Source organism: Giraffa tippelskirchi, chromosome 11, assembly GCF_054371585.1.
Source record: "Giraffa tippelskirchi isolate mGirTip1 chromosome 11, T2T-mGirTip1v1.2.pri, whole genome shotgun sequence".
Lineage (NCBI taxonomy): Eukaryota > Metazoa > Chordata > Mammalia > Artiodactyla > Giraffidae > Giraffa > Giraffa tippelskirchi.
The window spans coordinates 37,274,127-37,346,215 of NC_137285.1; the positions used below are offsets into that span (position 1 = coordinate 37,274,127).

Consider the following 72,089-nt stretch of genomic DNA (forward strand, 5'->3'; position numbering starts at 1 on the left):
AATACCAGACCACCTGACCTGCCTCTTGAGAAACCTGTATGCAGGTCAAGAAGCAACAGTTAGAACTGGGCATGGAACAACAGACTGGTTCCAAATAGGAAAAGGAGTACGTCAAGGCTGTATATTGTCACCCTGCTTATTTAACTTATATGCAGAGTACATCACGAGAAACACTGGGCTGGATGAGGCACAAGCTGGAATCAAGATTGCCAGGAGAAATATCAATAAACTCAGATATGCAGAGGACACCACCCTTATGGCAGAAAGTGAAGAAGAACTAAAGAACCTCTTGATGAAAGTGAAAGAAAAGAGTGAAAAAGTTGGCTTAAAGCTCAACATTCAGACAACTAAGATCATGGCATCCGGTCCCATCACTTCATGGCAAATAGATGGGGAAACAGTGGAAACAGTGTCAGGCTTTATTTTGGGGGCTCCAAAATCACTGCAGATGGTGACTGCAACCATGAAATTAAAAGATGCTTACTCCTTGGAAGGAAAGTTGTGACCAACCTAGATAGCATATTAAAAAGCACAGACATTACTTTGCCAACAAAAGTCTGTCTAGTCAAGGCTATGATTTTTCCAGTGGTTATGTATGGATGTGAGAGTTGGACTATAAAGAAAAATGAGCACCGAAGAACTGATGCTTTTGAATTGTGGTGTCGGAGAAGACTCTTGAGAGTCCCTTGGACTGCAAGGAGATCCAACCATTCCATCCTAAAGGAGATCAGTCCTGGGTGTTCATTGGAAGGACTGATGTTGAAGCTGAAACTCCAATACTTTGGCCACCTGATGGGAAGAGCTGACTCGTTGGAAAATACCCTGATCCTGGGAAAGATTGAGGGCAGGAGAAGGGGATGACAGAGGATAAGATGGTTGGATGGCATCACCGACTCAATGGACATGAGTTTGAGCAAGCTCTGGGAGTTGTTGATGGACAGGGAGGCCTGGCATGCTGCGGTTCATGGGATCACAAAGAGTCGGACATGACTGAGCGACTGAACTGAACTGATGGTGAAACTTTAGGGTGAAAGATGTGAGATGTGCAAAAATATAGATTTGAGTTCAAGCAATAGAACTGGAAGGGCTTCCCAGATAGCTCAGTGGTCAAGAATATGCCTGCAATGCAGAGGACACTGGAGATGTGGGTTCCACCCCTGGGTTGGAAAGATCCCCTGGAAAAGGAAATGACAACCCATTCCAGTGTTCTTTCCTGGGAAATCCCATGGACAGAAGAGCCTGTAGGGTTGCAGTCCATGGGGTCACAAAGAGTTGGATAAGGCTTAGCGACTGAACAACAACAAATAGAACTGAAATGTGGACACTGGATCTAGGTACTGTGTCTTAGATGATTCTGCACAAGTCTGTAGATTAATTACTTGTTCCACCATTTACTGTAATGGGGATATTCAAACCTACACTTCTTGCAATGTGAGTGTACCTTCTCATTCAAGTATTCATTTTATATATTAATATACATAAAACCTCCATAATAACTTTTAATTGTCTGATTTCATTTGATGAAATGCTCTACTCCCTACTGGTTGTATCTATTTACTATACTTCCTCTTCAAATCCCCCTTGTCTTTTTATATATCACTGGCCAGCAATCTATAGTTGCTACATGGAGAATTTCATAGCCTAGGAAGTCTTCCTCTAGAGGATATGGCCAGAGAAGAATGGAAAATTAATACACTCCTTGAACTTTAACTAGACTTTTCAGACTTTTGCTTTTTTATTGCTGAGCTTTATTTGAAAAGAAGTTGGAGTAGGGAGTGAAAAAAATATATAAGAATTATGTAGATAGGCAAGATACATATTGTAGGTGTGTGCTAAGTCACTTCAGTCATGTCTGACTCTTTGTGGCCCTATGGACTGTAGCCCACCAGACTCCTCTGTCCATGGGCTTCTCCAGGCAGGAATACTAGAGTGGGTTGCCATTCCCTTCTCCAGGGGATCTTCCTGACCCAGGGATGGAACCATGTCTCCTGTGGCTTCTGCATTGGCAGGTGAGTTCTTTACCAGTAGCACCAGCTGGGAAGGGAATCTGCTCATTTAAATGCTCTCTTTTGCCTCCATCAGGTTCCCGGTAACTCCAGCTCATTCTGCATCCACAGTCAGTCAGAAGTTGCTCCCACTTGGTACCGTTTCTATAAGACTGCCTGGAACTTCCTTACCATTGGTTTTGAATTCTTCCTAGAAGTTAGTCTGAGAAATGGGAATCCATCATTTTGGATACAGCTATTTAAGGCTTTCAAATAAAAATGATAGAAATTAGAATATATCTTGAGACAAGTCACATTGACTGAAAGAAAATTTGTCTTGTAGTAATTGTTCATTTTGAATGAAAACAAAGTCACCACATGCCCCCCATGCTTATTTATTAATAGTACTACTTTTTCATGTGCAAATGTTACAACTACATAAGAGAAATCCAAAAATATAGGCTGATCCTACTTTATCTTTTTCTCTAAAGTAAAATAATCACCAAACAACTTTTGAGAGAATTCTTAGATACTAGATAACCCCCAAGATTTATGAAATATGTGTAGCATTTGTTTTATCTTTCCATTTTCACAAGGCCTCATAAAAAGGTTTTGCCCAGTTTGCAAAGGAAAGAATGGAGTTAATTGAAATACTTGGTTTGATGCATCATTTGAGTTATGACAAAGATAAACACCCCAAATTTATTTTTCCTAGTAATCTTATTTAGTCATCTTTATTTTTCATGAATTTCTCTTTTCTTAAATCTCCTCAAAGTTTGTTGGCACTCAATCAATCAGTAGCAGAAAACAGAGAAATCATTGGATCGTCTACTGGAATGAAGTAGAGGCTATATGGAAAATAGTGTGGCCAAGACAACCAAGCACTCAAAATAGAATTAAAATCTCATGATAACTACAACCATAAAATGCCAAGAAAGAAACAAAAAAGAAATTGTTCCCAAATGAAAGAGGAGGGAAAGCAGCGTGGAACAGTCACACTCTTGGTTCTTTGAATAACCTGCATTATGTCCTTGGGTGATTCACTTAATTTCCTTGGGTTTTGGATTCCCCTCTGTAAAATGAGAAGATTGGACTAAATCTGTACTTTCCAAATTATGAGCCTTGGAATAATTGCAAGAGGACCTTGAATTCATATGCTTTATATATTTCTGCAATTACTAGGGTCCAAAAGTCCAATTGTAGTCATGTGGTAGTTGGAAAAATATGTTTGTATTTTTTTAAAAATTCCTCATTTGGAAATCTTCAAGATGCACTGGCTAAATGATGTGTAAGTCTTTTCAGGCTATAGAATGTCATTACTTTATGAGTTAGATATCCAGATGTTGAGGTGTCTGATTCCTGATTGAAATCTTTCTCCCGAAACGGAAACTGTATTGTTATTGGAAAGAGTGCTGAGATTGAAGTTAGGGCTATGATTTTCCAAGCCAGAATTTCATTCATTAATTGTTATCTTAGGCAAGTTATGGAAATGTTTATTTACTTCATTTGAGATGACTCTTTGGAAAGACATAGAAAAAGCGTAATGTGTTCTTCAAATTTGATTCTATTATTGCTTTTATTGGTCAACTACTCTCAGCCTTTTAATTAATGCTAAATTTGCAGAGCAGGAATCAGCTGTTAGGTTTGTTTATCATTGTAGCTGTTTTAACTTTTTTCTTTTACCACTTCCATTAATTTGCTATACAGCTCTCAAGTTAATTTTCCACTTCCAGGCTTACCTATTATTTGTGACTTAAAGATCTATAATACTTAGTATTCGATCCCTGGGTTAGGAAGATCCCTTGGAGAAGGGCATGGTCACCCACTCCAGTATTCTTGCCTGGAAAATTCCATGGACAGAGGAGCCTGACAGGCTATAGTCTATGGAGTTGCAGAGTCAGACACAACTGAGCAATACAGGACTAACATGATACTTAGTAACTCAAGTAGTAGTACTTGTCACTTTTAATTCTTATAAACAGTTTAAAGCAAGCCAATAGATTGCCTGAAAATTGAATAGAATAATAATAATCTATTATTTATACCCATAGAATGTTTCTTCTTCCTCTTCTTGTCATTTTGTGAAATAAGTGATTCCTTTTTTCTCAGCTGCATCTTTTCTCTGTGTGCCTGAGTGTAAGTGCTAGGGAACACGTTTATCAACCTTCTTTTCTGAGTAGTGCTGAGTTAAAGGCTTCCATTTATATTCTTGTTGGATATTCATTTATCTCTGAGTCCCTGATGATAGACTCCTTGGCCACTGAAACTGCTCCTATCCTGCGAGGGCTGATCAGTTTGCTGAGGGACCAAAGGAAGTTCATTTCTTGTCCAGTTATTGGATTTCACTCCTTCTGAGCTCAGGCCATGTGAGCAGATGGACTCACTTGGAAATGGAAATCAGTGGTTATCTTTTGAAACAGAAGGGATTAGAGCCTTGCACGTGTGAACAACTCAAGCACCGTGCTTTCAGAATTATTAAAGACGCTCCTTGAAAGTAAGAAAGATTCCCCAGTGTTCAACAATCTTAATGTTCAATTAACTTTTATTCACTCTCTTAACAAAGTCTTACAGACATGGATGAATGGTACAAGAGGTCAACCCACTTAATATTCATTGAAAAATGCGATTATATAAAGACGATTTATTTTTTCTTCAGTAAAATACATGAGCTAATTTAAAGGAAAGAAGGAGAAAAAGTTCTCTATAAACAAATAATAAAGAATCAACTTTTCTATGCTCAATACGTTTGCCAAGCATGCACAGGATTATTTTGATAAACTGATACATTATCCTTAAATGTTATCTGAACACCAGATTCATATGTTCAAGCTCTTACTGGACATGCTATTTGAATGTTCACTTGTGTGTGTGTGTGTGTGTGTGTATGTGTGCTCATTTGCTTGAATGTTCACTTAACATGTGTCAAACTGAGTCTCTTATCTCTCTATCCCCCACACTACTCTACTTTTCTTAACATCTTTGACATTTCAGTTAATGGCAGTTCTTTACTCCTGGTTTTAAAGACCAAAACCTCAGCAGCAACCTTGATTTTTCTCTTTCTTTCTCACAGCCCATCTAAAGGTAAATTCAGTTAACTCTGCTTTCAAAATATATCAACTGTGATCACTTCTCTTTCCTTTCTATGCCATCACTCTTATGGAAGCTTCTTTTTTGCCTGGATTTTTTTCACCTTTTCACACTTTTTTGTCTACTCCCAGAACAGGAGTCATATCTGCCCTATTGAAATGTTACCCAAACCATGTCACTCTTGTCCATGCAAATCTCTAACGATTTCCAATATCACTCTGAGAATAAAGCTAAAGTCTTCAAGGGCCTAAGAAGATCTATGCCACTGGACATTCTTTCCTATTAATTTCCCACTGCTAAAACTTTAGAACAGGGTGTCTCAACTTTAATTCTACCCTCATTCTGTTATCCAATTGGTCATCTGGACTGGCACCACAGTCCTAGCCTGGACCAAAGCTCACTATTTCTCCATGGAGCTTCTTTTCCGTGCTCCCCACCCCAGCCCCATCAGATTAGCTCAGCCAATTAAAAAAAAGTTGATCCTAAGATGGAAGACCACAAACATTAGTCAATGGCCAAAGAATGAAGAAGCAGGAACCTAGTTCACAAATCAACCTCTTAACCCAATTCTGGCAGAGACACCAAATATATAGGAGGGTGAAGAGTGAAAGTCACTCAGTTGTGTCTGACTCTTTGGGACCTCATGGACTGTAGCCTGCCAGGTTCCTCTGTCCATGGAATTCTCTGGACAAGAATACTAGAGTGGGTAGCCCTTCCCTTCTCTGGGGGATCTTCTTCACCCAGGGATGGAACTTGCATTGCAGGCAGATTCCTTACCATCTAAGCCATCATGGAAGCCCACGTAGGAGGGCTAATTGAAACAAAAAGGAGGGGATTAGAAAGAGTAGAAGGAATATACATGTCATCAGAGAATAGGGGTGTGGTTTGGACTCAGAACTGATGAAGCTCTCCTTTTCAGTCCTAGTACCAAATTTCCAGATGTTGCTATAGCAATCTTCAATTGTTATGGCGCTGATGTATATGTCATTCAGCATGCTAATATATTACAGTGAACATATAATGAAGCTCAAGGTCTACTGGAAGTCAAATCTATCACCATCTTGGGCCTAGTTGTTCTAACCAATTCTTAATTTTTTTTCTCTCTGCAGCTTCCTCCTAAAACTTAATAAGAGTAACTGGTCTCTGTTTGAGGGAGAGATGGCTTTGGAGCCACAGCTTTGGCAATAATTCTGTTTGGAAAGCAGAAATCTAAATTGTCTAGAATTCTCTAGATTCTCTAGAATTTGGGATATGAATAGTGTCCATCAATTAAATGCAATTGCAGCATTTTAAAACATGGAAGCAAGGTAGAGGCCATTTTCTTTGCTCTGCATGAATACCTTTAGGAAGCTGCATTGGTAACCTCAATCTCTTTGTCTGTCCCCAGTTTGCACATATCTAGACACTGGTGATAGGATGGTGATAGTATCAATAGTAACCACCATTTTCTGCTATCGCCATCACAGCTAAGATGGTGAGTGCTTCAGCTCTTTGAATCAGTGGCAGACCACCTTGATTCTGTAAACACTTTATTCCCTGTTTTGACTATACTGTTTCCTGTGTTCAACTTCTATTGATGTACGCTCTCTTTCTCACTTAGATCTTTAGGAAATGTCATTGTCTCAGTGAGATCTTCATGGGCCACCCTCTGTAAAACATCTACTTCCACACATTTCCTATTTCCTTTCCATGATTTAATTTTTCTTTGCATTTTCCTCTTATTAGTATACAATCTATTTCACATATTTTATCTGTCTTATTTATTGCTGTCTCCCCCAAGCATGTGAGATTTATTTATAAAGGCAGGACTTTTTTTTAATGACTGTTGTATTTCCAGTGCCTAGAACAATGCCTTGTACATGGGAGATATTCTGAGAAAATTTACTGAATGAATGAGTGAATCATGTGACTCTTACTCTGTACTCTCAGAGACACCTTATATATTAATATATAAGAATATATATGTCTACACACAGTTTATATGTGCATTATTTATAAAAATCTAGGTTTCTTTAAATATGTTTTGTGTCATGGTGTGAGTGGAGTGGAATTCAGTATTTCAGCATATTTCCCTTCCTTTTTAAAGGGTTGCAAAGCAGTGCTATGTTTCAGGGTAATACTGATAAGTTGAAACAATAGCTACAAAATCTGAGAAGTATCCTGAATGGAAGAAGGAGTTCATTGTTCTGCTTTTTGACCTCAGATTCCATTTTCAATAACATGAGAAAGGCATTTTAGTTTTCCAGCTGACCCCAGATATTTGGTTGGTTTGATCAGGCCTTAAAGATTTTTATTTTTAGCTGCTTAACTGCATTAAATCTGTTTTCAGATTTTTCTGAAATGTTCTCTATAGCCTCTTTCTTCATTATATTCAGTATTAAGTAAAAGAACAAGGCAGAGGCAGAATCCATAGGCTCACTTGCCTCCTGGCAAAGAGAGAAATTAACATTATGAAATGCAGCCTGCTTCTCTCATTCTTGTCCTCAATGGCTGTTTTCAAAGGGCATGAATACTCCATTGCAAATAATTGGTGCTCCCTCCCCCAACCCCCTCAGAAACACAGACACAGACACACTCAGACATGCATACTCACAGGCCAGCACACAAAAGATGCACCCTTCCCCCAACCACTAAAAAAAAAAAAATCTAAAAGGGAAAATCAATATGTGACCTTTTCAAGCAGTGGAGACATTGAGGCTTCTATTTCTAGTATCTGATATTTAACATTCAAGCAATTCCATATTTGAGATTAGTCAGAAGAGATCAATGGCTCATTTTACTATTATCAGACTTTAGAGAAGTTGAAAGTCTCTCTCCACAGATTATTTTGGGATAAAGCATCCAAACACAGAACTGATTTTCTGTTACACAGTTGGGCTGAATTGAGGAGTTATCCCTTTCTCCTGTCATAGCAGATCAATTTGGTAATTTGAATTAAAACAAGGAATTTAATTCCCTTTAGTGCCATAGAGTTTTTCTTGTTGATATTCTGCCTCTTCCTCCCCTTTTCCCTCTTGGTTTGTTTGGTTTTTTGGATATCTTCAGAATCATCTTATATAATTTGTAGAAAAATAGAGTGAAGCCTCTGCAATCAATGAAACTGTGAAAAAGAGAGGAGGATTAAGGAATCTTAAAACTGGCATAATATTATTTTTAGCAGCAGTACATAGTTACTTAGGAACTTGTGAGTGTTACAGGACCATCACACTTTCGTAAGGACGATTTTATGCTATGAATTTTTTTTTCAAGTAGGAAAGTGATTCACGTTCAGAATAGAGGAATGTAGTTCCCTACCCCACCTCCTCTCTCTAAATACACATTCCACTGTGTTGCTTTTAGATTGCCACCAAAAAGTTCAATACATCTGCTTGTTTTGATTAGTTTATTTTCCATTTAAAAAGGCAGAGAAATTGATTTAAAGAACAAACCTTAGTCATTGATTAGAAAATTTTAGTTGGCAGAAATAGAAATCACCTAGATAAAATCATTATAAAATCAAAATAACTTCTTCTTTGTGGAATTTTCAAGCTATGGGCCCTGAAGAAATCCAGTCAATTAATTAATTAATCAAGGTGTCTTCCCATCCATTCATCCATTTATAAGTAGGCTTTTATTAAAGATTTACTAACTATCCAGTACCATGAAAGAATTGAAGTTTTATTCCAAGTGAGTCACAGTTCATTGGAGGAAATAGACACTCAGTTCCATCATGGTATAGTAAGGCATAGTAAGTAAAACAACCAAAAGATATGTGGGGACACAGAGAATGGCAGTGAAGTTAATTCAAGCTTGGGTTTTTTTTTTTGTACATTATATTGAATTTTTATTATTGTCTTTATTTAAAATTGTAAAGTCTCCCTCAAAATAAATTTCCTTTGGGAATTGTTATTCTTAAACTTCTAAAAACTTCTTTTCTTTTATAAATTGTGTCACATCCCAGCTTTAACTAAAATGCTGCTTGTATGCATAGAGAGAACAGAAGTTTTAGTCTGTTGTATATTCCTGGGAGAGTGAGTCCCTTGGACAGCAAGGAGGTCAAACCAGTCAATCCTAAAGGAAATCAACCCTGAATATTCATTGGAAAGACAAATGATAAACTGAAGCTCCAATATTTTGACCACCTGCTGCGAAGAGCCAGCTCATTGGAAAAGACCCTGATGCTGGGAAAGATTGAGGACAGAAGGAGAAGGGGGCAACAGAGGATGAGATGGTTGGATGGCATCACTGACTTGATGGACATGAGTTTGCATAAACTCTGGAAGATGGTGAAGGACTGACTGGGAAGCCTGGTGTGCTGCAATCCATGGGGTCACAAAGAGTCAAACATGACTTAGTGACTGAACAATAGCAAATGACATATTCCCGAGAAGGATTGAAATGAGGCTAAATAAGAGTGTTACTCTTTAGCATTGATTTCTTCAGAATATGTAGTTTGATAAAAATTTGAAGCTGGTTGTCTGTTACAATACAGCAATGACCATAGTTTCATTGTTTTTGAGCCCAAGTTCCTGTGCCTGGTGCACAGGGAGGCCAAACAAACTGAAAGGTCAGAGTTCAGAGCAGAAAAAGGTTTATTGCAGAGCTGGCCAGGGAGGATTGGGGCAGTTCATGCTCAAAGGACTTGAATTCCCCCCTGGGTTTCAGGGAAGCAATTTTTAAAGGCAAGGTGAGAGAGGGGAGTTGCAGGGTGAGTGATCAACTTGTGCGTAATTCTCTGATTAGTTAATGGTGATGTAACAGGGTATTGTCACAGGAGTTAACATTATCAATCCTCAAGCTCCAGTAGGTCTAGGGACAAGTGCTCATGGTCATCAAGTAGTTAGCTTTCATTTGGTGGAGGTTTTAGCATCTATAAAGCAACTGAGGAAATGTGCATCAGATGCTGTTATGCAGGTATTTCAGAGAGGAACAAAAGATTCTGTGATTGCCATTTGGCTGATTTACTGTTTAAATTTGCCAGTTGTCCTACAGTTTGGGGCCAGTTGTTCTGGCCCCAAATTGCTTTTCAGTCCCTTCATGTTTGCATCTTTCAATCATCAATGTTTGAGACAGGAATATATAGCAAAGGCTGTAGCTTTGCTATAAATAGGTGGCTTGCCGAGGACATGGGGAGATCTTTCCCAGGAAGTCTCTATAGGGTCCTACTAAGTTTCATGAGACAATTGTTTCAACAATTAGGAAACCATCAAAAGTATATAATTATAAACAAGCTCTTTGACATAAAAGCATTCTTAATATGCCCATGCTGAAGACATATTCTAAAAGCTTTATTATTAATATTATTTTAATCAACATTTGCATTGTAGCAATATAATGTGATTCACTGATACAATTCAAGTAAATTGATGTCCTGCAAATATGCTATTTCAGGGAACTGAGGATATGCTTCTTAATTTTCCTTATTCACAATTATGAAACTTTGGACATTTCTTCAAACCACACTTGTGGAACATTTAGAATTAATGTTGAAGTTATTCATATTTCTCTTCTTTGTCAATTATGTAATATTTGCTAAATATACATAAGTTGTAAAACATAATAGAAAATTTAGGAAACTTCTATCTACTTACTCTTCTAAATTTTATGTTAATTATTTTATTGCTTTATAAGATTCTATCAAGTATGTATAACTATTAGAATAACATATTATTTGATTTTGATTGAATTTTATATTTGTAAAAGTTGTATACTGTATTCTACATTTTCAATCAATATTATATTCCTGAGATTCATTAATGCAGTTAATTAGTTTTCATTGCCATATATTTTATTGGTTAAATAAGCCACAAATTTTATCCATTTTCCTGTGATTGATATTTAGGGATAGTTTCATTTAGAAGAACATATATCATGCACAATGCTGTTGTGAATATTTCTGTATTTATTTCCAGTAGCATATACGTGGGAATTCCTGTAGATTATGAACACAAAAGGAAATTTCTAGATCATATGTAGTGTTCATGTTTAACTTGAAAATTATTTTTCAAAGATACTGAGACAGGAGATAGATGGGCCCGAGGCTGAGCAGCTGGAATCTGTCACCTGTGGACAGATACCCCAAGATAAATATAATGGCAGGAGCAAGGAGGAGCAAGGAGGAACTTCCTGCTTTGACAGAAGATAAAGAGACTACATATTTCTCATTCTCAATGTCAAGGAGATCTTCCAAACTACACATGCACAGAAAGGTTCATTGGAGGTCAGGGAAGGGAGGGGGCAACAGGCCATAATATATGCTTCTTCCCAGAAACCCTTGTGCTAGAATCCATCTTGGCTAAAAGATGTGCAGGCACACAGGGGAGGACCCTGAGTTAAATCGCATATGGACTAAGAGTCAGCCAAAGCGAGATGACTGGCCAGAGGAAACCTGGAAGAACTGCCCCGTGTAAGTGATTTAAACTATCCTAAGGTGTGGTTCTGTCTCTGAGCCCACCCAGGTGTGTCTATTCCACCCGTGTGTGTCTACCCACAAAAACATTTTTCCTCCTAATTAACACTTCACTTATTTCACTACTTGCCATCTATTTGTTGAAATTCCTTTCTTCAAAGTGGACGAGTTGGGTCCCTGTCACTGGCCATTGGCCCTCAGGGTCTAGTGGTTAGGATTTTGTGCTCTCACTGCTGTGGCCTGGCTTCAGTCTCTGGTTGGGAAACTGAGGTCCTGCTTCAAGCCACTGCAGGCCAAGGCCTCTTGAGATCAATATTGTATTCATTTACAATGCTGCCACAATGTATGACACTTCTCAATGAACATACATTTTTGCCATTGTTTAATATAGTCAAATTTCGTAATTTTTGTCAGTATTTTTTGTTTGGAAGGGCACAGGGAAATATTTTTAATCAAAATCATAAAATAGGTAGATGATAGCTACCAACAATGAACAGAGAATTTCTTTATATATCAATACTGTAATTAATTTGAAAACATGCTTTTAATAAGTGGTTATTCTCTCTCAGCAAATGTTTACAAGCACTTGAAATGAGAAATATTTCAAACTTCATAAAACATGAAATTTTTGAAAACTGTGAAGAATTTGATGCAAAAACTAAAAAATATGATTTCACTAAATGCATATTTTTTCCTCATTATGAATTGGACGATATAGTGAAAGCAAATTAATAGAAGTGCAATTTTCTAAAAGTTAATCTGCAATACTGTTGTTTCTAACTTAATGAGAATTCTCATCATCAACTAGATTATATTATGTAAACATTACATCTGTTTTGTAAAGGCAGATTAACTAGTGTTTTTTCCATTGACAATTGAGAAAATTGGATACTTCTGGCTTTGTCTTCTTAAATCCATAGGTGAATTCATAAACGTCACCTGTTTTATAGAAAATACAAAATTAAAGTAAGGAGATCAGTCCTGGGTGTTCATTGGAAGGACTGATGTTGAAGCTGAAACTCCAATACCTTGGCCACCTCATGCGAAGAGTTGACTCACTGGAAAAGACCTTGATGCTGAGAAGGATTGGGGGCAGGAGGAGAAGGGGATGACAGAGGATGAGATGGCTGGATGGCATCACCGACTTGACGTACATGAGTTTGGGTAAACTCCGGGAGTTGGTGATGGACAGGGAGACCTGGTGTGCTGCGATTCATGGGGTCACAAAGAGTCGGACACGACTGAGCGACTGAACTGAACTGAACTGATACATACTTCGAATTTTATTATCTTTAAATGTCATTCCTTTCTATTCCTATTGTAAATCTGTACCTCTGAATTAATTAATCTTATCCATATTGGTAAGGAATTCAGAATGGAAAAAATACTTCAATAAGACAGGAATAAATGTTTGCTTCTAATAGCAGAATATAGTGGTTACTATTACAAGAAAAGTCCTCAAAGCCTTTCATAGAAATATCCCATTGCATTGAATATGCCAATAATTTACCCTCAACAAAAACAATTTTTTGTTCTTTTAATATCTATATGCATTCTGGAAATAATATTTTGCCTTTCTATTTATAGATAAAAAAGTTCTGTGCAAAGACCAAGGATTTCTAATATAAAAAAGTAATCATTTGAAAATACACAGGTTCAATTATACCAACATATGCAGATAAGGAGCATAGATGTGTTTGAGACACTAAAATCAAGCTACTTGCATTTCCTGCGTAACATCCCAAAGTTTGGGCTTCCCTTGTGGCTCAGCTGGTAAAGGATCCGCCTGCAATGCTGGAGACCTGGGTTCGATCCCTGGGTTGGGAAGATCTCCTGGAGAAGGGAAAGGCTACCCACTCCATTATTCTGGCCTGGAGAATCCCGTGGATTGTATCGTCCATGGGGGCACAAAGAATTGGACATGACTGAGTGGCTTTCACTTTCACTTTCATCCCCCAGTTTATTGAGGAGACCCTCTTTCCACAACTGGCTCAGAATATTTCTATGAGAATATCTCTACCCCAAGTGCCATTGAACTTTTTTTACTTTCTATTTTGTACTTGGGTATAGTTGACTGGGTCTTCCCTGATGGCTGAGCAGTAAATAATCTCCCTGCAATACAAGTGATGCAGATTCGATCCTTGGGTCAGGAAGATCCCATGACAAAGGAAATGTCAACCCACTCCAGTATTCTTCCCTGGGAAATCCCATGGACATAGGAGCCTGGCAGGCTATAGTCCATGGGGTCGCAAGACAATGTTGCAAAAGCTCCAGGTGAACAGGAAAAGGACTCAGCCATACTATATATGTATCTATTCTCCTCCAATCTTTTTTTTTAAGTCTGAGAAAATGAAATAACTCTTATACACTTTTCAAATGCAAAAATATTTATTATTATGTCAAAAACAGAAAAAGAATTTTTTCCATGAGTTACTTCATAAATAAATGAACAGTGATTATATTTCTCAAAGGTTCACAAAGTCACCACCATTGTGGATCCTCACCTGGGCCAAAACAAAGAGAAGAGCCATATAATTTTCCTGTAATAATAAGCCCCTGGAAACCAGTCCATGAAATTGAAGCCAAAGAAGATTTCTTTTATTAGATTGCTAGATAACTATGTAAGTCTCTGCATTTATACTTATGGGAAATTTGCCTTCTAAAATAAAGCAAGATAAATGGCAGCAACACAAAAATTTACGTAATTTTCTTGGTGAAAAGTATCTATGTTTTACGGTTTATTCTTGGTATACAAATAAATATAAAATGGAATCTTTTAATGTCTGGATGTGTTCCCCCGCTGATTGATTGTATCTGTACCACTCAGATGGTTTATGCTGTATCCATGTGGCTTTGAGAGTACCTCATAAGCATTTGCTAAAATTTGTGTTAATCGTGATCTTAGACAAAGAAATAAAGATTCTGGGAAGGTTTTTCTTGGTAGTCATTTTTATTTTTCAAATATTGTCAAACCTTAAAGTCATAAAAATGAATCTGTTTCATAGCATTCTGATGTGGTTATCATTCCAATATCATTCCATCTAAAACAACTAGTGAATATTAAAATGAACCATGCTTAGATTTAATAATTAAACACAAAGCAATTCCTTCAGTCTTGGATTACTTTGTTGTGAAAAATGTAAGAATGATATATAAGAGTCACTAAAGTTTTTGACATCTTAAAAAATGCCTGGTAAATACTTCAAGATTCTTAAGCCCTTTCAAAGAATTTTGTTAATTTTATTAAATGCAAAGTTTTAAAAGGACTGTTGGTTTTCACTTAAAATCTTTTCATCAGATGCAGACAAGACAGATACTGAACTATACTTTTTTAAAAAGTTTTTAGCATCAGTCATGTGCCATACAGGTAAAACATGCTGCTTGATTTTTGTTCTGAACAACCACCATATTAACTCATTAAGTTATTAAAATCTAGGAATGACTATTTTTCACATTCTAAATGTGTCACTTATGAATTCATGGTCTTTGAAAAATTAATGGGCAATCTGGAAATTGGGATTAGCTCACAGAGAGGCAGTGAGCACCACACCTAACAGCCTGACGCTGAGTTGAATTTCATAGACTTAATAACCAAATACTTTTTTAGCAAAGTTAATAGTTAACAACTGGCACCAGGATTCTATTTATAAAGGCACAGACTTCCTGAAGGAAATATGTTGATGGTCCAACTAGATATTGAAAGATAGATGCAAAAGCTGAATATAGAAAGAAAAAACAGAGTAAAGCAATTGCTAAATTGTTACATAGAACAAAGTACAAAGAATCTGGTTTAAGGAAAAATAAAAGGGGACACAGAACATTTTTCTAAAATTTGTTTTTGTTTTTTTGGCTTCACAGCATGGCATGTGGAGTCTTTGTCCCCCAACCAGGAATTGAACCTATGCTCCTTTACTGGAAGCATGGAGTCTTAACCACTGGACTGCCATGGAAGTCCTGGAATACAGAACTTTAAGTCAATGGCACTACATAGACACACAAAAATATCCTTCTTTATTGGGAAGGAGTAAGCGAATGAGGAGGTAGAGAAGGACTAGAAGTTGCTCTCTTAGAAATCTGCTATGGAAATCTAAGGACGTGGGAGCTGGGGCCCCATTAATAACTATACACTTTTCATCAGAATCCCAAAAAAGAATTTGGAGGGATATGAGTCTTCCCCACCCTAGGATGGTGTTCAACTCAGTTTCTTTTAGCTCTCAAAGCAGAGGGTACTGCAGCTGATATTTGCATTACATTTGTCAAGCCATGTCTCCTTTCTAAGGAATGGCCTACTGTTTGTCAGGTTGGATCATATTACTTTGGACAATTAAAATTCTAAGCCTAAATTACGGTTAGGACCATAATTACATCTCTCACATACTTCTTTATCACTGGGTATCTGTTTCTTTCAAAAGAAAGCAATCTATCATTTTAGATTACCGTTGTCTACCATAAGCAATAATACCTAATGGCCTCAAGAAGCACTTACTGTGAAAATAATTGTTCAATGAAATGATCGTTGAATACCAGAAGATCCTTACTCCACCCTCAAATGGCCCTATTTTTACCATTAACATTATTACCACATGATTTGAATAGCAAGCCATAATCTGTTACAGTAAAATATAGCCTCATAGCTTCTACCATGAGCAGTAGTTTACATATGATATCTAGTAAGGGAAGAAACAATTTAAACAGGGAAGGAAATATACTTCAGAATGTAAAATTATCAATGTGGGTTCATATGTGTATGTATGTGATACTGTAGCAATTTGGGGCTCTTTCTGTTTTAAATATTCTGAAATCACATTTCTATACTTAAAAACAGTCCTCTCTCATCAGATAAAATTATCTCCAAGACTGTCCTAAATTAGAACAGAAGCAGATGTAATGGGATGGATCTCATCTCTAAAGCTGCCGACAGTGGAAATTAATCTCAAAGTTTTCCTTCTGTCTCCCTTCGTGTGAAAGTGCATATCATCATCTGCCATCAAGGGCACACAGACACTGCAGCCCCCAATGCATGCAATGAGTGTCACCAGATTCATTTCTCAGGCCCATGACACAGCAAACTGTTCACCTGGGAAGGCATGTGTCTGGCCATTTCAGGGATCGTGTGAGCACAGCTAAGGAATTGTTAGTCCCCCACTCTTCTTGCCTTCCCATATACCCCCATTCACTGATACAGCTCAGGGCATAGGTGGAGTGAAATTGTCATAAAGAATGACAGGTGACTTTTTCTCCTTTCAAGGCAAATTTGAGCAGTTGAATTTTAGAGGAAATAAGCATTGAAAGAAAAGTGTACAGCAAGTTTATGTGATGCCTGTGAACGCTGTGCTTCACTGAATGTAACCACTCCTCCTTTTCCTGAGTACCCATCTCCCCAAACACACACACACAAATACACAAAGGTTCTTTTTTCCAAGGAACGGCCCTTACTTCTGGCATCTATGGGCTTCCCTTGTGGCTCAGCTGGTAAAGAATCCGCCTGCAATGCGGGAGATCTGGGTTTGATCCCTGGTTTGGGAAGATCCCCTGGAGAAGTGAACAGCTACCCACTCCAGTATTCTGGCCTGTATAGTCCATGGGGCCGCAAAGAGTACAACACGACTGAGCGACTTTCACTGGCATCTATGCTCTTGTTTTAATTGCATGTAATTTTGTGTGGAGATTTAGTCTTTATAATTAGTGACAGGAATAATTGCTAATGAGGCAAAACTCAAGTAAAAGCTCCAGATAATTCACCCTGTATAACAGATTCTGCTTGCAAGCAGCTGCTTCATTTTGCTCCATTCAAATCGCCAATTAGTTCGGAGGCGCTCTTCAACACCGTGTATGCAAAAGTTGTTCATTTCTCAAACTGCCTTCTTGATCCTTTTTTTCACCTTATTTAAACAAAAGATGTCAAACACACTGAAATAATAGGACAACGAATGCTTATTTAATCTTGCTCTCCTAACTTAACAAGTCAACATTTTGCCATATCTTGTTGAATAAAATGCTGCAGGTAAAAGTTGAATCCTCTCCGTGCCCTTCACTGATCCTCTTTCTCTCACCAAATAAATCATTGTCCTCAAGTTGGTATCTTTCCTACTCGTATGTTTATGTTTGTATTATCTGTGTCAGAAATAACATTGCACTTTTTTTTCTTAAAATTTCATAATTTTATCATACTATTCATATAGTTTTGCAATTTGCTTTTTACATTTAATATTGCTTTTTAAAAAAATTACTCTGGCTAAGTGATGTTGCTTTAATTTATTTATTTTAACTGCTATACAATACCCTACCACATGAATATAATACAATTTGTCCACTTTCATATTAAGAAGCACTAAGATTTTTTCTATTATAAACAATGCTGCAGTGAAGATTGGTACATACCTGCTTTCACACATATGTGCATTTCTTTAGGGCATATAACTGGGGATAGAATTGCTCCATTACAGGTGAACTGCTTCTTCACATTTACTAGACATTTAGTGTGTGAAACTGATCCCTAAAGCAGTTGTACCAGTTTTCACTCCCACCAGCCAGTGTGAGAATTCACTTGAAATGCTGTATTCTCAGACTCTTTAAATCTTTTTGTATCTGATGGGAATACAACACTATTTCATGTGGTTTTGATTTGTATAACTATAGTCACAACTGAGGTTTTTCATATTTATTAGCTGGTCTCTGAATTGTCTGTCCATATTATCTGTTTGTCTTTCTATCAGATTAGTTGCCATTTTTCTTTGGCTTATAGGAATTCTTAACATATTCTCTATCCTCTCCCTTTGTTTACTTTTGTCCCAGGACACATTGGTAGGACACAACTGTAAATTAATCTAAATGTGAATGACATCCACTGACCCCATCAACCAAAGGCAAATATCCTCTAAACTTAAAACTTACCAAGGAAGCCTTGGTAAACTGAAACTAAAATCTACCCTTCCTGTTACATACATCGGCATAGTCTCCACTTTGTTTTCTAAGGTTTGATATTTCACAAAATGATTGCTTCTGACAAAATCATTTTTTTATACTGGGCAAAACCTGAGAAGCTAGTTTATTTCCACAATCACAAATCATTACTGAAAGTAAAACAGTGACAAAACATCTCTGTCTTCTAAGTTCAAGTGAAAATTCAGATCTCTGAAATATGAATTGCAATCAGAATTTAATATTCATTATGGTACATGTCGTATGTATGTATACAATTTAGATTTTGTTTACCAATCTACAGTAAGCCAGTAAACCGTCTTCCTTTTTATTCAGAACCTGCTATATAATTTGCAGGGCCCACTGCAAAATGAAAATGTTCAAAATCTGTGAGAATTTCAATACAGAGACAGCAGAGCCTTTCTGAGCACAAACCCTGTGTGCTGTACACATCACAAGAACTTGAACCTGGTCTTGCCTACACTAGTGTTTAGATTAGGCCTTTTGTACCTTATATCATTTTACCTATTATCTTATGCTAAACATATTTTTCTTTATTATACAATTGTTTTTTGTATGTTTGAAAGGCCAAACTCAACCTTTAATTAGAAAATTCTTTTCAACCAATTTAGGTAAACTGAATAATAAAATATATCCGCTGTTTTGAGGATATTTATGACTGAAAATAAAAACAGAAATGAAAATCACACAATGCTGATGTTTATCAAGTGAGTAATTAGAAAGCACTGCCTTTGTGATGATGACAGTGAGATAGTTTTGATAAAACTCATCCAAGTTTTTAATATGAGATAAGTAATTAAAGTTCAAGAGAACACTCACAATGCCACATTCCTAAGAACAACCAGTAAAACCTGCTTAACTGAAGGGCAGACAATGACCAAACACAGTTGACACTGAAACTAATGAAACACTGATGATAATTGAGGAGAAGGACTGCTACAGGCAAAAACATCAATTCTTCAGTGCTTAGCTTTCTATATAGTCCAACTCTCACATCTATACATGACTAGTGGAAAAACCACAGCTTTGACTAGATGGACATTTGTCAGCAAAGTAAAATGTTTCTGCATTTTAATATGCTGTTTAGGTTGGTCATAGCTTTTCTTCCAAGGAGCAAGTATCTTTTAATTTCATGGCTGCAGTCACCATCTGCAGTGATTTTGGAGCCCAAGAAAATAAAGTCGATCACTGTTTCCATTGTTTCCCCATCTATTTGCCCTGAAGTGATGGGACCGGATGCCATGATCTTCGTTTTTTGCATGTTGAGTTTTAAGCCAGCTTTTTCTTCACCTCCTTTTTCACTTTCATCAAGAGGCTCTTTAGTTCCTCTTCACTTTCTGAAATAAGGGTGGTATCATCTGCATATCTGAGGTTAAATGATATTCTCCCAGCAATCTTGATTCCAGCTTGTGCTTCATCCACCCTGGCATAGAGTAATTTAGCATTTGCTGAAAGTCAAAGATCTAAGCTGTTAGTTGTTTGCCAAAAGTCAAAGATCTAACCCTCTACTGCAAGTACTAGCATGGCCAGGAACTAACTTCAGACTTCCTTAAATTCTGCCTGAAATTAGGCATATGCAAAGTTCTTTGTAAAATTTCCACTTGAGCACTGGAACAACAGTGTTAAGACAAAATAAAGCATCCATTGTATATATCCTCTATCATTATATTTCTAGATAGCTAATGAGCTTTCACTTTAGATATTTAATTTGCTTTGAAATTATAAGCATTTGACCAGAACTATTTTAAAAATGTGCAGCACACTACGTAACTTCTTAAACAGAATATTTACATCTACTCAATATAATTGAGTAGATGTCTTCACTATGAGGGTTACTGGACTATGTAACACTATACCTACATGAGTCACCCAAATGAGAGAATGTGGGTGAAGGGTTGTCATCTCCTGGTCTTTGACATAAGTTTGGAAAATCTGACCGAGTTGTACTTTTTCTCTGTCATCTCTTCATGCTACACTTTTGGTTGAAAAGAATGATACTATCCCATGAAAAATGGCACAGGCAGTTTTCTAGTTCTTTTGATTCATCTTCTACCTTATTATCTATTTTCTTCTCCTTCCTTATCACTGTTAAATTGTCATCTGTCACTTCCTTCTACTGCATGTCTGTCAATAGTAAACTATTTCCCTACTTCAGTTTTCAACATCGGTATTTTCCCTTTAGAACTCAAATACTTGTATTTTTAAGCTGTTAGAGTAAAAGAAAATATATGTTCAGTGACAATCTGAGGGCTTCTTTTGTGAATAATACAAAACATTTTTTTAGTTCTCAATATTTTATTCATTAAAAATGTTAATACCATGCTTATTTTTAGTTTAGAATATCACAGTAACTTTTACATTCTAAATGATGCAATTAAGAGAATTGAAACATTTGGAATTCTCCTCTTCAATATTTTGAGCATAAAAAAAATGCAGTATAGATTTGACCATGTTACTGCTACTGCTACTGCTAAGTCACCTCAGTCGTGTCCGACTCTGTGCGACCCCATAGATGGCAGCCCACCAGGCTCCCCCATCCCTTGGATTCTCCAGGCAAGAACACTGGAGTGGGTTGCCATTTCCTTCTCCAATGCATGAAAGTAAAAAGTGAAAGTGAAGTCGCTCAGTCGTGTCCGACTCTTAGCGACCCCATGGACTGCAGCCTACCAGGCTCCTCCTTCCATGGGATTTTCCAGGCAAGAGTACTGGAGTGGGGTGCCATTGCCTTGACCATGTTACTAGAATGCAAAAAACAAAGAATATTTCAATCAATTGCAAATTAAATAGACTATCTGTCAAAATGTGCATAAAATAGTTTACATCTTTTAATGGTTTGCACATTATTGTACATCATAGTGTATTAAAATACACAAATTGTCTATATGTAGTTCTATTATATTATAGACTACATTATATATAATTTATATGAAATAATTTATACTATAAATTATAAATAGCTTATATAGTTAACTAGTGTTAGTTGCTCAGTCGTGCCTAGCTCTTTGTAACCCTGTGGACTGTAGCTCACCAGGCTTCTCTCTCCAAGGGATTCTCCAGGCAAGAATACTAGAGTAGGTAGCCATTCCTTTCTCCAGGGGATCTTCCCAACCCAGGGATCAAACCCAGGTCTCCTGCATTGCTGGCAGATTCTTTACCATTTGAGACACCAGGGAAAGCCCTATATAGTAAGTAGTTCACATATTTAGTAAATAGTTCACATATTTCTTTATAGTAAGTAGCTCACAAAATTGTTTATATATTACAATACTATACATTTATTATGTATTTCTATATAATTATAACATAATTATATATTTTGTTATAGATTTTATATTACTATTACCTAATTTTTATATTATGATACATAATTAGATATTCTAAAGAGACACTTGCTTTAGCTCATAGTATTCTTGGTGTATTTTTTGGAATGAATACAGTGACAGCTTACAACTCCTATAAAACATCTGAAATATCTCAAGCAGATAGTCAGCTGTGTTTGAGAAAACTTTTCCTGATTTTGTCAGTGTTCTTTTTGCAGTATTGGCATAGCCACAATATAAGATGGAGAATTCCTAACAATGTTTTAATATGTTAGGTTTTAAAATGACTTTCTATCTTATTTTTGTCTCTAATTTAGTTTAAATAAAACTTTAAATTATCTATATAGTCTTATTATAGATAACCTTTTTTCAAAGAAAGAATTGAAGCTTATTACATTTCATACTCATATGTCCTGAACATATCACTTGCTTTCCTTTCTTTGTGAAGAAGCATGAATGGAATACAAAGAGATTCAGTGTCAGACATAACTGAGATTAATGCCAGCTTCATTATTTTAAAAAGATATGGCTCTATTATGAAGCTATGGCTCTATTATGAAGCCTTGAGAAATATGTTTGTTCAAATGCAGTGTCTGCTTTCCTAGTTTAGTTACTGTTCTTAAGGAATTAGCTTCAAATGTTAATATCTAATGTATTCTGTTACCCTCTGTATCAAGCAGATTTATTTTTTCTCCTGTATGAGTTTGCTTAAACCCAATATCAAAGTCCCAAACACTGTTCCATAAACAAGAAGATATTTATTCTCTAATGAAAACTTACTTCAATAATAATAATAATAATCATATGGGCATCAAGCAATGGAGAAAGAAAAAATGGAGGCTAGTGAAAATATAGCTGGTGGATATATGGTCCACGATCACTGTCGTGATGAGAACAAGCTTCTATTTTGATCAATTTTACTTTTTCTATAGTGTTGGGAGACAGTTTTCCATGGGTCACTCAGTCTTTTGTTGTTGCTTAATGTGCCAAAAATTCAGAGTCTTGTGTCATTTTTCAGGATTGTCTTTTCCTCGAGTACCACTGAGGGATGAGGTGTATCTCCCATTGGGACAAAGAGAAGGCTCAGCCCATAAAATAACTAGATTTCCCCAATCTCAGAGTTCTTCTATAATGAGATCCACTCTGTTACGTTTATCATCTGCCCCGCTTCACCCTCAGGAGACTTGGGAGTAAGAGAAACTGAAGCAAATCTGCTGATGTTCACGCACCTGGCTGTGTTACGAGTTAACACGTCTTTGTCTCTGACCCAGGAGTCCTGTGTCTTCTACCAGCAAACAGTAGCAGACTCCCTTTTAGTCATAAGGATAAGTTAAGATTAAATTTCAGAAATGCAAGTTTTCATGATGTGGATGGGTTCGTGAATAAGACGGCTTTTGGGGAGAGCAAGTGGAAGGAAGGCTCAGAGTTAGGAGAGACCCTGAGATCTGGGAACGTGCTGTGCTGGGTTGTGCTTAGTCACTCAGTCGTGTCTGACTCTCTGTGACCCCCGTGGATTGCAGCCCTCCAGGCTCCTCTGTCCATGGGATTCTCCAGGAAAGAATACGCAGGTGGGTTGCCAGGCCCTCCTCCAGGGGATCTTCTTAACCCAGAGATCAAACCCAGCTTTCCCGCAATTGAAGTGGATTTTTTTACCTACTGAGTCACCAGGGAAGTCCCAGATCTGAGAATGCATTCACCCAAATAGTGGGCAAGAGAGAAGCTGGTAGTGCCCCAACTGCTAATGACCTTGAGCAGCAACAAGTAGAATTGAAGCTACAAGCTGCCCAAGTGGAATCTACTTGCTGACTACTCTCCTCTGAGGAGGAACAGGAAGAGATATCATGGTAATGGGGCAGCAACTACTACGGCTGCAGTGGGTAGATGAGGTAACTATGGGTAGGAAGCCCAGGTCCTCAAAGCTAAAAAAAAAAAAAAAAAAAATGGCATCGGCAACGAGAAGCTTGAATTTTGAGAGAGACTGGATGAACCAAAAACACAGAGGTATCTTTGGTTGGGTTGAGGTCTGTCATGCCTCTCAAAACCAGAAGTCAATGCCAACAGTCTTGCTTATTAGCATGGAGCCACTCTTTCACACCGTACCCTTGATCCACCTCGCTACTTCTACTTTGACCTCAGCTGCTTTTGTTCGATCCCTGGGTTGGGAAGATCTCCTGGAGGAGGAAAGTGCAACCCACCCCAGTATTCTTGCCTGGGGAATCCCATGGACAGTGGAGCCTGGTGGACTATAGTCCATGGCGACACAAAGAGTCGGACACAACTGAGTGACTAAGTGTAGCTTTTAGGAGAAAGATGATTAGGGATGAGGCCAGGATCTTAGACCTCTCTTCAGAAGGGAGCCAAGGCTGAGTGCACTTGTCTGAACATGTTGGGGAGCTTTGGGGAGTATTAATGCTTATGGTTCTACTGAATCCTTGCACCAAAGTCACTTTCTACCCAGTCTGATAGGCAGAGAAGGAAACTGAATTCAATCTATAGACTGTGGGACAAAGTCACTGTGGGACAGAGATGCTAACATGGCCTTGCAGATGCCGCTTTCAGCTGATTCAATTCTCTATTGCAGTGGCTTTGGCATCTGCACATACCATTGAATTGATGTGCTACATGCTTCTATCTCCTGTCCCATAAGGGTTACAGAGAATTCACCTTTTCAAAGATTACCACGAGGGAAAAAAATAGTAGTGGGACGGATCAATCCCTTCTCCCCTTCCACTTAACCCTCTACCCTCTCCCTTCCTGGGTAATCAAACAGAAGCAAAATGAACTACAAGAGAGAGAAATGAAAATCAACACTTTAGTTAAAGATTTAATGGCTGCCAGAGTACTCATAGAGATTATTTCTCAGAACAGTGCCTGCCAGATGCAAGTACCAATTATATTTATTTTGTTTACTTAAAAAAAAAGTCGCATTTTAACCAGCTACTAAACTTCTCTTGAATTTGTACCCATGACTCATCGAGGCTTGTACCTCTATGTGCGTGCTAAGTTGCTTCAGTTGTGTCTGATTCTTTGCGACCCCATGGACCTGCCAGGCTCCTCTGTTCACGGGGATTCTCCAGGCAAGAATATTGGAATGGGTTGTCAGGCCTTCTTCCAGGGGATTTTCCTGACCCAGGGATCGAACCCAAGTCTCTTGTATCACCTGCATTGGCAGGCATGTTCTTTACAACTAGAATCACCTGGAGCCCTTGTACCTCTACACTGACATCCTTATTTGGGAGCGCATCAATTTGAATTCAATGACTAACAAAATGGAAAATACTCAGTAGGTTTTCTTGGTTAAACAGGTACAATCTGGTCAAGAGTGCAACTGACCTGACCCTAGGACATTTCAGATTTGCATGAAAACATGCTGTTCCTTCTTTAAGGAAACTTCATCCCCCACTTGAATGTCTAAAAAATGCTCAATAAGGAGTTTAATCAATGGGCATCATTCGCTGATACTGTTCATCAGTGGAAGCTAATAGTGGCCACTGGATAAGAGCCACAATCTCACCCCACTGACAACTCTGAAGACCAACTGTGGTAAAGGCTGGTCATCACAATAGGTTGAATTTTAAGCAGTGACCCTTTCCTTAGACAGTACTCCAGTAGATCATGTTATATTTTTATATAATGCTGTACATAACATGCATACATATAACAGGCATATTTTTACTAACTCTTAAGCTGCTGCCAGTGGCCTAGCCATCTGTTCTATTACTTGGAAGACTACAAAATGGCATATTAAAGATGATCCTTTCTATGGCTGCAGAATGTAGAAGACAATTGTGGCTGTTCATCTGACAATCTGAGCTGCACATACAGATGCTCACAGTAAGGGTCATTCTCTGATGAGACTCAGTAGAATCAGCTGCTGATCAAACCTGCATTACTCACATTGGTGCCATTGTTACCTAGATGCATCATCACATAAGGCATGGTGGTTTCCACTCATAAACTGGACACAATGGAAAAGGTCAAATGTTTCTGATGCAGAAGCTAACTATAATAAACACTTCACTTTTTGATGTTTCACTGCTGACAACTTTTAAGCCTCACTCTTCACTTTTCCTTTTCTGTCCCACATCTGGTCAAACTAATGAGAAAGCCTCTGTGAGCCCTCCTTCGGTGCTGGCAGGAAGTTCAAAACACCCACTAGAACACTTTTACTGCTCTACCACCTAACCACCAAAAGACTCCCAAGCCAGCCTCTCTCCCCCTAATCTCTCAGGCTGGTTTATGACCTGCCTGTGAGCCACCGTGCTCCTCCTAGAAATCCTTGTCACATGAGTAATAAAACATCCCATACACTTACAGTGTATCTGTGGCACTAGCACTGAAAACATTCAAGCCAAATTTGGGGGTGGAAAAATGTATTCTATTGCTGTGGAATCTTCAAAACAGTTGGAGAAGAGAGAAGTTTGGGCATCTAGACAATGACCAGCACATCTCAGGTCTCTCTTCTTTTTCTCTGACTTGCTAACTGCTGGTGAGCCCGTTCTTTGATCTCTACTGCTGCCTGCTGACAATTCGCACTTTAGGCTGTTTTATGTTGCATTTACTGGGCCTCTGTTATATTATAGATTGAACTAATCCAAGTCAGAAGTCTGGGTAATTGAAATTTAGGAACAGGTATATGAGCCTAGAGCTCTCCCTGAAATAGCTCCGGGTTGTGTATCTTGGCCCAGACTGATCTTGTGTACCAGACTGAATTATGTGTCTCAGTTCCAACATCAACTGTGCCTGACACTGTGCTCAGCACAGTGTCGGTTGTTCTGTAACCACTGGTCGTATGCGAAATTGGGAGTAGCAAGCTTTTACAGTGTGGTGACAGTTCAGAAATAATACATGACAGAATTTGTGTTTGAAACAAGACATTCCTGATACTAAAAGCTCTTCATTTATGCATACACTATTTAAAATTGGCTTATTTAAAATTAAATTATACAAAGCATGCAAATGACTTCACAATGAAAAAGAGTAAGACGAGAAATACTTAATAATAATAATAATAATAAATACTTAATAAAATAAGACCATACTTCTTAGCACGGTCTTATTTCTTCCTCAAACTCTCAACTGTATGAGAGAAAAAAGAAAGAAAGGGGGTGAGGAGAGAGAGAGAGCAAATGTGGATGAAAGGTGTTAAAGCCCATAAAATATGACTTTTATTGCTTGAATGATAAGACAGTATGATTCACTTAATCAATCATTGATTTAATTTATAGCTCCCTTTACTGCATTTCATAAAGTAGGCAGTTTGAAAATTTATCGCCCAAGGATGTCTAGAGAACTGAGAATCATACATATTTTTAGAGCCTTGAAGACTTCCTCAGGATGTGAAAATACATAATAAACAGATTTTATTTTATATCAAGCTAATTTATATTTTATAATGAGAAAAACCATGTTATAGATAAAATTTTAAACATCAAAAAAGACTTCCAAAAAAAGGTAAACACAGGGCTGAAACCACTAAATGTCTAATTGTGCATCAGGTTATAAATATAGGATATAGGACATAATATAGGACATAAACCTTAGGTCGTCAAATGACACATTGCTGAACTATGATACATTTTCATTATTTACTACCCCTGATAATGGAGAGGTTTCTTTTAAAAATATGGGTAAAGAACATGTGAATTTATACACTGGATTGTATCAGTAAAGGCCTAGTCAGGAGAAAGAAGCCATTCCTATTATTTTAAGAGAAAATTTAATATAAAAATTATTAATTAGGTATATATATGTATATATATAACTTTTAAGCTAATTATATATAATTATATATGTATTTATTGATTTATGTGCTGTGTCTTTATTGCAGTATATAGTCTTTCTCTAGATGTGGGGCTCAGGCCTAGGTGCCTAGTGGCACGTGGGAACCTAGTTAACCCACCAGGGATCAAACCACAACCCCTGCATTGGGAGGCAGACTCTCAAGCACTGGACCACGTTTTTAAGAAAGTCCCAAAAGTTATTTTAGCCCTAGAAATTTCCTGACACCTTAGGCATCAAATAGCTAAACTGTATCTTCTCATAGATGTTGCATGTTTAAAAAAAAAAATGTTTTAGAAAAAATTGAGGAAGTAAAATGTATCCCGAGACCTGAGGGGAAGTGGATTTGTTGAGGGAAGGGGAAGGAGAGGAGGAAAAAGAACTTGTCACAGGAAGGGAACGTGATGAGGAAAGGCAGCCTGGCAAGAATAAGCAGGTTGCTTTCTGCGGGGGACATGCTTCACCCACACTATCCTACTTAATTCCAAACTCCTTTATGGAACACGTATGCTCACTCACTCATTATCTCCTTTTTAAAAGAGATTTTTAAAGAGGACAAAATAAGGCTTACTGTTTTGATCAAGACCACAGAGCCAGCAAATTGTGGTTAGATTTGAATTCAGGAGAATAAAGTACACATTCTTAACTCTTAAAGTGCTTCTCTGGGTGTTACAACATTTTTTGTGGTTGGTTAACCAGCAGAGACACAGAACTAATTGCTTTCTCAACAACATCAACAGTTGATAAGTACTTGAACTTCATGTTTGAGGTTGCTGTGCATTAGATTTTTTATCAAATATTTATACAGTTTTAATTGCTCTTGATCCAGTGAACATTTAATGAGGAACAAATTTCTGATTATTCTAGTGGTGAGAAAAATGCAAGGTACTACAAATTACTACTAAAAGCTTTTACAATCAAAAACTAAAATTTTCAGGTAAATATTTTACTACAAAAGGGATCATTGGTTTTTAGTAAAAAGTGTCATTTCTGATCCCATAGTTTAGTAATTTTCTCAAACACATTAGGTAGAGAGAAAGAAGCGCAACAAAATATCTAAACTTTTAACAAGTATCCAGGTTGGAAATCTAGAAACTGTTTTTAATAGCTTATCAATTAGATCTAGGCTTCTTGGTACTATTACAAAAAATGTGTTTTTCTATCTGTAACAACGAGGTCTTATTTTACTCATCTGCAAAATTGAGATAATAATACCAACTTTACAGGGTATTGAAAGGATTAGGGAATACATATGTGTGTGGAAACATCTCTACAATGAATTTTTAAAAATATTTACTTATTTATTTGGCTGCACCAGGTCTTAGTTGAGGCATGTGAGATTTAGCTCCCTTGCCAGGGATTGAACCCCAGCCCCCTTGCAATTAAGTCTTAGCCATTGGACCACCAGGCAAGACCCTCCAAGATGAATTTGAAGAAAGAGTAGGTGTAGGACTGATTACAGAACTTCATATATAAAGGTCAGATGTAAGAAAGAGCATGATGTTCTTAAAGAAATAAATTGATGAACCAACACTGATTTTTTTCTTAAGTGGTTAGGTGCTCTCCTTTCCAGTGACTTGAAAGATGATCTAGCTCTTCAGACTCTTTAATCTCTCCAGTTTGCTGGAGATAAATTATTTCATCCAGCTTCTAAATATTGCATGAATTACATCTTCAATAAAAATTTATTTCCACCTCTTAGGAGAATCCACCTATTCAGGAAATACTATTCTTTATATACGTTTGTGACTCCTTCCCTATAAAGATATTTCATATTGCAGCCTCCTCAAAGGCAAAAGGTGGGGAATTTTTGACAAGGGCTATGATTTCAATCCCCAGTATCACCATTTTCAAACTGGATGACTGTTGGAAAGTATGGTGTTTTCATCAAGATGATGCAAATTATGAATTTCTACCTCACAGAGACTTGTTATGTTGAATCAGATAAGATGTAAATAAATCATCAGGCAGTAAACTCTTATTCAATTCCCCCAACCTTCTTATAAAGGAAATACAATCCTTCTCTAATCATTTTAGTATCCCAAAATGTCTGGAAGACATTGTTCTTGATTTTATGTTTATGATTTGTATTATCATGATTTGTTTTGTACGGTTTCCTGGTAGCACAGCTAGACTAAGACAGAATATAACTACAGTGGTATAATTGATTGTGCAGAACATGTCAAACATGTGCAGAGAATATTGAGATGAGAAAAATTATCCTTTTTGTTCATTAGGAATTTTATGCATATTAGGATGGAAAAGATAAACTCATTATAAAATGCTGACTTAAATGAACAAAATGATGGCAGGATCTCTACAGCATATCAAAAGAAAATATCACTCTTATGTGGATTTTGTAAATAGCAATAGTGACAGGATATGGCAAATAACATCAGATAATTTTACATGATGAATCGACTTTTCCTTATCACACACTAACTGGAAAAAAGCAAATAATCTTCGGATAGAACCTAAGAATTACTGCCAAAGAAAGTTGGCCCTGCAGCTATGAAGGCCAAGGTGGAGCATATGCAGTGGTATAAACATAAACACATTTTTAAACAAGTTTAAAACATCTAGAATGCCCTTGACATAGAAATGAGTCACTGTGTGCTATATAGTCTCATATTTCAGGAATCTAACCTTTACTTTATTATGAAATATACAAGGTATGAACTGAGTAAAGTGAAAGTTGCTCAGTTGTGTCTGACTCTTTGCAGCCCCATTGACTTGCAGTCATGGAATTCTCCAAGCCAGAATACTGGAGTGGGTAGCCTTTCCCTTCTCCAGGGGATCTTCCCAACCCAGGGATCGAACCCAGGTCTCCTGTATTGCAGATGGATTCTTTGCCAGCTGAACCACAAGGAAAGCCCATGAACTGAGAGATGAAACTATTTTGTTAAAATTGAAGCATGCTAAACCTCTTCAGTCATGTGTGACTCTTTGTGACCCCATGGACTGTAGCCTGCCAGGCTCCTCTGTACATGGGATTCTTCAGGCAAGAATACTGGAGCAGGTTGCCATTTCCTCCTCCAAGGGATCTTCCCAACCCAGGGATGGAACCCTCATCTCTTACATCTCCTGCATTGGCAGGTAGGTTCTTTACCAAGAGCCCCACCCCAGGAAGCCTTTGTTAAAACTAACCCCAAGTAAACCAGGAAAACTTTCTTACTTCCCTTTTTACCCAATAAGTGGCATGAGAGTTCTGATATCCTATGCTGAATTCTTCTAAGACACTTCTCTACTATCATATCCTCTTATGAATTAGAAAGGTTTAGTTTTAAATAGTTTGTTCAGCCTGAGAGTAGCAAAACAATGCAACAAACATAGATCTCTGACAACCAGGTTGGCACTTTTTAGGAACTGAAGAAAGCTATTGGCATCTTTTAAAATGTACTAATTTAATTATTTAAACCGAAGCTTGTACATAGTCAGGATAAACCTGCCTTACTCATGGTTTCTATTTGGAAAGATTCCTGCAGGCTACTCCTTTTCATTAAACAAATAAACAAATGAAAACTTATAAAGGGATTTTTAAGGTAAAAAATTCAGTTAGCAAACTTTGATATTCACTGTGCTATTTCTAAGTAGGAATGTAGCAAACATTTTCAATAACTCAAATATTGTTTGGCAACTTCAGTATTAATTAATAGAATTCTAAGAAAACATGAAGTCGCAAAGAGTTGGACATGACTGAGCGACTGAACTGAACTGAAGAAAAAAAGGATAAAATCATGGTTTTACTTACTAATCTGAAATTATTTATTCTCTAATAGAATAGAATAATCCTAAATTCTTAGGGAAGAAAAATGCTCCAGTTAGATTTTTAAATGGTGAAGTAGCATGACACATAATATGATACAATTGCAAGAAATAAATTTGTGTATCTAATGATGAGAGGTGGAAAAATACAACTGAGTCATTTAAAAATGATTTTTTATCACAAAAAGACTAATTTTGGGGGGATTAAAAGAAAAATACCATGCAACATTTCTTTTAAAAGCCCGCTAACCCAGATATTAATTTCTCAATGCTAAACTGACACTACAGGTGCACCAAAGTCTCTTACATTTTTAAGCAAACAATTTTCATTGAAGTATTAGCATATATAAAGAAAAATTCACAGAGTCCAAAGCATTTGTACATATTTGTACATATCTCCACTATGATTAAAACAAACAAAAAACAACAACAACTATCACTTCAGAAACATTTTCTGTGTTCTCCTCCAGTCATTACCCCCCAAAGCAATTGTCATTCTGATTTCTGTCACTGTAGATTGGTTTTGCCTTTATAGAAATGGAACCCAACAATCTTGTTTCCTACTCTGGCTTACTTTCTTCAACATTGTACCTGTGAGACATGCGTGATAGCATGTGTAGCAGTAGTGTGTTCATTTTTATTGCTGCATAGTTTTTCATTGCATAATTATGAGATCATTTATCCAGTCTGAGAAGTATATAGTTTTTCTCCAGATTTTGGGTAGTAAATATATTTCAAATATTATTATTATGTTTGAATATAATGTTTTGGTGCACATATATTTACAATTTTGCTGAGTATATTCCTAGGAGTAAAATTTCATGGGATGTTGTGCATATTAAGCAAGATTTAGTAGAAACTACCACATAATTTTTCAAAGTGGTTTTATTAATTTATATACCAGCATTGTAGAAGAATGTAGGAGTGTCTCATTATGGTCTTTATTTTCTTTTCCCTGATGACTAATAATGTTGAGCTACTTTTCTTTAAAAAAAATCACTGAGGAATGGATTTCAAGTCTTTTGCTTACTCATCCTTTTATTATGCATTTCTTTCTTCAATGTATAGAAAATCTTTTATATTTTAGAAACCTATTTGTTGGTATGTACATCAGACACTGTGTACATATATGTAGTTTCATTTCTTTTAAGGGTGACTTTTATGGAAAGGTCTTAATTTCAATGTAAGCCATTTAATCAATATTTTTCTTTATATGTGGCTTATTATATAATGCTGAAGAAATATTTTTCTATCCCAAGGACTTGTTCTTTTGTGTTATTTTACAGAAGCTCGATCATTTAATCTTTCAGATTTGGGTCTAAAATTCTTCTAGCACTGAGTTTTGTATATGATATACCATAGGAATCAAGATTTATTTTTTCCTCTGGATACCTAGTTGTCTCTGGTAACCAGTGATCTACTGTCTCTCTCACTGGAGATTAATTATGCATGCTCAAACAATTTCATATAAAACAAAGCACTTAATATATACTTTTTTATGCCTGACTTCCTTCACATGGCATATGCTTTTGAAATTCATTCATTTTATTTTGTGGTCAATAGTTCATTCACTATTGTTATTGCAGAGTAGAATTCCATTGTACGAATATATCACATTTGCTTAGCTGTTCACCTCTTGTTAGCTATTTTGTTTGTTCCCAGTTTTTGATTACTAGGAATAAAGCCAATGTGATTATGTACGCAATATTTTGTGGACATCTGTTTTTATTTCTCTTGGGCCCATACTCAGGAATGGATATGCTGGATACTATGATGAATGTTTGCTTAATTTTTTAAGAAAGTATTAAATCTTTCCAAAGCAAGTATACTATTTTATACTTTTCTATCACTATATTGGCTTCCCTGGTGGCTCAGTCATTAAAGAGGCTGCCTGCAATGCAGGAGCCCTGGATTCAATCCCTGGGTCAGGAAGATTCCCCTGGAGAAGGAAATGGCAACCCACTCCAGTATTCTTGCCTGAAGAATTAATTTCATGGACAGAGGAGCCTGGTGGGCTATAGTCCACGGAGTTACACAGAGTCTAATCACTATATTAGAGTCTCATTTGCTCCATACATTCTGCAGCACTTGGTATTTTTCAAACCCAATTTACCATATTATGTTTCTTTTATGGTTAGTGATTTTGTGTCATGACTGGGAAATTTTTGCCTACCCTAAAGTCAAGAATATTATATTCTAAAATTTTGTAGTGTTTGATTTTGTGCTTGCATCTATGAGCTGTTTTAAGTTAAATACTGTGTATGGTATGATATGAGGATTGAAGTTGAAATTTTACCCTTTCCCCTTTGATAAAAATGACTGTGTGTGTGTGTGTGTGTGTGTGTGTGTGTGTGTGTGTGTGTGTGTGTACGGGATTATTTCTGGACTCTTGATTCTGTTCCTCTTATATATATATTTATTTTAACACCAATAAAAGATTATTTTGAATATTGATTGATTCATAATAACTCTTGATATCAGATAGTCTAAGTTCTCAAACTTTATCCTTTTTTAAACTGATTTTGCTCTTCTAGATCCTTTGCATTTCTATATAAATTTTAGAATTACCTTATGATTCCTACGCAAAGTGATTGGAGTTACATTACAAAATAAATAGAACAAATTGGTAAGAATCCGTATATTAACATAATTGCACTTTCCAGCCTGTGAAAATAGTTTGTTTCTTCATTTATTTGATTTTTCTCCCCTCTATCCTTTAGTTTAAAATTGGAGAGAAGGTGTCTGCTATTATTCAAAACTTCTGATTTAAAATACACATCTTTCTCTCTTTTTGGTCACTATAGGATCAGAGTGCTAAAGTTGGCTTTGTACTCATCCAGAGTTGAGAGTTAAAATATATTTTACCAGGGTAGTGTGTTTAGGACACGAGATTGTGATGATAATTATGTACGCATTGTTCACATATCACACACGGGAGGATGGAATTTGTTTGTATAAAAAGGAATCTTTCCTTAATTATCAAAATGTGTACTCATTTTGTAAGCCCATTTAAGGGAATATTTATGTACAAACTCACTCAATTTCACTTGACGCATAGCAATTTGATCCTTAGGAAACTAGATATGGCAAATGCAGTCACTGCAAAAGATGGCACTGTTTAGGAAAGAACACACACACACACACACACACACACACACACATACAGTAAATAGATAAAACCAAAAAAGGCAACTCTTAAAATTGGGTAGAAAAAAGATCAACAAAATTTATACCTATTCCCTTTAAATAAAAGCTGGACAAAATTTATCACCAGAAATACTTTTATTTAGGAAATCTTACTCTATATTTTATTGGGCATATGAACTTTGGGATCAGTGAAATAGCAGTTAGTTATTGGATTTTAAAAACCAGTTAAAAAGACAAAAATCTTCACTTCATTCTTTACATATACTATCTTCTCTAAATTGTTTAGAACTTGAATACTCAAATTATGACCTAACATAGAGATAATAAATTTTGTATGTCTTTCATAGAGAAATATACTTATGCCTAGTTGGTCAAGAGTAAGTAAAATATTAAGAATATTCTAACACACCCTATTATATTTTCTCTTTTAATAATTAAAAATCTGCCTTCATTAAGCAGTAGGAAATATCATAATATCAGGCCATTTGAGAAAGATGAACACATGATCTCTATGGAGAAAGTTTACAACTTCAGTAAAGATGTGTGTGTGTGTGTGTGTGCACTCAGTTGTGTCCAACTTCTCGCGACCCCATGGACCAGATGGCCAGGCTCTTCTGTCCATGGGATCTCCCAGCTGAGAATACTGGAGTTGGTTACCATTCCTCCTCCAGGGGATCTTCTCCACCCAGGGATCAATCAAACCTGCGTTTTCTGTGGCTTCTGAATTGGCAGACAGATTCTTTACCACTGGGCCACGTGGGAAGCCCAAGAACTTAGAATGAAAAGTGCAAAATGAAACATTCTGTCTTCATCACAAATCTTGGCAATTCACCACCACTATATTAAATAAACACTATCAGTGATGAAATATGCGCCTAATAAGGGAAAGCAATTTTCTTATTCTAAAAACAGGCAGTCAAAACATAGTTGTAATTTCTCTATTCTACATTGATGATACATTTCAGGACAATACATTTGCTTGGAATAAAACATTTTTAGATAAAATATAAGTAATATATTATCTAAGAGCTTTAAAATGTTTTCCATATAGCTTTCTTTATATGGTATATTGTATATTCCTTGAAGAGGTTCCATTTTACTAAGGAAAAAGTTTCAGTATAAAAGATACAAATACACAACTGAATATTTTCTTTGTTGTATAATAAATTGACTTTTCAAAGCTATAAAGTATTCTGAATTTAAGGGCTTTTGGAAATAATGACCTTCATTAGAGTTTGTAAGGCATTCTGGGCAATAACATAAAAAACTGTGTCAGCGGAGTAGTTTCTCCCTTAAAATGGTCACCTTCACTGTGTAATAAATCGCCTGTGTTCATAAAAGAATCTCTGCGGAACACTTCAAATTTGAAAGCATATATCTTCACTTTGAACTTTTATAGGAAATGTATAGGTTATTTTATTTATGGCCAGATTACACTTACTACATAAAAGGATATCACTGCTTTGAAAAGTGTGCTTATGTAGAAATATAAAAGTACTTACCAGTTACTTATCAGACTTAGCAAAAAGGTAACCCCAAAATGTGTATAAGTTAAATTATTTGAATACACATATTAGCTGGTCTTTCCACTGATTTCACCAACTCAACGGACATGAGTTTGAGCAAACTCTGGGAGATAGTGAAGGACAGGGAAGTCTGGCATGCTGTGTAGTCCATGAGACTGCAAAAAGTCGGACATGACTTAGGGACTGAACAGCAGTTACTTATCTTTTGTTCTTATATAACAGGTATTATGATTTCATACACCCTCATTTCTTCTCAGTAAGAATAAATGAGCTTATGATGGAAGATAAAAATATATTTTCTAGTACTAACAGCAATAATAAATAGTAAAATCTTCTTAAATAGACTTTTAATTATCTATGAGTATAAATAATCTTATTAAATAATATTGCAAGAAAAATCTTTTTCCTGCATATTAATATAATGACTTGAAAAATTGAACTATTTTTAATATCAATATTTTTATTGATTTAAGCATAATCACTCAGTTCAGTCACTCAGTCATGTCCTATTCTTTGCGACCCCATGGGCTGCAACATGCCAGGCTTCCCGGTCCATCACCAACTCCTGGAGCTTGCTCAAACTCATGTCCGTCGAGTTGGTGATGCTATCCAACCATCTCATCCTCTCTCATCACCTTCCCTTCCTGCCTTCAATCTTTCCCAGCATCAGGGTCTTTTCAAATGAGTCAGTTCTTCGGATCAGGTAGCCAAAATATTCAAGTTTCAGATTCAGCATCAGTCCTTCCAATGAATATTCAGGGCTGATTTCCTTTAGGATAGACTAGTTGGATCTCCTTGCTGTCCAAGGGACTCTCAAGAGTCTTCTCCAATACCACAGTTCAAAAGCATCAATTTTTGGTGCTCAGCTTTCTTTATAGTCCAACTCTTACATCCATAAATGACTACTGGAAAAAACACGGCTTTTACTAGATGGACCTTTGTTGGCAAAGTAATGTCTGTTTTTTAATATGGTGTCTAGGTTGTTCATAGCTTTTCTTCCAAGAAGTAAGCATCTTTTAATTTCATGGCTGCAATCTCCATCTGCAGTGATTTTGGAGCCCAGAAAAATAAAGTCAGCCACTGTTTCCACTGTTTACCCATCTATTTGCCATGATGTGATGGGACCGGATGCCATGATCTTAGTTTTCTGAATCTTGAGTTTTAAGCCAACTTTTTCACTCTCATCCTTTACTTTCATCAAGAGGCTCTTTAGTTCTTCTTCACTTTCTGCCATAAGGGTCACGTCATCTGTGTATCTGAGGTTATACATATTTCTTCCAGCAATCTTGATTCCACTTTTTGCTTCATCCAGTCAGGCATTTCACATGATGTACTGTGCAGATAGTTAAATAAGCAGAGTGACAATATACAGCCTTGATGTAGTTGTTTCCTACTCATTGCAAATATTATAAACTGAGAATATATCTCTTAAATAACTTACTAGGGGATTTTTAATAGTTTACAGGGTAGAAGGAGCAAAGATGAATGCCTAAATAATTTCTGAAATTGAAACATCATTAAGTCATACCTTTACATTAAGAAATCTCATTTTCTACACTTTTAATTGTTATGTCTCATTGAAATTATTACTCTCTGCCTTGTTGAGCTATCAATCAATTGTATATCAATCAATATGTATAGTATCAATCAATATGTATAGTATTACATATATATATGTACGTATATGTTTATGTATAAAATATAACATAGAAATCTATCTTATATGATACATATCTCATATATAACGCATATCCAATTTTGCCTTTTAGGATGTAGAATCTTTATGAACAAATCTTGTCTGTCCTCAGCAGCTAACACAGCAATTTTCACAAAGTAAAGTTTTGAAATTATTTTTTATCAATGTTTAAGAAACCTGTATGCAGGTCAGGAAGCAACAGTGAGAACTGGACATGGAACAACAGACTGGCTCCAAATAGGAAAAGGAGTACGTCAAGGCTGTATATTGTCACCCTGTTTATTTAATTTACATGCAGAGTACATCATGAGAAATGCTGGACTGGATGAATCTCAAGCTGGAATCAAGATTGCCTGGAGAAATATCAATAACCTCAGATATGCAGAGGACACCACCCTTATGGCAGAAAATGAAGAACTAAAAAGCCTCTTGATGAAAGTGAAAGAGGAGAGTGAAAAAGTTGGCTTAAAGTTCAACATTCAGAAAACTAAGATCATGGCATCCAGTCCCATCACTTCATGGAAGATAGATGGGGAAACAGTGGAAACAGTGTCAGGCTTTATTTTGGGGGCTCCAAAATCACTGCAGATGGTGATTGAAGCCATGAAATTGAAAGACGCTTACTCCTTGGAAGGAAAGTTATAACCAACCTAGACAGCATATTAAAAAGCACAGACATTACTTTGCCAACAAAGGTCCGTCTAGTCAAGGCTATGGTTTTTCCAGTAGTCATGTATGGATGTGAGAGTTGGACGATAAAGAAAGCTGAGCGTCAAAGAATTGATGCTTTTGAACTGTGGTGTTGGAGAAGACTCTTGAGAGTCCCTTGGACTGTAAGGAGATCCAACCAGTCCATCCTAAAGGAGATCAGTCCTGGGTATTCATTGGAAGGACTGATGTTGAAGCTGAAACTCCAATACTTTGGCCACCTCATGCGAAGAGTTGACTCATTGGAAAAGACCTTAATGCTGGGAAGGATTGGGGACAGAAGGAGAAGGGGATGACACAGGATGAGATGGCTGGATGGCATCACCGACTCGATGGACATGAGTTTGGGTAAACTCTGGGAGTTGGTGTGGACAGGGAGGCCTTACGTGCTGCGATTCATGGGGTTGCAAAGAGTCAGACACGACTGAGCGACTGAACTGAACTGAATTGAAATCAATATTTCATCTTACATTTCAATTACTTAAAAGTCAAAAAGTAATACTTATAACTAATATTCACTGGGTGGTGTCTATGTGGCCACCATTGTTCAGTCTGTTCTAACCCCTAAGGTGCCATAGAATAAAAATATTAAATAACAGTTTATATGAATTGTCAGTTCTTGATGATAGTCTAACCTAAGCCAATTTCATTTCCATTTAGAAAATATAGATTGAAATTTTAGGAAAATATTCCAAAGAATAAAATATGAATTTTAAAAAATCAAACAGGTTTGTTATTGAAAAGAATAAAAAGTGGAAACAATTAATATAAGCTTCTTCACAGTTTGAACTAGCTTGGGAATAAAGTTAGCCAAGTTTAAGTAAATAGAAATAAAATTGCTTCTATGATTGTGTTGTTTAAAGTCCACCCAGAAGAGATGTCCATTTCATTATAGGGGACTGGAATGCAAAAGTAGGAAGTCATGAAATATCTGGAGTAACAGGCAAATTTGGCATTGGAGTACAGAATGAAGCAGGGAAAAGCCTAATAGAGTTTTGCCAAGAGAACACACTGGTCATAGCAAACACCCTCTTCCAACAAACAGAGAAGACTCTACACATGGACATCACAAGATGGTCAACACTGAAATCAGATTGATTATATTCTTTGCAGCCAAAGATGGAGAAGCTCTATGCAGTCAGCAAAACAAGACCAGGAGCTGACTCCTGTGACCTCCATATTGCCAAATTCAGACTTAAATTGAAGAAAGTGGGGGAAAACCACTAGACCATTCAGGTATGACATAAATCAAATCCCTTATGATTATACAGTGGAAGTGAGAAATAGATTTAAGGGACTAGAGCTGATAGACAGAGTGCCTGATGATCTATGGACGGAGGTTCGTGACATTGTACAGGAGACAGGGATTAAGACCATCTCCAAAAAAAAGAAATGCAAAAAAGAAAAATGGCTGTCTGAGGAGGCCTTACAAACAGCTGTGAAAAGAAGAAAAGCCAAAAGCAAAGGAGAAAAGGAAAGATATACCCATTTGAACGGAGTTCCAAAGAATAGCAAGGAGATGTAAGAAAGCCTTCCTCAGTGGTCAATGCAAAGAAATAGAAGAAAACAATAGAATGGGAAAGACTAGAGATCTCTTCAAGAAAATTAGAGATATCAAGGGAACATTTCATGCAAGTTGGGCTCAGTAAAGGACAGAAATTGTATGGACCTAACAGAAGTAGAAGATATTAAGAAGAGTGGCAAGAATACACAGAAGAACTGTACAGAAAGGATCTTCACGACCCAGATAATCACGATGGTGTGATCACTCACCTAGAGCCAGACATCCTGGAATGTGAAGTCAAGTGGCTTAGGAATATCACTACAAACAAAGCTAGTGGAGATGATGGAATTCCAGTTGAGCTATTTCAAATCCTGAAAGATGATGCTGAAAAAGCAAGAGAGTACCAGATAAACATCTATTTCTGCTTTATTGACTATGCTAAAGCCTTTTACTGTGTGAATCACAATAACCTGTGGAAAATTCTGAAAGAGATGGGAATACCAGACCACCTGACCTGCTTCTTGAGAAATCTGTATGCAGGTTAGGAAGCAACAGTTAGAACTGGACATGGAACAACAGACTGGTTCCAAATAGGAAAAGGAGCACGTCAAGGCTGTATATTGTCACCCTGCTTATTTAACTTATATGCAGAGTACATCATGAGAAACGCTGGGCTGGATGAAGCACAAGCTGGACTCAGGATTGCCCGGAAAATATTGAATAACGGTTAGATGCTTAGATGGCATCACCGACTCCATGCACATGAGTTTGGGTAAACTCAGGGAGTTGTTGATGGACAGGGAGGCCTGGTGTGCTACGGTTCATGGGTTCGCAAAAAGTTGGACACGACTGAACAACTGAACTGAGCTGAACTAGAGATTCTCCTGATTTGTATTATGGGATCAATTCAGCATAACTGCAAGATATATGAGGTAAGTTAAATCCACTTAGAATCACATGTCCTGATTCCATTATTATTCCATTCTGCAAAACATGTTAATATCCAAAGAGTGTATCTAATGTCTTACATTGTTGCAACTATTGCTTTCTTGAAGATAATTTTTTGTTTTTGAAAACAATCTGCAGTTTAAATTTTTTTCAGAAATTAATTTATATCATTTATATATTTAATTTTAACTTTTAAAAATTTCATCTAAGTAAACATAGTATATAATATATCCATGACTTTGCAAATTATCACAGTTTCACTTAGAATGATTAAACAGGAACATCCTTTTGTTGATTTTGAGACCTAAATTATCCACATCAAATCCAATGAAAATCAATATCTCATTAGACTCTAATTGGAAAATTAATATCTCTTTTCAGTGCTTTATTTTGGAGTAGATGGGAGTGCCAAAGCAGAGGCTGAGGAAATCCTTTAAAACAAAAAGCATGGTATCAAAACTTTGATATAGCCATTTAAGAATAAACAGAGAAAACTTCTCATCAGAAGGTCAGTGATATTTTTAATAAAGAAATTACTTTTCCTTTAAAAGTACAAATGGACAGGAGTAGAAAAAACAAATACCTCTAATGCCATCCTTTTGAATGGCTGCAAGAGCTGTTTTACTGACGACAGGCTACAGTGCCCTATGTATTAATTTCAAAGCTGTCACTTTTATTTTAAATATGATCATTTCCCTTTGCGCCCATAAATTAAGGGCAGCTACTATTAAATTTAATTACTTTCTGTAGCAGCACGCAGCTGGGGAGTATTTTGCTCTCATATGACTGCAAAGAGAGAACTCTTCTAAACGTAGATCATGTTCTCTTGTTTATCTTCATTCATAGACTCAAGATTGCAAAGTGGAGCCATACAATACAAAGAGAAATTTGGTTAAAGAAAATAGAGGGCAAATTACATGCAATACCTTGACAGAACTGCTGTTAGTAAATCTGAGTATTTTCTTTGTGTAAATAGACTTTGTGTAACAAGCAACAGTGAATATCATTCCCTGTCTACTGAACTGGAAAACAAATAACAGAATCTGTCTCAGTAATAAATACCATCTAAAAAATGATTATGACTTTTGGCACATTATTTTTTCAGCATTTAGTTTATAGAAGTCTCATAGGAATTAATCAAAATGACCACAAACAATATTCATAGTACTCCTGAAGTAATGAGGTCATTTTTGTATCTATATTATAAAAATGAGAAAACATGTTTATGATGTTTTAGAATGTATATTCATAGTGATACAGCTATATACAAAAATATAAACCAAACAGTGATTTTTCCAACAAATGCAACCATCGTTCCTGATCTTGTTCATAAAGTTATGCTTCATTGAACTTAGTTGTGTTGAGAGTGACAAAAGTTTATTAAGAATTTACTAACTTCACTTCTTCTATTTAAAATTACCTATTTTTTTCCTACCTCAGAGCATATCAAAGAAAAACTCTTTCATATCAAGAGAGTATATAGAAAGGTAAAGACAGGAATTATGGTTACAGTATTAAAATATATCTAAGCATGTTGTGTTATATATGTAAACATAAAATATTGAGAAATTTTTTAGCATTTAATAGAAAATAGTAAGTGGAACCTTTTAAGATATAGTCCAGATTGAACTGAGCAAAAGAATCTTGATGGACAGAGAGAGAATGAGTTTCAAAATAATGATAATCATAATAGTAACAATAATAATAATAGATCAAAAGACAAAACTATAGAAAGGAATGACTACCCATTCCGCTATTCTTACTTGAAGAATTCCATGAACAGAGGAACCTGGCAGGCTACAGCCCATGGGGTCACAAAGAGTCAGATGATAGCTACTAGCACTTTAACTTTCATAGCGACAGATCTTTTTTTTTTTAATAGTAAAAGTAAAGAAAATAGAGAAGATGTTGAGAAGAAGGAACAAAGTTTTGTGCTTCTCTTCTAAGAAAGTAATGGAAAGCTCTGCATATGAATCAGAGTTTCCAAGTAATTCAGAAAGTGAACCATGGCTGGGAACAAAGAGGCTCTGGAAAGCCACGCATCCGTCAGCAGACAAGCCAAGGAGACTACAGAACCTCTGGAAAGCCTCTAGAATCAGCACAGAAATGCTCTCCACAAAGCCCCTCCCTGCCTAGATGAGCCTGGAGTCTCCTCACTCTCAGCCACTATAGTGGAGGTGAAATATATTTGAATAACTGATACCAACTAACCCAATGGACCAGTTCCTTGTATTACTATTTTTTTTTTTTAATTTAGTTAGGTATCTCAATTAGAATTCAAGATACACAGTGGTGCCTTCAAAACTGTCACACTGGTAGGTTATGTAGAATGTTTAAAACTTCACTGTCACTTATGAAAACAGTTGGAGAGCGTTTCTTTTAAAATTATTTTCTGGGTCACTTTGAAGCTGCATTCTCACTACCCTACTTCCAAAACAAATTGGAGAAGATAAGTTTGTAGCACACTTCCTAGTAAAGGCAGAAATATCTTTAAAACTCATTTAAGCTACCTCTTGGAAGGAGCTTCTGTTCAAATGCTTTCACAATCAGAAAGTCTTGTCCATCTCCAAAAAATGTACATTCAATTTAATGTGTAAGAGTTGTAACAGTCTAATCACATCCCCCACACTTTAGATACCAAGGACTTTGGGATATTTCCAGAACTCAAATTCACCTTCAAAGGATGGCTCTTTGCCACTACTTAGTAATGTCTGGTGAATTCGCTTTTCCCCCTCAAAAGTAGATGATAGCTTTTCAATATACTCACAAGATCATATAGGGAAAATATCTCTTATTGATAAACCCAAGATATTTTTACACCTCTGTTTAATTATACAGTTCTCTACATGAATATGGATATTCAAAGTGTGAGTTATCAGAAAGAAAATTAGTATTACTATATTTTATATACAAATAGATAGTTTCAAATATTATTAGATGTTAGAAGTTACTAAATTGTCATAAAGTACAGTACAGTGTAAAGATATTTCTGAGTATTTCATCTACTTTAATAAAAACAATTCTAGTAACAACATAATTTTGAAGTAAAAATCGAAAAAAATATTTTCATATCAATCTGATACATCATTGTTGAATTTTTTAATATTCCCTACTAGTGCTTGTCTATATACATATATAATTTTTATAGTGGCCTTTATCAGTTAGATGTGACATAAATTATATTTAATAAATACATTATTAACACTTTAAATCTAAGAACATCCGCAAGACCCTTCAAAACAATACCTATAATTAAATGTGAATGAATCTAAGGTATCTCAAAGGCTTTAATTTCTGTAACATTAGCACCAACGCCTTAAAGTAATTTAGAAATCATCATAGCTAAACAAACAAATTCACAAGAACAAGAGCTTTTGAGAGATGTAACAATTATTCATAGCATTTTTTCTTTACTGATTCAGTTACCTAATACCTGTATTTTTCTGTACAACTGTATTCTAACCAATATTTCTCACTAACACTTAGTTCTTTGGAATTTTTTTTTTCCAGATTGTTAATGAATATGTGTCCTAGTTTTCCCACCTCCCACCCCCCACCAGCCCCACTCAGTGAATTTTTATAGTCTTTTAAATACTTGTTTTATTTTTATACTCAAATTGCAAAATAGTAGATATCTTTCTAATTTTTTTGTTTTATCTTTTCTTTGTCTGTGTCTGTTTTGATCATCAAAGAACAAAACAACAACAACAAAAAGCACCACAACACAACAAAATCAACCGTCTATTTGGCAGGGCAGAGAGAAGAGTGGGTATGTGGACCTGCATTTCAGTTCTGAATTATGATCTAGTGATGCACAGGAGCTGTTTTTCCTGGATCAGTAATCTCATGGTTCAGTGATAATTCCACAGGGATCAATGAACAAGGATGAAAGAAAACAAAACCAAAGTGTTCCTGTCATGAGACCATTTTTATAAGCACCGTTTGAAAAACCTTGCTAACTTTTAACAGAATACTGCTCTTTGCTGTTCATAAACTGTAAAACAATCCATGTAATTTGTTATTGCAAAATTGACTACAACATTACAGGGAGATTTTTGTCAAACGTCTAGGGAAATCAAATCAATAAAGATTTCCTAACAAGTGTCTATAAAATATGTTACACAGAAGTAGCTGAAACAAGGTCACTTTGTATGCATATATGTATACACGTAGAGATCAGGAGACCCCCGTTCGATTCTTGGGTTGGGAATATCCCCTGGAGAAGGGATGGGCTATCCACTCCAGTATTCTTCGGCTTCCCTAGCAGCTCAAATGGTAAAGAATACACCTGCAGTGTGGGAGACGTGGGTTCGAACCCTGGGTTGGGAAGATCCCTTGGAGGAGGACATGGCAACCTGCTCCAGTATTCCTGCCTGGAGAATTCCCACGGACAGAGGAGCCTAGCAGGCTACAGTCCGTAGGATGACAAAGAGTCGGACATGACTGAGCAATTAAGCATGGCACGGCACAGAGATACATATCTCATTCCAGAAAGACTTAAGAGGGTTCATAAAATTACATGAAATGAAACAAGATAAAGATGCATTCAAAGTACAAAAATGCACAAAAACTTTTAAACAGAAAATAAAAATACAAAAGGAAATTAGAGTTAAGGATTGAGAATGGTATAAAAATCATGTTTACAAAGATATACATGACAGAGAAGTATTTTTCACTTCCCCAAAGCTGTTTTTAACCCCTTTTGTGTATTCCTAGCCTTTTAGCTAATTTGCACTGGTGTAAACAGCGAAGAAGAACTAAAGAACCTCTTGATGAAAGTAAAAGAGGAGAGTGAAAAAGCTGGCTTAAAATTCAACATTCAGGAAACTAAGATCATGGCATCCAGTCCCATCAATTCATGGCAAATAGATGGGGAAATGATGAAAACAGTGACAGACTTTATTTTGGGGGGCTCCAAAATCACTGCAGATGGTGACTGCAACCATGAAATTAAAACACTTGCTCCTTGGAAGAAAAGCTATGACCAATCTCAGTTCAGTTCCATCAATAAGTCACGTCTGACTCTTTGTGACCCCATGGACGGCAGCACGCCAGGGCTCCCTACCCATCACCAACTCCTGGAGTTTACCCAAACTCATGTCCATTGAGTCAGTGATGCCATCCAACCATCTCACCCTCTGTCGTCCCCTTCTTCTCCCTCCTTCAATCTTTCCCAGCATCAGGGTCTTTTCAAATGAGTCGGCTCTGCGCATCAGGTGGCCAAAGTATTGGAGTTTCAAACATCAGTCCTCCCAAAGAACACTTAGGACTGATCTTTAGGATGGACGGGTTGGATCTCCTTGCAGTCCAAGGGACGCTCAACAGTCTTCTCCAACACCACAATTCAAAAGAATCAATTCTTTGGTGCTCAGGTTTCTTTATAGTCCAACTCTCACATCCATATATGACCACTGGAAAAACCATAGCCTTGACTTGACAGACCATTGTTGGCAGAGTAATGTCTCTGCTGTTTAGGTTGGTCATAACTTTCCAAGGAGTAAGCGTCTTTTAACTTCATGGCTGCAGTCACCATCTGCAGTGATTCTGGAACCCAAAAAATAAAGTCTGCCACTGTTTTCACTGTTTCCCTTTCTATTTGCCATGAAGTGATGGGACCGGATGCCATAATCTTAGTTTTCTGAATGTTGAGCTTTAAGCCAACTTTTTCACTCTCCTCTTCCACTTTCATCACGAAGTTCTTTATTTCTTCTTCACTTTCTGCCATAAGGGTGGTGCCATCTGCATATCTGAGGTTATTGATATTTCTCCCGGCAGTCTTGATTCCAGGATGTGATTCCTCCAGCCCAGCATTTCTCATGATGTACTCTGCATATAAGTTAAATAAGCAGGGTGACAATATACAGCCTTGACGTGCTCCTTTTCCTATTTGGAACCAGTCTGTTGTTCCACGTCCAGTTCTAACTGTTGCTTACTGACCTGCATACAGGTTTCTCAAGAGGCAGGTCAAGTGGTCTGGTATTCCCATCTCTTTCAGAGTTTTCCACAGGTTATTGTGATCCACACAGTCAAGGGCTTTGACATAGTCAATAAAGCAAAAATAGATGATTTTCTGGAATTCTCTTGCTTTTTCGATGATCCAGCGGATGTTGGCAATTTAATCTCTGGTTCCTTTGCCTTTTCTAAAAGCAGCTTGAACATCTGGAAGTTCACGGTTCATGTATTGTTGAAGCCTGGCTCAGAGAATTTTGAGCATTACTTTACTAGCGTGTGAGATGAGTGCAATTGTGCAGTAGTTTGAGCATTCTTTGGCATTGCCTTTCTTTGTGATTGGAATGAAAACTGACCAACCTAGACAGCATATTAAAATGCAGAGACATCAATTTGCCAACAATGGTCTGTCTAGTCAAAACTGTGGTTTTTCTCATAGTCATGTATGGATGTGAGAGTTGGACCATAAAGAAAGCTGAACGCCAAAGAATTGATGCTTTTGAACTGTGGTGTTGGAGAAGACTCTTGAGAATCTCTTGGGCTGCAAGGAGATTCAACCAGTCCATCCTAAAGGAAATCAGTCCTGAATTGGAAGGACTGAAGCTGAAGCTGAAACTCCAACACTTTGGCCACCTGATGTGAAGACTGACTCATTGGAAAAGACCCTAATGCTGGGAAAGGTTGAAGGTGGGAGGAGAAGGGCACTACAGAGGATGAGATGATTGGATGGCATCACTGACTCAATGGACATGAGCTTGAGTAAGCTCAGGGAGTTGGTGATGGAAAGGTAAACCTGGTGTGTTTCAGTCCATGGTGTTGCAAAGAGTCCAATGTGACTCAATGACTGAACTGAACTGATGGTAAAGGATGTTTACTTTCCAGTAATTGTGAAACAATTTTATATTATTCTCTGACAAAGATCTTCCTCCATTTTTTTATGGCTTTGAATATGAAATGAGAAAGTAATATTCAGAGCCCTTGTGGTCATTTTATGGCTGAGAACAGCAGAGTTCGGTCTCATACTTTGAAATCATAAAACTATTAGAAAAATATCAATAATAATGTACCACAGACTCATTATGGGAGAAAAAGTCATCTCTGCTTTTGAAAGTCATAACTGATCTAGTTTTTTGTTTCTTGTTGCTGATCACTTATTAATTTAAATAAACTCTATTATGATTTGAGTGTGACTGCATATTTGTCTTTAAGTATTTGACATTCACCATGAGCAGCTATGATATACATTGTTTTAAAAAAATTAATATTTTTCAGAGTTCTCATTAATGAACATAATGAGCAAAATCCTTCTAAGCACAATGACACTAAGGAGAAATCCAGGTACATTTTTGAGAAATTTGATTCTTGATAGAATCAGGTGAAAGTAATGGGTTTACAAGATTAATATTTACAAACTGTAAAGGAAGGCATAACTTACTACTTTCTCCACCATCAGCCAAGAGAGTCATCATTCTTGCATGAAAACCTTTAAAGCACAAAGTTATCAATCCATGACTCATGACTCATGGCGGCAGAGTTAATTGTTGTATCACCGTTGGAAGGGGAGACACAATTTTGGCATAAATATCAAACACTGGCTCTACACAAAAGTCACTCATACCATATAAGAAAGCAAAGAATTCACTTTCTTTTCCCTTTGTTTCCACTGTCTGTGCTCTACAAAAGCAAAGGAGTGTATCTGCAAGAAGAACCTCTCTCATATCATTTCCGTACCATGACTGCAGACAGAGCAGACAATGAGATTAACCATTTTGTTTACAAGTATGCAGTTGGCATAAATTGTAGTAATCAAAAAGAAATGATTTTTCAAAAAAACCAAAACTGTGTTTATGTAAATGATACTTCTTTTAATTAATATCTGAATGCCAATGGGAAATAAGTGGAAGTTCCATCCCTAGAATGTTTGATATGGGACTGATATGGAAAAAAATGAGGAAGATACAGGACTTATTTGTTGATCTTTCCTTAGATCATCAATTCCTTCTTGAGGAAAGAATAGTTGTAATATTGGCCGAAGAATTAGCCTTTTTAAGGAAATCTTGTGAAAGAAGTGGTACAGAAAATATAATTGTCCTTTAAATTATTCCTTTAATTAACAATTAGAAAAAGATTGTGGGATGTTAAAAATAGAGAGGACCAAAGAAACCATCTAGCACACTTTCAATGTATTTTAGACACTGAAAGATATGCTCACATAAAACTTCCACAGCTGATGTTAGAAAATAAATTATGGTGGTTTAAATTAACTATCTTCATATAAAGGCATATGTATACCTTTAAGACTAGAAAGGATGTTTTTATCAGTCAACAAAATGTTTTAGATAATGTTTTTTTTATCTAAATGTTATCTAAAACACGGTATAATTGTATTTATATAATTTAATTTGAATTAGATTGTTAACATCAACAAAAGATTAAACAACATTTTTTACTTTGTCAACAGTTGGGAAAAGTCAAAGCTAACTGATACTATTTTGAGACCGCTGTTGCTTTCTTCCTTTTAAGGAACTGTCCTTGACAAAATTTACTTGATATTGAATGCACTATTTCTAAGGCAATTAACTTCTTACATCTGGGATGTTTTAAGTAAAAATTAAAGGATCACAGATGGACTGTTAATTGTAAGAAGGAACTAACTCTTTAAACAAAGATATGTGCTGCCAGACAAGAATTAAGAGTCAATGATATACACAGCATTAAGAGAAGTATGGGATGAATTTGAATAGTTTCTTTACAAGTATAAAATTACTTAAGATTTTTATATTCTTTCTTTACTCTCAGATGCTTTCTTTGAAGAGCACAGACTCAGAGTTTATTTTCCTTTGTTGCTGCTTGCTTGTTTCAGTACTACTCTTTCCACTGTTTACTTATTTATTTGTGAACTCAGTTAGGTACAAATAACTAGACTTTCTTCCGAGTTTTCCTTATAAACTCAGTGTAAAATATTCTTCCCACACCTCTAAGCATATTATAACTGGCTCTTGAATCAGTTCCAAACACTAATTCTGTACCTATTATATGTCTTTAATGTCCAGGACTCTGTTTTTCCCCCCACTTTCTAATAAATATCTTGGCTGTATAAATACATATAAGAATGCATTTATACATTCTACACCACCAAGAAAAAGTCACAATCTCTCAATCTAATTCCTCTCTCTGTTTTACATCTTTATGCTTTTCCCACTTCACTCTTACTCAGTTGATTCAGGTCTTGCCTATTTAGCCACACAAACCTTTTATTAAACTTGTTTCCTACCTAAAATATATACATATATATTTTTTTTCTTTAACTTTCATGCCAACTTGTTTTAGTCTTCAACAAGAAAAAAATTTTTTTGAAAAGAAAGAGCCACCCTTTTATTTCTCCATTTCCTATTCTTTGTTTCAAAGAACTAAATAAAATGGCTCTGCTTGAAATTAACACAGTTTTGGCTTTGTCTGTCTTGTCTATGACATCTTGAAATGTTAATTACCTCCCCTTTCTCTATCAGTCAATGGTTTTCTATCATTTATTTTATTGTCTTCCAACTTCTCTAACTCTTCTCTATGTCGTCAACATCTTACTGAATACTTACTCAGTTCCTTCTCATTCTAGACGTAGAACTTATCACCTTAGCAACTTTCTCATTCTGCCATTCCGTGTAGATTTCCCCCAAATCCTGTTCTTATGTCTTTTCCTTTTCTTCTTTACCATGCTGTTTTTAAATTTCCTATTTCCTCCTATGCCTTCAAAATAGCATCTCCATGAGAATTATTTCTGCATTCTTGCAGAGAACCTCAGCTAGCTACCGTACTTTTTCCTTAGGCATTTTATGTTGCACTTTAAACCCACCTGTCTGGAATTGAACCTCTAATCACTGATTCTGCTCTATCACATAGCATAGAGCAGCTCCAGGGATAAAGCTGAGCTCTGCACCCAAGCATACCTGGGCATACCAGCTTTGCCACTAGTGAGTGGTACAATGTTGGGCAAGATTCTTATGTGTGGGACATTGGATGTTTTTAACCTTTCCTAAGACTTATTTTCCCCAGTTATATGATGGGCGTAAGAGTGATACTAGTTCAAGTTTGTCTTAAAGATGAAAAGAAGGAGAGTTCAGAATGGTAGAAAATGAATCAGGAAGTGCAGAGGAATAAAAGCAAATTGAGCAGAATGTCCCAAGATATGGGTGGTTCACAAAGACAAAAGTGAGATGAGGACTTTGGAAAAGCAATTACATCTGACAAGTGAGTTGGCAACATTTGAAAGTTAGTTCTTCTTTGATCTGTATTTGATAAGATTGTGTCTTCCATTTGCATGAAATCTTTATTTTGGCTCATATCCCAGCCACGTATTTTATTCATCTCTCTTAATACAATAATTCAAATATGAAAACAAACCAGGAAAGTAGTTCATTCTCATAATGACCCCAGGTTTGCATGCATATACCAAAGTCATCATTTCATGTAGAAAAGCATGGCAATACTTCAGATTCAGAGATATATTTATGCTATAGATATATATATATATTTTTTTATAATATAAAGTATTTTGTGATTGTATATTTTAACCTAGCTTGTTTATATTTCTTATCCCTCTGAAACTGGAAATTATTTTGACTATCAAGTTTAGAAAAGGTAAACGAATTAATTTAGTGAATTTATGCTCTAAAGACCAGCATTTTCTTGGGAAATGTTCTTAGAATATTATAATTCAATGAGAACAAAATCACATTCATTCTATACAAAAATGAATTATTTATGAAGTTAAAAATTCTACAAGGTACATAAAGTTCTGATGGAAATCATTCTGTAATTCAACTTTTTCTCTGTAAATATTTGATATCTATAAGTGCATATACCATATATACACAATATAAAATGATATACAATATATGTCATATATCAGTTATGTCCTACTGTTTGCAACTCCATGGACTATACAGTCCATGGAATTCTCCAGGCAAGAATACAGGAGTGAGTAGCTGTTCCCTTCTCCAGGGGATCTTCCAAACACAGGGATTGAAACCAGGTCTCCCACATAGAAGGGGGATTCTTTATCAGCTCAACCACCACAGAAGCTCAATATATTTAGTCAATTCCATTAAACACAAACATGATATACATAAAAGTTTCTTTCAACTTCTAGCAACCTATGGAAGAATTTAAAAGCTATCAAATCAGAAACTAGCAGTTTATTGTAAGACATAACCACAATGTAAATTAAGGCTTAATTAAATAAACCTAATGAATAAGAATTTCATTCCTTTTCTGTAACTCAGATCAGTAAACTAAGCAACTTGACAGATTTTTTTATATGTACTAGCAATATCGAGAATAATAAGTTATCAAAGGTTTCAGGCTGGAATACACCAAGGAAAAGAGCTTGACTAGGGTGCAAGCCAACACAGATGAACTCATACAGTCCAAACAAGAAAATCTGTCATATAAACTTTGGAGAAGAAGAAAACAGCATGGAGTCAAGTATAATATGCTATAAGTGTTTTATAGATAGTTGAATCAGAAAGTAAAAGAAGGTGTCACAAACTTCGTAACAAAATGACATTGGTCTAGATAAGAAGTTAAGGAAATAAGGAAACGATAAATGCATCAGATTAATTTTGGCCACAAATTATCTAAAAACCGATGTAGAATAATACATCGGAAATAAACTAAAATTCTTATTACCAAATTCAGACTTAAATTAAAGAGAGTGGGGAAAACCACTAGACTATCCAGGTATGACCTAAATCAAATCCCTTACGATTATACAGTGGAAGGGACAAAGAAATTCAAGGGATTAGATCTGATAGACAGAGTGCCTGAAGAACTATGGACGGGGGTTGTTGACATTTTAAAGAGGCAGTGATCAAGACCATCCCCAAGAAAAAGAAATGCAAAAAGTCAAAATGGTTGTATGAGGAGGCCTTACAAATAACTGAGAAAAGAAGAGAAGTGAAAAGCAAAGGAGAAAAGGAAAGATATATCCATTTCAATGCAGAGTTCCAAAGAATAGCAAGGAGAGATAAGAAAGCCTTCCTCCATGATCACTGCAAAGAAATAGAGGAAAACAATAGAATGGGAAAGACTAGATAGAGATCTCTTCAAGAAAATTAGAGATACCAAGGGAACATTTCATGCAAAGATGGGCTCAGTAAAGGACAGGAATGGTATGGACCTAACAGAAGCAGAAAATATTAAGAAGAGGTGGCAAGAATACACAGAAGAACTGTACAAAAAATACCTGAATGACCCAGATAATCATGATGGGGTGATCACTCACCTAGAGTCAGGGCTTTCTGGAATGCAAAGTCAAGTGGGCCTTAGGAAGCATCACTACGAACAAAACTAGTGGAAGTGATAGAATTCCAGTTGAGCTATTTCAAATCCTCAAAGATGATGCTGTGAAAAGTGCTTCACTCAATATGCCAGCAATTTTGGAAAACTCAGCAATGGCCATAGGACTGGAAAAGGTCAGTTTTCATTCCAATCCCAAAGAAAGGCAATGCCAAAGAATGTTCAAACTACCGCACAATTGCACTCATCTCACAGATTAGCAAAGTAATGCTCAAAATTCTCCAAGCCAGGCTTCAACAGTGCATGAGGCAAGAACTTGCAGATATTCAAGCTACATTTAGAAAAAGCAAAAGAACCAAAGATCAAATTGCCAACATCCATTGGATCATTGAAAAAGCAAGAGAGTTCCAGAAAAATATCTACTTCTGCTTTATTGACTATGCCAAAGCCTTTGACTGTGTGGATCACAAAAAACTGTGGAAAATTCTGAAAGAGATGGGAATACCAGACCACCCAACCTGCCTCCAGAGAAATCTGTATGCAGGTCAAGAAGCAACACTTAGAACTGGCCATGGAACAACAGACTGGTTCCAAATAGGAAAAGGAGTACGTCAAGGCTGTATATTGTCACCCTGCTTATTTAACTTATATGCAGAGTACATCATGAGAAATGCTGGGCTGGATGAAGCACAGCTAGAATCAAGATTGCTGGGAGAATTATCAATAACGTCAGATATGCAGATGACACCACCCTTATGGCAGAAAGTGAAGAAGAACTAAAGAGTCTCTTGATGAAAGTGAAAGAAGAGAGTGAAAAAGTTGGCTTAAAGCTCAACGTTCAGAAAACTAAGATCATGGCATCCAGTCCCATCACTTCATGGCAAATAGATGGGGAAACAATGGAAACAGTTTGAAATTTTATTTTGGGGGGCTCCAAAATCACTGCTGATGGTGCTTGCAGCCATGAAATTAAAAGACACTTGCTCCTTGGAAGAAAAGCTATAACCAACCTAGACAGTACATTGAAAAGCAGAGATATTACTTTGCCAACAATGGTCCATCCAGTTAAAGCAATGGTTTTTCCAGTAGTCATGTATGGATATGAGAGCTGGACTATATATAAAGCTGAGAGCTGAAGAATTGATGCTTTTGAACTGTGGTGTTGGATAAGACTCTTGAGAGACCTTTGGACTGCAAGGAGATCCAACCATTCTATCCTAAAGGAAACCAATCCTGAATATTCATTGGAAGGACTGATGCTGAAGCTGAAACTCCAATACTTTGGCCACCTGATGCAAAGAACTGACTCATTGGAAAAGACCCTGATGCTGGGAAAGACTGTAGAGGAGGAAAAAGGGACAACAGAGGATGAGATGGTTGGATGGCATCACCGACTCGATGGACATGAGTTTGAGTAAGCTCCAGGAGTTGGTGATGGACAGGGAAGCCTGACGTGCTGCAGTCCATGGGTCACAAAGAGTTGGACACGAATGAGTGACTGAACTGAACTGAACTGAATGTAGAATGGCTTACATACACAAAGGGTGTCTATTGTGCTTACTCATAAGTTTAGCAACTTAGCATTATTGTTAAGGATCTAGTTTCTTTAGACTTTGTCTTTAGGATAAAAGCTTTAACCTCATTTGGGGTTCTTTCATGGCTGCACAATGCCTTCAAAGATGGATAAATGCTTCCTCGATGATATCCAAAAAGGGGGAGCAGGGAGAGAAATTTCTGGTAGTTCTCTTGAAGACAAAAGAAGCTACTTTTTAAACATATCATCACTGCAATTGAGTCATTTGCCTCTTCCCTGAATTGAATTAATTACTGTGGGAGAAGGATGGACTTTGTGAATGACTTAAACCAATCTGAGCCACCCTTTCTTGTTGAAGTGAGGTCATGCACTTTACACATTGAGTATGGGATGTATCTCTCATTGGAATATTGGCAATATTTGGCCAAAAAAAAATGGAAACAATTTGGAGTGAGATAGGCAGCAGGTAGGCTTCCCCAGTGTCTCTGTGGTATAGAATCTGCCTGCCAAGCAGGAGACCCAGGATCAATCAGGTCAGTACGAGCCCCTGAAGGATGAAATGGAAACCCACTACAGTATTCTTGCCTGTAAAATCTCCATGGACAGAGGAGCCTGGAGAGCTACAGTCCATAGGGTCACAAAGAATCAGACATGACAGTGACTGACCAGAGCACAGCATTCAGGAGGTATCTATCAAGCATAGAAGAAATGATTAGGTTTGAGTGAAATTTTTCCCCAAAGATGTACTTCTGTTAAATCATTAGTCTCCCCTTTACTGTGCTTGCTTCTCTCCTATAGAATGGGTATATAGCTTAACAGTTAAAAGCTGATCTGAAACCCTGGTGTGAGTTCAAAGCCTGGCTCCATTGCTTACTAGCCACTTGACCTTGGGCAAATTATTTCACTGTGCTTTATCTTCTTCAACTTATATTGTATATAATAATAGTAGCTACCCACTATCATTACTATGCAGCCTTTATGAGTTAATTTGTATAAATTATTTAAAGCAATGCTGAGTGTATAATTATTAGTAAATTAAACCTAATGGTTGCCTTAGGAGATGGATTTTGACATGTGGTGTGTAAATATATATATATATATTTATGTATTTGTATATATATATATATATGTATATATATACATATATATATATATATATGTATTTGTGTATATGTATCTTCCCTGGTAGCTTAGCTGGGAAAGAATCTGCCTGCAATGCAGGAGACCCCATTTCAATTCCTCAGTTGGAAAGATCCTCTGGAGAAGGTATAGGCTACTTGCTCTAGTATCCTTGGGCTTCCTGGTGGCTCAGATGATAAAGAATTTGGCTGCAATGCGGAGACCTGGGTTTGATCCCTAGGTTGGGAAAATCCCCTGGAGAAAGGAACAGCTACCCACTCCAGTATTCTGTCCTGGAGAATTCCATGGACAGAGGAACCTGGCAGGCTATACAGTCCATGAGGTCACAAAGAGTCAGACATGACTGAATGACTTTCACATATATGCATGCATATATATGTATGCTTATCTAGTACAGATTATGGAATATAAACTAACCTTCACAGCATCTTTCAAGCAAAAATCTTGCTTTTTTCCTATCATCATTTTGTTTAAGCTTTTTGTCTTTGTTTTAGTACCTTCACCCATCTAAACTATATTATATTGATATTAGATTATTTCTTAATATATTGAGTTCCTGCTCACCCATCTTCCATTTTCAACATCACTCAGGAACTAACCTCTGTTGACCTTTGTATGACTGCTAGCATAACTGACATCATCTTGGTCTGTTCAATTCCTCCTGTCCCTCCACTGACCCTACCTAGTGCTGTGGTGTTGGTGGTGGTTTATTCACTAAGTCATGTCTGACTTTTTGCAACCCCATGGACTGTAGTTTGCCAGGCTCCTCTGTCCATGGGATTCTCCAGGCAAGAATACTGGAGTGGGTAGCCATTTCCTTCTCCACCTAGGGCTACTGTATGGTAAATCTCTTCTCTGTCATCATGGGCTTTGTATTTAATAGATATTGTGTAATGATCGTTAGGTCCAGTTGGTTGGCCTCCATGCTCTATTAGTCTCCAAACAGTGATGAAGACCTTCCCTGATGTATTCCCAGCACCTGTGAAACAAGTTACGCATTCATAAATCTTGACTTAGGAATGCACTTCCTGTTTCCAAGCACATAGCCTAGGTTAACCGTAAAATTGTCCCAGTGGCTCCTCAGTGGTGAGGAGTATAGCTGTGAATGCTTCCAAATTGCTGTCCACTGGACTCTGACCTTTGGTAAGTTACCCTATAATAAACAGATTCATTGATTATATGGACCTGCCTGCCTCATCACTTGGTCTCAAGATTTCTTCTCAGTTGGGTAGACACTTTTCTTTTCCTCTGTCCTCCAACAAGCCAGTATTCAAGGCCTTTGGGAAACCTCCATCTTCATATGTTCAAGTTAGACTAGCTGCTGGTCCCCAGAGTCATACATTTTCTCAACTCTAGTTCATTCTTACATTGTTTCCTGTTTTTTGTATGTCTCTTTTTCCATCTTTATCCTTTTTCTAGATCTACCTTAAATAACACCTCCTCTGTAAAAGATTTACAATTTCTGACAACCAGATGTACATTAGAAGTTATTTTAACAGCTCTTCAGTGACAGAACTTAATTACTGATACTCTCCGTGTGTTCAAGTGTGCTAATTAGCTTCAGTCGTGTTCGATTCTTTGCGACCTCATGGACTGTAGTCTGCCAGGCTCCTCTGTCCATGGGATTCTCCGGGCAAGAATACTGGAGTGGGTTGCCATTTCCTTCTCCAGGGGATCTTTCCGACCCAGGGATTGAACCATTATTTCTTATTTCTCCTGTATTGACAGGTGGGTTCTTTACCACTAGTGCCACCTGGGAAGCCCACTAATACTCTCCATTCTCTCTCAAACATTCAACTACTGCCTGTATAGCATTCAAGCTGGAAGTTTGCAGAGCTAGAGTATGTGTTTACTGAGTTCATTGTCTTTGTGCCCCAAAATACAGCAATTCCATTTGTCACTGTAATTATAGATTTAAATTTCTTTCTAGTTGATTTAATTTACATGTAAAAATAAAGAACATTATATACAAAAAAGTTAAACTGATTTTTTGAAATATTAAAGTAAATAACTGAAAACACTACTATTGAGTTTGATGTCGAGGATGGAAGGAATTTAAAAGACCTGGAAAACAAAACAAAATCGAGAGGTGTTTTGCACTCAGATTGTTTCACTGGTATTTTAAAAGTTATTATAGAAAATAACGATAAAAATTCTAGCTAGTGGCTTATGACTATTTTTTATACAAAAAAGACCTTATTAAACAGAAATAGGACAGCTCTTCTCAGAGAAAGTCCTGCACTCTATGTTAAGATGTCAGCAAATTAGTTTTCCTTTCCTTGTTTAAAACTGAATTTAAATATGTAAGGTGAATGTGTATTTTAAATAACTGTTTGCTTTAAAAATATTAGTCAACTCCCTCTGCTAATCACCTCAGATGAATCACCAGAAATTACATTATTACATGTATGTTATTTCAGCATACATTATTTCTTAAGTGTTCAGGAGATGGGAATATCAAAACAATAAAAAACTCTTTTTTAAATGAATTCAGATTCTACTGAAGAGATAAGTATAAACGTAGTTACAAAATATTGGGGTAAATGCTAATGGAGATTATCATAAACTACTATTGCTCTATGAGTATCAAACCCACCTCTAAGGTTGAATTTCTTGAAGACCAGCATGATTTTTGCTTCATATTCTGTGAAGTAAAAGTTGTTGAATGGATGAATTGAATCAATTTGGGACAAGTTAACTATGTTGACAAAAGTTTATAACATCTAGAGTTTCAAAATGTGAAAATCATTTTGTACTGTGCATAGATAAAGAACATATTACCTTACTCAGCACAACCTCATGCAGAAAATGTGGTTTAACAATTCCTTGTGTTTCTTATGTTGAATAATAATAATAGACATTGACTGAGTTCTTACTAAGATCCAAGCACTAGTCTAAATGCTTTACAAGTAGTAACTCAATTAACAATAAAATCCTATGAATTTAATTTTATTATTATTTTCACAAAAAGACTGATTTGCCAAGGGACTAATGTCAGAATAAGTGCAAAACCAGGATTCAAACCCACACATTCAGGCTCCAGAGACCCTGCTCCCAATTTCCATTGAGTGTTTATTTGACTATTCAATAGGCGATCACAGAGGATATGTTTCTTGTCAATTACTGTGCTGGGTTTGGGGACAAAAGAATGAATAAAACATAATTCCTCTTTTCAAATAATTTGTTGTCTAATGAAGGGAGACAAAATAAACTAAAAAAGTAATGCAAATTTTATTTCAGATATATTCACAAAAAGTATAAAGCAAGGAATGCTAATCTGCTGGAGAGTGTGGCATTTAAATGGAGTTTTATTACAATTTTATTACATTCTTAGCTTCAGAGAAAAGTTAGGAAATTCATCCATGATCATTGATTAGGATGAATAAAAAATCAGAGAATATAGTTATAAATCTATATTTGCATGTTCATATCTGAATGTAGTAATATCAAACTCCTCTAACATATGGCTTTTATAGATAAATAAAAATATTGCTAGCTGCTTTATCATGTGGACTAGTGCCACTAAAGAGAACACACTTCTGTGATGTATAGTAAACAGATACTAATTTCCCATATGCTAATTTATGCTGAATCAATTGTAAATTTTGATCAGGGATTAGAAGGATCCATCTTCCTCTCTTAAAAGTGTGCCAAAGCTAATACAAATTGCCAGAATTGGAGGGAAAAAGACTAACTTTAATATTCGTTTATATTACTAGTATTTTATTTCACTATAAAAGATGAATTTTATGTGGACTGCTATCAAGAAAGCAAAATAGCAAAACATATGTATTTTAAAGTACTGCCAAAGAAAGTAAAAAAAAAAAACATGTGCTGACATTAAGCTTAAAACTTTATTTTAAAAATATAGTGCTTATCATGCTGCTACTGATTAATAATTATAAAGGAAATAAAATACTAATCATAGCTTTCATGCTGCTGCTGCTGCTGCTAAGTGGCTTCAGTCGTGTCCGACTCTTTGCGACCCTATAGACGGCAGCCCACCAGGCTCCGCCATGCCTAGGATTTTCCAGGCAAGAATACTGGAGTGGGTTGCCATTTCCTTCTCCAGTGCATGAAAGGGAAAAATAAAAGTGAAGTCGCTCAGTCATGTCTGACTCTTAGCGACCCCATGGACTGTAGCCTACCAGGCTCCTCCATCCATGGGATTTTCCAGGCAAGAGTACTGGAGTGGGGTGCCATTGCCTTCTCCGCATAGCTTTCATAGAAGATAGTAAAAGAGTTTGAAGTGAAATAGCATGCAATCCCTAGTTGCAGGCAGACAAACATGATGCCATTCCCACAAGGACAGCATCTTGTAATACAATGTAGCTACTAAGTTCTAGCAAATCAGAAAAATGACCTGCTTTTATTTCACCTGTTAAATATTCACACTGTTTGAATTAATATTTTCAAACTTTTTTGTGTTATGCATTTTTTTGACTTTTTATTTTATATTGGAGTATAATTGATGAACAATGTTTTGTTAGCTTCAGGTGTACAACACAATGATTCTGTTATACATATATATATACATATATCTATTCTTTTAAAAATTCTTTTCCCAATTAGGTTATTACAGAATATTGAGCACAGTTACCTGTGCTATACAGAAGGTCTCTGTTGGTTATCCATTTAAAATACAGCAGTGTGTACATGTCAATCTCAAACTTCCTAACTATTCATCACCCCCATCTTCCTGCCTGATATTATAAATTTAAAATCATAAACTCTAAGTTTGTGAGTTTTTTTCTCTTTTGTAAATAAGTTCAGCTGGCACACGCACCCCAGTGTTCACTGTAGTGTTGTTTACAATAGCCAAGACATGGAAGCAACCTAAATGTCCATCAGCAGAAGAATGGATAAAGAAGATATAATACATATATACAATGGAATATTACTCAGGCATTAAAAAGGATGAAATTATGCCATTTGCAGCTACATGGATGGACCTAGAAATTGTCACACTGAGTGAAGTCAAACAGAGAAAGAGAAATGTTGTATGGTGCTAAGCATTTTTTGTAAATGGTAGCCAACTGAGCTAATCAAATATCTTCAATTTCATATCAGGAATTGATGTAGACAAAATTCTAAAGGCCTTTCACTCTGCATTAATACAGTAGCACCTGTTTATTTAGGAGGATACAGTCTAAGTGCAGTTCAGTTCAGTTCAGTCACTCAGTTGGGTCTGACTCTTTGTGACCCCATGGACCGCAGCACGCCAGGCCTCCCTGTCCATCACCAACTCCCGGAGTCCACCCAAACTCATGTCCATTGAGTCGGTAATGCCATCCAACCATCTCATCCTTTGTCGTCCCCTTCTTCTCCTGCCTTCAATCTTTCCCAGCATCATGATCTTTTCAAATGAGTCAGCTCTTCGTATCAGGTGGCCAAAGTATTGGAGTTTCACCTTCAACATCAGTCCTTCCAAGAACACTCAGGACTGATCTTCTTCAGGATGCATTGGTTGGATCTCCTTGCAGTCCAAGGGACTATCAAGAGTCTTCTTCAACACCACAGTTCAAAAGCATCAATTTTTCGGCACTCAGCTTTCCATATATTCCAACTCTCACATCCATACATGACTACTGGAAAAACCATAGCCTTGACCAGACGGAACAATGTTGGCAAAGTAATGTCTCTGCTTTTTAATATGCTATCTAGGTTGGTCATAACTTTCCTTCCAAGGAGTAAGTTTCTTTTACTTTCATGGCTGCAGTAACCATCTGCAGTGATTTTGGAGCCCAAAATTATAAAGTCAGCCACTGTTTCCACTGTTTCCCCATCTATTTTCCATGAAGTGATGGGACCAGATGCCATGATCTTAGTTTTCTAAATGTTGAGCTTTAAGCCAACTTTTTCACTCTTCTCTTTCACTTTCATCAAGAGGCTCTTTAGTTCTTCTTCACTTTCTGCCATAAGGGTGGTGTCATCTGCATATCTGAGGTTATTGATATTTCTCCCGACAATCTTGATTCCAGCTTGTGCTTCCTCCAGCCCAGTGTTTCTCATGATGTACTCTGCGTATAAGTTAAATAAGCAGGGTGACAATATACAGCCTTGACGTACTCCTTTTCCTATTTAGAACCAGTCTGTTGTTTCATGTCCAGTTCTCACTGTTGCTTCCTGACCTGCATACAGATTTCTCAAGAGGCAGGTCTGGTGGTCTGGTATTCTCATCTCTTTCAGAATTTTCCACAGTTTATTGTGATCCACACAGTCAAAGTCTTTGGCATAATCAATAAAGGAGAAAAGGATGTTTTTCTGGAACTCTCTTGCTTCTTCAATGATACAGCGAATGTTGGAAATTTGATCTCTGGTTCCCCTGCCTTTTCAAAAACCAGTTTGAACATCTGGAAGTTCATGGTTCACATATTGCTGAAGCCTGGCTTGGAGAATTTTGAGCATTACCTTACTACCATGTGAGATGAGTACATCTCCTGGCATCACCGATTCAATGGATATGAGTTTGAGTAAACTCCGGAAGTTGGTGATGGACAGAGAGGCCTGGCGTGCTGCAGTCCATGCAGTAGCAAAGAGTCAGATATGACTGAGTGACTTAACTGAACTGAACTGACATGAGTGCAGTTGTGTGGTAGTTTGAACATCCTTTGACATTGCCTTTCTTTGGGATTGGAATGAAAACTGACCTTTTCCAGTCCTGTGGCCACTGCTGAGTTCTCCAAATTTGTTGGCATATTGAGTGCAGCACTTTCACAGCATCAACATTCAGGATTTGAAATAGCTCTACTGGAATTCCATCACCTCCACTAGCTTTGTTCGCAGTGATGCTTCTTAAGGCCCACCTGACTTCACATTCCAGGATGTCTGACTCTTGGTGAGTGATCACACCATCATGATTATCTGCGTCGTGAAGATCTTTTTTGTACAGTTCTTCTGTGTATTCTTGCCACATCTTCTTAATATCTTCTGCTTCTGTTGGGTCCATACTATTTCTATTCTTTATTGAGCCCATCTTTGCATGAAATATTCCCTTGGTATCTCTAATTTTCTTGAAGGGATCTCTAGTCTTTCCCATTCTGCTGTTTTCCTATATTTCTTTGCACTGATCACTGAGGAAGGCTTTCTTATCTCTCCTTGCTATTCTTTGGAACTCTGCATTGAAATGGGTATATCTTTCCTTTTCTCCTTTGCTTTTCACTTCTCTTCTTTTCACAGCTATTTGTAAGCCCTCTTCAGACAGCCATTTTGCTTTTTTGCATTTCTTTTGTTGGGAGATGGTCTTGATCTCTGTCTCCTGTAGAATGTCACGAACCTCTGTCCATAGTTCATCAGGCACTCTGTCTATAAGATCTAGTCCCTTAAATCTATTTGTCACTTCCATTGTATAATCATAAGGGATTTGATTTAGGACATACCTGAATGGTCTAGTGGTTTTCCCTAGTTTCTTCAATTTAAGTCTGAATTTGATAGTAAGGCGTTCATGATCTGAGCCACAGTCCACTCCCAATCTTGTTTTTGCTGACTGTATAGAGCTTCTCCATCTTTGGCTGCAAAGAATATAACCAATCTGATTTCAGTGTTGGCCATCTGGTGATGTCCATGTGTAGAGTCTTCTCTTGTGTTGTTGGAAGAGGGTGTTTGCTATAACCAGTGCGTTCTCTTGGCAAAACTCTATTAGTCTTTGCCCTGCTTCATTCTGCACTCCAAGGCCAAATTTGCCTGTTATGCCAGGTGTTTCTTGACTTCCTACTTTTGCATTCCAGTCCCCTATAATGAAAAGGACAACTTTTTTGGGTGTTAGGTCTAAAAGGTTTTGTAGCTCTTCATAGAACCATTCAACTTCAGCTTCTTCAGCGTTACTGGTCAGGGCATAGGCTTGGATTACCATGATATTGAATGGTTTGCCTTATAAACGAACAGAGATTATTCTGTCATTTTTGAGATTGCATCCTAGTACTGCACTTTGGACTCTTTTGTTGACCATGATGGCTACTCCATTTCTTCTAAGGGATTCTTGCTGGTAGTCCAAGACCCCCAGTAAATCTTGGAAACTATGGAGTATTGAATCCTCTATAAGTAGTATGTTTTTTCCTATGCATGCATACCTATGACAGAGTTAAATTTACAAATTGGGTACAATAAGAAATTTACAACAAATAATGAAATAGAACAATCGTAACCATATACTGTAATAAAAGTTATGTGAATGGGGTCTCTGTCTCTCTTAAACTATCTTCCTGTACAAACCAAAACTTTTTCCATCTTGACTAAGCACTTATCACTCAACTTTTGTAGTTTGAAGTGGCTTTAACATTTGCAGTCTGAAGTGGTGCAGCAAAACTAGCAGGAATTTATTTCTCTTTCTTCACAATTTCATGAGTAGAAGATTCATTCTGACCACAGACCTTAGTAATTTCAGCATATGCCTTTTTTTTTTCCTTTCCTTGAGGACTTGCACTTTTTCAATTTAAGGCTTCTCCTGAGCATATCTGAATTGCCAGAATCTCTATTCTTGCACTTTGGGCCATTATTAAGTAAAGTAAGGGTTACTTGAACACAAGCACTTCAGTACCATGACAGTCCATCTCATAACTGAGATGGCTACTTAGTGAGTAAGGAGGATGGCGGGACACTCCAGACAAAGGGATGATTCATGACCCAGGTGGGACGGTGCTCAAGATTGAGAGTACTACTCAGAACAGCACACATTTTAAAACTTATGAATTGTTTATGTCTGGAATTTTCCACTTACTTTTTCAGACTGTGAAATCTTGGAAATGAAACCATGGAAAAAGGGGGACTAATGTACAACTTATTGTGCAAAGCAAGCCTACTGCCCCCCGGGCTTCACAGAAGAATGCAATCCTCAGATATATTGTGTGTTTATTAGGGAGTGTAGTAGAATAATGATCATGCATTTTCATTATCAGCAGAAACTGAGTTAGAAAAAGGGTCATATAGAGTAGGCATTGATATTAATATAACACTTCTTGTATTAATCTTCTCTGGCTGCCATGGCAAAATTACCATATTTTGGGTGAGTTCAACAACAAAAATTTGCTTTCTAACAGTTCCAGAGGCTGGAAGTCAGTGATCAGGGTGTCAGCATGGTCAGCTCCTAGTGAGAGGTCTCTTCGTGGCTTGCAGACTACTGCATTTTCACTGTTTTTTCACAGGACAAAAGAGAAAGATTCCCCTTCTATTTCTTATTAGACCACCAATCCTATTGGATTAGGCAAAATGGCCAAAGTGCTCTTTGCCACCCCATAGACTGTAGCCCATTAGGCTCCTCTGTCCATGTGATTTTTCAGGCAAGACTGTAGCCCATCAGGCTCCTCTGTCCATGTGGTTTTTCAGGCAAGACTGTAGCCCATCAGGCTCCTCTGTCCATGTGATTCTTCAGGCCAGAAAACTGGAGTAGGTAGCCATTTCCTCCTAGAGGGGATCTTCCCAACTCAGGGATCGAACCCACAGCTCCTGTGTCTCCTGCATTGGCAGGCAGATTCTTTACTGCTGAGCCATCTGGGTTAGGACCCTACCCTGATGGCCTCATTTAACCTTAATTGCCTCCTAAAAGCCCTATCAGCCAATACATTTATATTGGGGTTTAGAGCTTCAGCATGGGCTTCCCTGGCGGCTCAGTGGTAAAGAATTTGCCTGCAATTCAGGAGACACAGGTTTGACCTCTGGTCACAGAGTGAGATGTGACTGAGCAGACTGAAGAGTGGGAGGAAGGGGCACCGTTCCTTCCTTTTCCTAAGTACCAACCTTTGTATCCATTTTCATCTTCTCCAAACAAAACCCACAGTGGACTGGAGGGTGAGATCATCAGACATTTCTCTGTTAAAGGAACTGATTGATCTCAAAATTCTAGGTAAGATAAACACATATAAGTTCATCTCAACTTCAAACTTAAGAAAAAAAGGATACCTATCGAGAGCAGGCCTGGACAGAATTTTTCAGTTCAAACATTGCAGGCTTTATCCTTGTGCCAAGGAAGGCTCTCCTTTTCTCAGAATCAGGCTGACGGGGAGTCTGTCTGTCAGGCTCACTGACAGGGAGCTGACATTGGATGCCAGTCCCCTGAATGGGGGTGATGGTTAGTGTCCAGATTCTAGTTCTGTTACCTGACCAATGAGAGCTATGGCCTTACTAGTTACCCAAGAAGGAAGCCCATCTTACATGAGCAAGTCTCAGATAAAGAAACAATTTCTGTAATTATGATTTTGACCATGCACTTTAAGAATAATTGATTTCTAGAAGGATTTGACTTTTTCTCAGCCATGATTGCTGTACATAATCTCAGCTCTAATTATGTCTTCCTCATTTCAGTTAACTCCCCTGATGAGAAGGGTAATTAGAGTCTAGTTTATTTTATCCCACTGGTGGCTAGGATTGACTTTCCTGTCTTTTCTTCTACCAATCTCCTTCCAAAATGTGCTTTCTGTTTTTATGCTCTGTTTTCCATTACATTTTGGTGACAGTTAAGATATCTATTCTGCACCATTTGTCAAAGAGAAAATGTCTTACTGGGGTGTGAGAAAACAATGGATTTCCACATTGTATATCAAAGTGACATTATTGTGTAGTACAATTCAGCATTAACCTAGATGAGGCTACTTAGGAGACATTCTGATTTAACTATCCCTTGTCCCTGTCAAATAAACTACACCATCATCTGATTTCAAGGCATTATAAACTTTTGATGAGATTGTTTTAATTCCTTATTAAGACATTCCTGGCTTCTTTCCCATCATTTGTACATTGCTGCTCATTATCTTTTTAAAAGATAGCTTGATTGTGATCCTTGCCTACTCAAAAGCATTCCATGAATCTCATCATCCTCATAACTAAATCTCTGCTTTCAGTTTGAGATTCTGTATTTTCCACCAGCTAGCCCTTGACTTTCCTAGCTTTAATTTTTATTGTGATGTAAGACCAAAGTTCCATTCTTTTCTAATATGAGCTGCTTACTCTTTCTATAGAGTTTCCATCATGATCCACCTTGTCTCCTTCCCTTCTTTTTCTCTACTTGGTCTTCCTCTTCCTTATCATCTTCTTTCTCTTCTTAGACAATGAAACATACATCCTATTTCAACACATAGAAGCCTGTTGTTCTATGCAAGGTTTTACTATTACTTGATTTTATTTTTTCCTCATATCACACCCTCTCTCCCAGTATCCTTTCTTCTTGTTATTCTAGACATGTCACCTTTCTAAGTTCTTTACTCACCCTTACTGCCCCAGTCTCATAGCATCCTTTTGAACTTATTACTTTTCTTGATGTAGTATGTCTTTGAAAACTCTTATCAAAGGGGATTTGTTAATGATAAACTTTCTGAGACATTTAGTGTGTTCCTAATAAAATATTTGCTGTGTTTCCTGGTTGATATGTTGATTTAGCTTGCTATGAAATTGTGAATTTGAAGTTCTTTTTCTTCAACAAATGAAAAATATAATTCTCTGTCTTCTTTCATCTGATAAGGATGGTGAGAATATGCTTTTGTTATTCCTTTGTAGGATATCTTTAACACATAATAACTTTATGTGTTCAAAGATTTGAATTCACTATAATGTAAGATTCAAAGACTGATTTATCTTATTGGGCTTTCTATGAGTCTTTCAGTCTGAAAAGTTAGATCTTTCTCTAATTCTAGAAAGCTATTGGTCATTTTTCAGATTTCCTTTATATTTATTTATAATTTTTTCTCACCTTCTAGGATATACATAATATACATCTTGATAAATTTATTTTTATATCCCATATCTATTGTCTTCTCTTTTGAAAAAGGTGCAATGGAATCTTTTTCAGGTTTTGTTTTGTTTTGTTTTTTTTATTTGTCAGCTGCATCACTGCAATTTATTCCACCTACATTTTAACTTCTATACTTTGAAAATTGTTCTTCATAACTTGCTGTTTATGCTTCACATTTTAATTTTCTATCCTTAATTTTTTGAAGATTTAAATATACTTATCCTTTATTTCTGTCTGATTCATTAATTCTGTCATGCTGAGCCAGGTAGTATCTCCAGGTCAGAAACGACAGCCATGAAATTAAAAGATAGTGCTCCTTGGAAGAAAAGCTATGACAAATCTGGACAGTGTATTAAAAAGCAGAGACATTACTTTGCCAGTGAAGGTCCATATAGTCAAAGCTATGGTTTTTCCAGTAGTCATATATGGATGTGAGAGATGGACCATAAAGAAGGCTGGGAGCCAAACAATTGATGTTTTTGAGCTGTGGTGTTGGAGAAGACTCTTGAATGATCTTTGAACTGCAAGAAGATCAAACCAGTCAATCCTAAAGGAAATCAGTCCTGAATATTCATTGAAAGGACTGATGCTGGACCTGAAGCTTATATACTTTGGCCACCTGGTGCGAAGAACTGACTCATTAGAAAAGACCCTGGTGCTGGTAAAGATTGAAGGCAGGAGGAGAGGGGACGACTGAAGAAAAGATGGTTAGATGGCATCACGGACTCAATGGACATGAGTTTGAGCAAACTCTGGGATACTGTGAAGGAAAGGGAAGCCTGGTGTGCTGCAGTCCATGGGGTTGCAAAGAGGCAGACATGACTGAGTGACTGAAAAACAATAACCATGACAGTATCCATATACCTATTAGGTTGTCATTTTCCCTGTGAACTCAGAGACTCCTGGAGATGTTAGTACCTCAACTGTTAATGTATGCTCAGGTGAGGGTTATAAAGCATCTATTCTACCCCTGTGATAAATTTAGGATATCTATAAGAAGAAACAAATATGCCTAAGTGCAGAAATCTCATGTTTTTTCATGTATATACTTCAGCTGAGATTCATTTCTTCCCCCAGGAGCTTCTCCTTGAACTGTAATCATGCACTCCGTAGGATGTAAAAAGGCATGCTGAAAGGAACACATTGGTCCGGGTTGACTGGTCTACCTGCACCTATTTTAGAATATTTCTGTCCCAGCCTATGAAGTTTTCCCACTGACCAAGACAGCTTGCAGAGTTATCTGAAGGGCCTTCAAGGTGACAAAGATCCAACCAGAGCAATGTGAACAAGAGAAAGTGTACACTTAGTTTTGCACCCAATAGTGCATTCAGGGACCCAGTGACTTCAGTTCTGCCTTCCATTTTCTGCTGCCCCAGAGATTTCTCCCCTGTGCCTATGTGAGTTTTATATACCCATTCAACTCTGGCTTTTGTGACATCTTATCAAAACCCTGCTCATTGCTCAAGGCCTAGCTCAAGAATCATTCCCTAAATGCCATAGTCAACCACTTTGAGCTATAGTGAATCTACAAATTAAATCAGATATTTAATTAATATTAAATTAAATCAGATATTTAATCAGAATATTTAAAAATGTGTATATCTTGGCTGAAATTGTAATTAATATATTAAGCAGTATCCACTATTTCAGAAGTGACTAAAATGTTTATTCTTGTTGGATGTCCCACTGTTATGTAAGGAAAGTGGTCCAGAGAGTATGTTTGGGCTTACCCACATAATGAACCTCAAAATAAGGAGAATTTGAGGATCAAGATACTTATCAGACCTAAGGAGAAAGCCACTTCCCTGAAACATATATTAGTCCACTAATCTGTCCTGGATACTGTAACAGAGATTATTATCACCTTTGAAATAGCTTGGTGAGATTCATTTCTCCAATTAATAGATGATTAAATTGATGGATGGAGAAATCAGGTAACCCAGCAAAACTCACAGAACCAGTGAATCACAGGGGAAGTATTTACATTTAGCTGGCTTGTCCCCTTTGCCGAGTAGTGTGAACATCCCTTAGCAAATACTAGCTTTCTTAGAACTGATGTGGATCCCTGAGAGCCCAGGCTTAAGAAATTAAATCTTCTGGCCACTTAGAATGATCTTTCTTTAGTTATGGACTGTTTCAGTCTGTAACAACTTTAGTTAAAAGTGCACAGTCAGGACAACTGTGAAAACTTAGTTTCCTTACAGGCTCAGTTTTAGCTTCAAAGGCAGAATCCGAGTTTTGCTGATTTGTCTGAGTCATGTGCTTCTATTTAAGGAGGTTTGAATTTATCTGAAGAGTAAAGCAGGATGCATGAGGAAGACAGAAACATCCATCCCTTCGTCTCCCTGTCAAAGAAACATCAGTCTGCCTAGATCTGGTTTCTGAAATTAGAAGGCTAGACAAAGAGAACAGCTAATCCAATTTTCAGCATTAGTTCATGTAACATAAACAATTTAGGGGCTTACCTGCTTGAAGTTGAGATACACCATAATAATGTGCATTTTGAGAATAAGTGGGAAAAATTTACATTACTTCCATTTCTGACTTTAAATATTTACTGTTAAAATTTTACTTTATCACAAAATTCAATACTGTCTTGAATTCAATCTTCTATTGCCACTAAAATGAGTTTCTTTAATGAAACTTGTAAATTCTATTACCTATAATAAAAACAATTTTGAAACAATTGCTTTAAAAATACCATAAATTAGGAACTATTTTGCATTTTAATTTTAAATGTGAAATTTTTCACTACTTTTAAGAAACCCTCAACACATAGGCCCATATAATCAAGTTGTTAGGTAGTTAGGAGAGGGGAAAAGGAGTCCATAAAGGCAGTGGCTAAAAGACAAAGAAGGGAAAAGCCCCCAAAATTAGAACAAAGGAAGGTCCAAGGACCAGAGTGAGAAACAAGCAGCCCTCCTGGCTAGCCCAGTTTACCTAGAGCAGGCTCAGGGGGAGGAGAAAAAAACGTATAAAAAGAGGAGCCAAAATTGAGCTGTGGGCCTCTCTGTTTGCCCTGTTTTGGGTCGGGGCCTCTGTCCTCTGCGTCTTTTGGGTTGGCCTGCCCTCACACCTCGAGGATGCATTTTCCTTTGCTTGCCAAATAAAACTGAGCTATAACACTGGTCTGTCCACTGCTTCAAATTCTTGCTGTGGTGAGACTGCTGCTGCTGCTGCTGCTGCTAAGTCACTTCAGTCGTGTCCGACTCTGTGTGACCCCATAGATGGCAGCCCACCAGGCTCCCCTGTCCCTGGGGTTCTCCAGGCAAGAACACTGGAGTGGGTTGCCATTTCCTTCTCCATGTGGTGAGACAGAATCAAGGAAATTACAAACTTCCCTGACAAACTGATGCCTAGTCTTCCTCTGTAATCTCATTATAGCAGCTGATTGTTGTAAAATATATTGGTAGATGTAAACTACAAACTCAGAAGTTTTAAATAAATTAAAAATAACTTTATGTAATGTACAAGTATGTGGTGATTAACAGGCAGAATCTGGGTGTTGCTCTGTAATGAATGCATTTACTTTATCTCTTTATCTCTGATGTTGAGTGCTTCCATTAAGGAAGGAGACTTGATGGCAATCAAGTTCACAGGATTCTGATTCTCAATTGAGAAACTGGAATCTGTCAGGGTAATCAGAATTTACCTGGATTTCAAGTTCTAAATCATGACTGATATATGTATCAAAATGCCAATAAAATGTGTACTTCAATACCTTGACAAGGATTAAATCCTCATGTACAATATTCATGCCATTCTCTTCTTGGTGTCAGGATATCTGAAAAGCAATCCAGTAATCAAAACACAGCTTGGGTGCTTACAGTGAGAAGAGAGTTAAAACTACTCAGCATAGGAAATAAACAGAAATGTAAAAGGCATAAGTGTGGCAAAGCCAGTATGTTTAAGGAAGCTCAAGGTATTATTGTAATCAGTGGTGCTAACTGTATAAATTCTGTTATATTATTGATTATATAGAATTTCCCAGACTACTATAAATATCTCTAACTTGCCTTCTTTTGTCTTACACATGAGGAAATGTGTTTGGATCTAACAAAGCAAAGAATACAACAAATTTACACACTGTGGACTGTGTCTTTTGAGAGCTTCTGTTTTCCTTTGTGTACTTTGAATCCTGTGTCTTGTTTATTTTAATAATGAAACAAAATCACCCATGTTTAAAATAAACTAAAAAATAAATTGTTCTACTGATTTTTATTTTTTTAAAAAGGGATCATCTTCTTTAATTCAGACCACATTACCTGATCAGATTCTCTCCATTGCTCTTACTCTTTTTGCTTCCTATGGTCATACAGATTTTCCCTTTTGTTTCTAACATGATTTGACTTAATCATGAATATTGCTTAAACACCTTTATTATGTAAAATTGATGCTAATTTTACTCGTTGGGTCTAGAAATAGATCTAACTTAAAACCAAGCATGTGTGGTTTCCATGCCCAAACTGCCTTATTAGAGATAACTTATTTTCAGACTGACAGGATACTGTACCAAATACATTGTTTTCTCTATTGCTTAGCTTCAGTAAGCAGTAAAGAGCATCATCTCAGGCAGCTGGTGATATGAATGCAATGTTAACCACTCTCATGGCTATAAAAAAAGACAGATTAAGTTCATAGCTGTGGCCATAACCT

At 36.8% G+C, this 72,089-nt stretch overlaps 1 long non-coding RNA gene across 1 annotated transcript; it reads right to left on the bottom strand.

Moving 5' to 3' along the window:
• Positions 1-18,474: 18,474 nt before the first annotated feature.
• Positions 18,475-59,786, bottom strand: LOC145525358 (uncharacterized). The gene is made up of 5 exons (XR_014068131.1): positions 58,311-59,786; positions 22,952-23,032; positions 21,431-21,580; positions 21,070-21,140; positions 18,475-19,850 (listed from the first exon to the last, which is right to left on the bottom strand). It is a non-coding gene; the product is annotated as an uncharacterized LOC145525358 (long non-coding RNA).
• Between the last annotated feature and the right edge of the window lie 12,303 nt (positions 59,787-72,089).